The 72,089-nt window shown below is 35.0% G+C and overlaps 4 long non-coding RNA genes across 5 annotated transcripts; 1 reads left to right on the forward strand and 3 right to left on the reverse strand.

Annotated features, from left to right (window-relative positions):
• Window positions 1–14,776: 14,776 nt before the first annotated feature.
• Window positions 14,777–16,544, reverse strand: LOC116094301. The gene is made up of 2 exons (XR_004120034.1): window positions 16,457–16,544; window positions 14,777–14,865 (listed from the first exon to the last, which is right to left on the reverse strand). It is a non-coding gene; the product is annotated as an uncharacterized LOC116094301 (long non-coding RNA).
• A 5,636-nt stretch (window positions 16,545–22,180) lies between these two features.
• Window positions 22,181–33,167, reverse strand: LOC116094302. The gene is made up of 3 exons (XR_004120035.1): window positions 31,482–33,167; window positions 30,707–30,812; window positions 22,181–22,396 (listed from the first exon to the last, which is right to left on the reverse strand). It is a non-coding gene; the product is annotated as an uncharacterized LOC116094302 (long non-coding RNA).
• A 1,883-nt stretch (window positions 33,168–35,050) lies between these two features.
• LOC116094303 lies at window positions 35,051–36,894 on the reverse strand. 2 transcript variants are annotated; one of them, XR_004120037.1, is made up of 3 exons: window positions 36,614–36,894; window positions 36,203–36,308; window positions 35,051–35,436 (listed from the first exon to the last, which is right to left on the reverse strand). It is a non-coding gene; the product is annotated as an uncharacterized LOC116094303 (long non-coding RNA). The 2 variants fall into 2 exon arrangements; XR_004120036.1 differs by having other exon boundaries at window positions 36,083–36,308.
• Window positions 36,895–37,235: 341 nt separating this feature from the next.
• Window positions 37,236–58,388, forward strand: LOC116094304. Its single transcript, XR_004120038.1, has 3 exons — window positions 37,236–37,366; window positions 48,931–48,971; window positions 58,140–58,388. It is a non-coding gene; the product is annotated as an uncharacterized LOC116094304 (long non-coding RNA).
• Window positions 58,389–72,089: the final 13,701 nt, after the last annotated feature.

The following is a 72,089-nucleotide window of genomic DNA, read 5'->3' on the forward strand; positions in this document are numbered from 1 at the left end:
TTATTTGTTGTTAGCTGTCATGCTCCCTTTTATACTTTTTTACGAATTAAATTGTAATCTTCTATCACTATTAATTCAAAATATTTTATCATTTCATTTTTATTTCCAAAGTCTTCTCTCAAGGGCAGGTTTCTTTTTTATTCCTATTTTATATTTCCTAAAGGATCTTTTTTTAAAAATGTTAGTCAATGTTTAAAAGTCTTTTCTATGAACTAGTATTGCAATATTCTATTTCTTCCACATTTTTAATTACTTTGCTCTCAGTAATTTGTTATATTTTCATATATCTGTTGATTTTACATCATATAATGCATATTCTTTGTATTTTCTAAAATATCTCTTATGTATACATGTAATTTTTTACATGCATATTTGTGTCAGAATCTGTCTATGGAGAAGTCAGAGATAACTTGTAGAAGTTGGTACTCACCATCCTCCACACAGGTCTGTGTATGGAACTTAATTCATCAGGTTTGGCAGTGGGTACCTAAAACCACATTTTATGTGGGTGTGTGTATATACACCCACATAAAATTAAACATTCCTTCTCTACATATTTTCTTCAACCTGTATGATTTTATATGAATGGTCTGCCATTCATGTATTTCTGTTGAGATTGTTTTTTCTACTTCACCACTTCTTAATTGACGAGAGAACTCATCAGTTTCACTTTTTATTTTTAAATTTACCTACAGAAATGCTTTTCTTTAAATTCTGCTTTTTAATTATTCTTCCTCTTGTAAGCTTTATTTCTTTTACTAAATTATTCTTCCGTTTCATGTATGAAGCTCTTCATATAATATATAACCTATATAACCAATTTCATAAATATTGTATCAAGATCTAACAATGCAAACATCTGAACATTTTTAGCATATATATTTTTCTTTCATTCTCTTTCTTTCTTTCTTTCTTTCTTTCTTTCTTTCTCTCTCTCTTTCTCTTTCTTTCTTTCTTTCTTTCTCTCTTTCTCTCTCTCTCTTTCTTTCTTTCTCTCTTTCTCTCTTTCTTTCTTTCTTTCTTTCTTTCTTTCTTTCTTTCTTTCTTTCTTTCTCTCTTTCTTTCTTTTCTAAGACAATTTATAGCCCTGGCTGTCCTAGAACTCATTCTGTACACCAGGCTGGCCTCAAACTCAGAAATCCACTGTCTCTGCTTCCCAAGTGCTGGGATTAAAGGCATGCACCACTACCACCCGGCTTCCTTCTCTTTTTCTTTCTTTCTTTCTTTCTTTCTTTCTTTCTTTCTTTCTTTCTTTCTTTCTTTCTTTCTTTCTTTGTCTCTTCCTTTGTTCCTTCCTTCTTTCCTTCCTTCCTTTTTTCCTTCCTTTCTTTCTTTCTCTCCCTTCCTGCTTTCCTTCTTCCCTCTTTTTCTTCCCTTTTTTTTGCACTAAGAACATGAACACTAAGGCATCCTAATTTTTTGCATCAGCAATAACCATAAAACATAAAGAGTTATATTTTGGCAAAAGCAGAATGTTCCAACAGATATTACAACAACAACTGATACTATAAAGGCAAGAGAAACTGTGAAGAAACAAAGTAAACCGAAGATGATTCTTTGAAACATACACATAATTTATGGGCAAGCAGGAGAAGAAATTCAAATCATACCTGGTAGAATGTGAATATTGTCTTCACAGGATGTCCAGATGCTCAAACATTAAATGAGAATGCTTATGAACAATGTTATGGCGATACACACGACAAGGATTACTGAAGTGGGAAAACCCTTAACAGCAGGTGGTTTAACCAAAGAATGAAACACAGAATGAAAATAATTCATTTGGATTAAAGTATACTTTGGATGTCCATCATTTTGCTGGTCTATATTATAGAAATCAAAAGAGATGATAACATTTCATGTAAAAGCAAATATAAAATAGAATTATAAATGTAAGTAAATGTTACCTACTTTTTGTCAATTTTTTTATTTTTGAATATGTTAAATACTGAGAAAGTTGAATTATGCACACATGTATCTATACAGATTTGCAACATAGATAAAGGAGATTTCATGTACTAGGTGTGTGAACATAGAGATAATCAGAGAGAAGTTTACTCCAAGACATGCCTAAAGAAGAAAATAATAATGAAGGAGAGTTTTAGAGATTAAAGATTAAAGAAACATTTAAAAATTAAAGATAAGTAAAAAGAGCTATTTAAATAAAAAGTGTTAGGCAATTATAATAGTATACTAAAACTATAGGTATTTATAAAATCAATTATTTACTTCAAAATACAAATTTAAAAATCAAAGTTCAAAATCTTATTCTTTTGTACTTTCAGGAAACTACCTAATAATTTGGTTGTTTCTAGAATTTATAATTCTTTCCAAAGTACATTATGTTTCCTTTCTCCATTTTAGAAAATATTTTGTTGGTTAGCTTTTGTTAATGTTTTTCATTTGTTTGTTATGGTTTTGTTTGTTTGGTTTTGTTTGTTTTTTCTTTTATACTTCATTTCATTGGTTCTTTTGAGACAAGGTCTCATCATGTAGACTATTCTAGACTCACCCACTTGTGTTGGGCAAGCAGGTCTCTGTCTATCAAGTAATGGGTTTAAAAGCATGTGTTACTGTGCCTGTGGCACAGACAGTATTCTGTATTATATATCCCCTGAATTATATTTTGTTTGCTTATTTTTTTGTGAACATTCAAAAATGGCAAAATATTTAAGTATAAGTAAATTCAGTGTTTAATTTTTTACATTATTATATAAATAATCAAATTTAGATGAAGCAAAACATTGTGTCCCTAGGTTTCAAAAGTTTTATAGCGGGATACTTATCCACACAATGTCTGTGGCTAAGATACTTTTCTTTGTTCTAAATAATTCTTTTTTTCAATGAAAGAAAGGCATTACTTTGTAGCAATTCCAGTTAGTAACAGGACTCCAAATTTATACTTATTTTTGAGCTTATAAAACATGGTTTTATGCGATTTTAACTAAGACTTCTTTATTTTACAATAGCATAATATGTGTTACATAAAATAATTACATATATAACCATATGAAGAGTATACATTGAACATCATGATGTATTGCTGGAACATGGTCAAAGAATGGAGTTGGGTGAGATTTCTGAGTAGTTGTGAGAAAACTCAAAGGAGACAAGAGACTTGTTACTTCAGTTTCTTCAGGACATAGAGTTGTTCTTGGAATGGGTTTTTGTACTGCTCCCAGGTGTTGTGGATAGGTGTGAGTTTATTTCAGCTGTTGTTACTCATATAAAAACATGGTTTTGTTACATACATGTGGCTTATCCTTGTGATAGAACATCTTATTTATGTGAATCCTGTCAACCCTCTGAGTATAATTGTCTGATGCTCTGAATAAAGTTGGCTATTGCATTAGAATTTAGTCCAACTCATACTTAGGCACAGCTCTCTCAGGTTCATACTGCCTACTAGAGCAGAAAGCAATGTATGTTCACCTTAGCACAGTGAACTTTACTATTTCAACTTGTCTCATGTAAATGTCAAATGTTAAATTTCTCTGATTCATGTTTAACTTGATAATAAATTTTAAACAAGCCATACATATTCTCTCTCTCTCCTTCTCTCCCTCTCTCTCTCCCTCTCTCTCTCTCTCTCTCTCTCTCTCTCTCTCTGTGTGTGTGTGATGTATTATTGCTGGTACCACTGAGCTGTGGGAAGATCAGGGGACAAGTCCTGTGGCTAGTTCTCTCTTGTACCTTTATGTAGGTTATTAATACTGAACTCAGTTGATAGGCTTGAACAGAAAAAGCTCTACCTGCTGAGCCATCTTGCTGACCATGTCCATAATGATTACTATTCAATCAGAGTAGAAAACATATGGAGTAAGGGAATCATCTGGAAAGCACAGTTTGTAAAAATAATATGCACCGAGCAGCCTCGATTAGCCACATAACAAGGATCTCTAAAATTAAATAAGAGGCTGGAGAAATAGTTCAGGAATTAAGAGCTCTTGCTGTTCCTCTTCCAGAGGACCAAAATATGGTTCCCATGAACCCAGGTCAGGTTGTTCACAATCCCTGATATTCAGCACCAGTGGGGCTAAAGCTCTCTCAACTTCTCTAGGCACTTCTACATATATGACACATGTACACATAAAAATAAATCATAAACAAATAATAACAAAAGTATTAGCATAAATATCAGACATGTGAGCTTAATAGGATGTAAAAAAAATTCTAAATATCTGAATTGCTGAAGTTGGCCAATTGATCTTTTGCTTTGTTTTTTGTCATTTAGTAACTGAGAGCATATTTTAATGCCTTCAATATAGACCAAAACCTTAGTGTCAAGATGTGCACAGGTGGGGATGATCTGACTATGCCCGAATGACTTTCCTAAGTGACTGAGCAAGGAGAGCATATTGGTATTAGTGAAGCAGCACTTTGCAAGAACAAGCAATTAAATAAGCCTAGACTCTTTGCACCTGTGGCAGTACCAGTTCCAAATTCATTAAGCAGGCATCTGTATCCAGAAGGAAGTCTGTTAATTTTTGTGTATGCTATCAACACCAAAACTCATTTATGTTTTGCTACAGTAAATAGCAGAAGAAAGATTTTAATGCCAAGGAGCTTTAGCTACTGGATTTTCTTGTTCTTTTGGTTTTTAATTTCCCCTACTACATCCAGAACTCTGTTAGGTTAAGTGAAGCATTTTCCACATCATAAGCAGTTTTTTTTTTTTTTTACAGACTATCTACCAGCATTTATTTTTCTGGTTGATGTATTTGATTCTGATTACAAATTAGAAAATTTTGTCTGAAAAAAGTGAATGAGACAGAAGCCTCCTAGTCAAGGACTGTGTAGCCTTCTCAACTGGCAGAGACACAGGGAGCCTATCTGCCATCCCTGCCACAGCCACTCTTCCAAACCCTGCTCACTCTGTGGCATCTTGCTATGATCTTGACGTTGCCACAATTCCTCTCCCTTCCAAAGGAAAGTGCCAGCTCATGGACTCTAGGAGTAACTATCTAGCCTGCACACCTGACTCAGAGACATGGGTAAACTACCTGTTCTGTTTTTCATATACACAATGCCTGTCTCATACATACTCTAGTGTCTCCAGACCTACTTGAAACCAGATCAATCCTCCAGATTCACCCAGCCTTTAAGTTGACCTGATTCTATGCTACATTCTTCAATCCACAGTCCTATTCTGGTCTCCACTAGGGTCCCATATGGCTCTTTCCCAACTTCTAAGTTCCAGCTTGGTGGTACAGCCTGTGTACCAACCCAACTCTCTGTGCTTATATCAGATACAAAATCAACAAAAGATATCCACATGCTCACATATCATCCACAAAACAATACTAGCAAGACAGTGTGTCCCCACTTTACAAATCCCTTAATTTTATAGAAATTTTCTCTAACAAGAATTATCTAGATTAACCACAGGACACATAATGTAAAAGATGATAATAAAATTCATCACACAATTAAAAGAGTTTAAAGATGGCTCAAGCAAACAGATCAATTAAATCACAAAAAAAGAATGAACTTAGAGACCATATCCCTGAAGGATGTCAAAGTAAACATAACCCTAGGGCTGAGTGGAATGATGAGTACAAACCAATCCAGTATTTGACAAGCAAATTCAATAAAGAGAAATCTCAAAGAGAATTCAAGGTGAAATAAGATGGAATTGAATATCTAATTAACAAAATTAGAAGAGACAGGAATAGTTTTACAAGTAGAATTAATCAAGTAGAAGATACAAAAACAGAACTTTAATATAAAGTAGAGGAACGAGGCGACATAAGAATGTGGAAAACAGCCAGACAGTGGTGGCGCACGCCCTTAATCCCAGCACTTGGGAGGCAGAGCCAGGAGAATTTCTGAGTTCGAGGCCAGTCTGGTCTACAGAGTGAGTTCCAGGACAGCCAGGGCTACACAGAGAGACCCTGTCTCAAAAAACCACAAAAAAAAAATGTGGAAAACAAATAAACAACCAAAACTCCTAAAAACAAACAAGAAAGGAAAATACAGGGTTGATAGCATACCAGGAAAAGTAAATGAATTATAGTTACAGATGAAGGAGAACAATCTCATGTCAATAGTATAGTCCACTCATTAAAGATCATAGAATAAAATGTTTCTAAGCATAGTAAAGACATACCCGTGTTGGTATAAGAAGCATAAAAACACCAAATCAATATAATCAGAAAATAAACTCAGCTGTGGTAAATATAACATGAAATATACAGAGCAAAGAAAGTGTATTAAAAGTGTCAGGATAAAAAAGCCACATATGAAAAAAATCCATGAGAATAATTAATAATTTCTTATTGGAACCTTTGAATGTCAGAAAAGCCTGGGACAATATACTTCAAATCCAAAACAAATAAACAAACAAAAGACCAATCTTCACAAGATGTCAATCTAGAGTAATCTATGTAACAAAGCTATATATGTATTTCCCGTGTGTTTGTGTGTGTGTGTGTGTGTGTGTGTGTGTGTGTGTGTGTGTGTGTGTAAGACCCACCACCACCATGCTAATGAATAGGCAGAATTACTACTGTGCTAAGAGTGATCCTGCCAATAGTAGTCTACTATTTTATAGATTCAACACAATAGCAAACAAAATTTCTACAACATTTTCCCCAAAAATAAAAACTATTCTAAAATTAATATAAAGTAAAACAGATACCAAACAGACAAAAAATCCCTAAGAAAAACAGATCAAATATAGTATGGTACTGGCACAAAATAGACACCTGGATCAACGAAATATAATAACATATCCAAACAAAAGTACCTGTAGCTACAAATGTCTGATGTTTGACAGTCTCCAAAATCACACACTGAAGAAAATATTGCATCTTCAACATACAGAGCTAGAAAACCTGAATGATCACATGTAGAAGAATAAATGCCAACATATACCTCTCACCCTGTGTCAACATCTAGTGTATGAGGTCTCTGGATAGGGTCGCAGTAATCAGGACACAGGGGATGCAGTGTAACCATGAACCACTGCATACTTTATTGAATTCTCCAGCATCTTTCATAGGCAAGCAGAATAGCGATTAACAAAACATCTAAAACAGATCCTGGTGAGCATGTGGAAGAGTGGAACAGAAATTCACTTTTGGTAGGATTGGAAATTGGTGCACCCACTCTGAAAAAAATCAGTATGATGAATTCTCAAAAGGCTTAAATTTAATCCTCCATATTATCTAACTATACTGCATCTTAGCATATGTACAAAGGACTCAAAATCCTACTCTGGTGCTCCTTACTCCACCATGCCCAATGCTATTCAACTTCCAATAGATAGAAAATGGAAACAAATGTCCTTAGGAATGACTAATGGAAATGTGTCACATGTACACAACAAATTACTATTCAGTTATAAAGAAAACTAAAATCATTAAAACTTTAAGTAAGTGGATGGAACTAGAAAATGCTATATCTAGTGAGGTGATGTGGGATGGGGGATATGGGGGAGGAGGAATGGAATGAGGAACTGTTGGAGGGTGGGCTGGGATGGGGATAATGACTGGACTATAAAAATGATTTAAAATAAATATTTTAAAAAGAGAAAATAAAAAACGGAGAGATAGAGGCTTTCAATAATGTACTAGCAAGCTAACTCTAGTCACACATTACATAGTTAAATATTTATGTTCATATGAGATTTATTACAGGAATACAAGGATTGTTCAATATACAGAAAACATTAAACACAACATTGCATTAACAAAATAAAATGAAAGGCTAGTGGTCATCATAGTATATAAGGAAAATTCTCTATTACTTTCTTATTAAAAAAAAGTAGCACAATATTGAAAACTGTACACAATAAAGGCTACATAACAAAAGCAAAGAGTTAGCATTGTAAAGAATGTTTTAAATATGAAATCACTTCCTCTAGAACCTGAGACAAGAGAGGGATGTCAGTCTTTACCATTCTTCTTCAAACAGTAATAAAACTCCTACTCAGTGAAGAGGGAGAGGAAACCTTTTTAAAATCCCATCAAATGGGTTCTTGGATGAATAGTTTACAGTCAATGGCACTCTCCATAGAGGACTTTCCCAAACAATGAGTGAAGCCACAGGAAACTATGAGAGAACATTCAATTTCAGGAAATAGAAAAGCATGTGTTGCAAAAGTATGTACACTTGAGAAGAACAGGAAACCTAGTAACAGTTGGTGTTCTCCTTGAAGTAGGCAAGAATGTGACCTTCAGGAAGAAGAAGAACTTTAGTGCTAAGACAGAAGCTCACTATCCTGGGCCAAATGAGGAAGGAATAACTACTTTTTCTACTGTTATCCTTAATTTTATGACAAGTTAAAGGTTCTCCTAAGTAGCCCAAAACCCACCAAGTGTACTGATACAATTTATCCCTACTCATTTAACGTTTAGCTTAAATTCATCTATGACATGTCCTGGTGGTTCCATGCACCAAACTCTTGATTCATTTTTAGCAACAAATATCAGATTAGAGTTGTGATGAAACTTTCTTTTTTTAAGCTGGCTCCTGTCCCAATCAACTAACTCTCACTTTACCCAATAGCTTTGAGTGGTTTGATGATGGAAGCAATTATCCATACTTAACACTGTGTTGCATTCTATTGCTTAGATTATTAATCATCATTTTTGCATCGATTCTCCTTTTATAGGATTTCTTAGTAACAGCTAGAGTTTGGTAACTATAACTGAAGCTGCTATAAACCTGTATGCAAAAGGGTCTGTTTGGATATAAATTTTCAAAGACTTTTGTAAATATCAAAGGCTATGATTACTCAAACATGTGATGATACAATGCTTAGTTTTAAGAAAACTGCCAATTTGTTTTACAAAATAATTTAAATATGTTTCAGTTCCATTGACAGTAATATGAATCACGATTGGGTCACATACCTTACAGTCATTCAGAAACACTATAATAATTGTTAAATGTCATATTATTTTTGGTAAGATATCAATTTTTACTTGTCAATCTAACTAATTCATGAAAACGAGAGATCTTTTCAACTTCTTCAATTTCTTTCTTTAGTGACTTGTACCATACAAGTCTTTCACTTGAATGGTTAAAGGTACCCCAAATATTTTATATTGCTTGAGTTTATTGTTAAAGGTATAGATTCCCTTATTTCTTTCTTAGAACTCTTGTCATTTGTATTTAGAAGGCTACTGATTGATTTTTAGCTACTTCGCAGAACATATTTATTAACTGTAAGAGTTTCCTGGTAGAGTTTTTAGGGTAACTTTTGTGTATTGTCATATCAACTATAAGTAAAGATAATTTGACCTCTTTTTTCTATTTTTGTATACCTTTGATATCCTTCAGCTGTCTTACTGTTCTAGCTAAGATTTTATTTTATTTTTAATTTATTTTTTACACTCCATGTTCCATTCCCCGCACCCCATCCATTCCCTGCCCCCCATCCATACTCTGACTGCTCCACACCCCACACCTCCTCTCCATCCCATCCCATCTCCACATGGATGCCCCAACCTTCTACCCCACCTGACCTCTAAAGTCCATGAGGGGCCTCCAGTCTCTTGAGGGTTAGGTGCATCATCTCTGAATGAACACAGAACAAGAACTCCTCTACTGTATATGTGTTGGGAGCTTCAAATCAGCTGGTGAATGCTGTCTGTTTGGTGGTGCAGTGTTTGAGAGATCTCTGGGGTCCAGATTAATTGAGACTGCTGGTCCTCCTACAGGATTGCCCTTCTCCTCAGCTTCTTCCAGCTTTTCCCTAATTCAACAACAGGGGTCAGCTGCTTCTGTCCATTGACTCAGCTGCTTTTTGGTTCTTTTGGAGGGCAGTCATGATAGGTCCATTTTTGTGAGTGCTCCATAGCCTCAGTAATATTGTCAGGTCTTGGGACCTCCCCTTGAGCTGGATCCCACTTTGGGCCTGTCACTGGACCTTCTTTTCCTCAGGTTCCTCTCCATTTCTATCCCTGCAATTCTTTCAGACAGGAACAATTATGGGTCAGAGATGAGATTGTGGCATGACAACTGCATCCCTCACTTGATGTCCTGTCTTCTTGCTGGAAGTTCTGTAAGTTCCCTCTCCCTACTGTCTGGCTTTCCATCTAAGGTTGAAGGACTCTGAGTCCTGAGTCTCTCATCCCTCAGGTCTCTGGTGCATTCTAGGAAGTGCAACTGGTCTGGTTCCCCCAATCTCTTATTTCCTGTGGTTGCCTGGTTCCATTCTTTCTGCTGGCCCTCAGGACTTCAGTTCTTTTCCCTTACCCAACACCAGACCAGGTTCCCCTCTTTTCCCCACTCTCCCCGACCTAGTCCACTTTCCCTCCTAGGTTCTATCTGAGATTTTTAAAAAACTACATTGAATATATATGGAGTGAACATGCTTGTCTAATTCCTGATTTTAGAGAAATTGCTTTGCGTTTCTCTTCATTTAAATTGATAATCGCTAAGCTTGCTGTAAAGAGCCTTTATTATGTTGAGATATGACCCTTTATCCCTAATCTATCAAGGACTTTTATCATGACAGGGTGTTGGATTTTTTTCATAGGTCTTTTCTCCATCTAGAGCTAAATCATGTGATTTCAGACTTTTAGTTTTGTTTTTTTTATGGTGAATTATATTTTTTGATTTATATATGTTCAACTAACCATGCATCTCTGAGACGAAGCCTACTTGGTTGTGATGGATAATCTTTTTGGAGTGTCCTTGGATTCAGTTTGAAAATTTTCCATTGAGTAATTTTGTATCTTTGATCAAGAGATGTTCTAAGAGATGTTGATCTGTAATTCTATTTCTTAGTTGTATCTTTATGTGTTCTGGGTCTCTGAGTTACTATGGCTGTGTAAAATGAATTGTAAGATGCTCCTTCTGTTTTTGTCTGGTGAAATAATTTGAGAAGTATTGACATTAACTCTTCTTTAGAAATCTGATAGAATTCTGTGCTAGAACCATGTGGACCTGGGATTTTGTTTTTTTTTTCTGGGGTGGGTAGTTAGGAAACTTAATTTCTACTGCTATTTTACTAGGGCTTATAGATCTCTTTGAGTTGTTTATCTTGTATTTATTTAACTTTGGTAAGTGTTATGTATCAAGAAAATTATCCAATTCTTTATATTTTTCAATGGGTGGAGTATAAGTTTTGAAGTATGTCCTCATGATTGTATTTTCTTGATATCTGTTGTTATGTTCCTCTATTTTTATTTTGTTAATTTTAATATATTCTCTATTTCTTTTAGTTAACTTAAATAGGGTTTGTAGATCTTATTGATTTTCTCAAAGAATCAATTATGTTTTATTGATTCCTGATATATTTTGTTTTGTTTTATTGTTGTCCACTACCCTTTTGTAAATGTGACTTCTTTTTTTACAGTTGTTCTAGAGCTTTGTAGTGTGCCATTAAGTTGATATTATGAGATTTCTAATTTCTTTTCATTTTTCTTAAAAAAATATAATCACTTTGTACTATGAACTTGCCTCTTAGAACAACATCCACTGTGTTCCATAAATTCATTTGTTATGTATTCATTTTCATTCAATTCTAAAATATCTTTGAATTCTTCCTTAAATTGTCTTGATTCATTTTTGATTCAGAAGACAGTTGTTCAGTTTCCATGATACCGTAAGCTTTCTCCTGGTTTTGTTGTTTATACCCAGCTTTAGACTGCAGTGTTAAGATAGCTTAAAGGATATTTTGATTTCCTTGTATATGTCTGGACTTACTTTGTGTCCAACTATGTCATCAATTTTGAAGAAAATTCCATGAGGTACTGAGCAAAGTATACTTTTGTGTTTTTGTGAAATATATATATATAAATTTATTTGGTTTATAACCAGTTAACTCTAGCATTTCTCTATTGTCTTTTTCTAGATTACCTGACTAGTGGCAAGAATTAGCTATTAAAGTCTTCTACTACCAGTGTGTGTTGGGAGCATAAAAAGTAATGCAAACATGAAAAGAGGCAGATAACATAGAATGAAGCAAAATATAGCAGGATATAACAATGTCTTATGTAGGATTTAGTATAAATCTAAGTAATGGATCTAATTTTCACCAAATTTTAATGCAGTGATGACAATGTAATCTACTGTGTATGTTGATTGTTTCAAAGGAAGAGAACAATATAAATCATATAAAATAGAGTGTGAAAAAGTATTTCAAGGTAAAGAGTGAAGGCTGGCTTAAACTCATATAGGAAAAGCTGTAGAAGGATTTTAGATCCTGGGTGGTCAATTCAAGTTGTCATGATACAAGTTCAGTTTAAAAAGCTTCAATAATTGAATCTTTTAGCTTCTACAAGAACAAATACCTCCTGAGATAAAAATGTCTATAAAATATATAGTGATGGAAAGCTTTTGTGTATTCTGTTGTGACAGATCTGTAAATCCTACAAAACAGAAGCACAAAAACATTATTTTTACTTGATATATAAAGCACATTTGGCGTATATTATTGTCTATGATATATGTAAAAGTGTTACAAATCTTTCTTTTTTTCTGGGCTCTTTCTGTTGCTTAGTAACAGAGGAATGAGAGAAATGATAAAAATAGGTCACTGCTTAGTGAGGGATTTTCTTGCTTTTTTATATCAGGAAATATCATTTGAGGATAATAATAGACATAAATCATGGGTATTCTGTGCACTGCTTTGAAACAACACAAGATCTGTGAGTCTGAGTATTTTTTTCTATCATCTTGAAACATTTTTTCCTTTGCCTGAAATGTTAAAAATAAAGTAATTTATGTCTTACGTTTCCATAAATGTTAACAGTTTTCTTAATAGCTATGGAACACTTCATATTATATATGAAATGGAACAAAGTCATTATGCAGTCAGTGGAACTGCCCATGTTTATGACAGCAATAACTACTAAGGGACATAAGCTGTCAAAGGATTAATTGTTTGTATGCAAACAAATCAGGAAATGTATTATTTTGCTAAATATTTGATTTTATGCTAATTGTGAATGTAAATATCCTGGGCATTTCCTTCAGACTTATTTTTGTAACCACTTTGCAGGTGTGCTATATTAATTATAATCATATTTATTTAGAAATATTCTAATCGCTTGCTTGTTTAGTTAACAGTCAAATCTAAAACAATTAGAATTTCTTTCTTTAATCCTTAGATAAAACTAGCACTCTGACTTACTTTACTTAACAAACGGGAGTGTTTGGCTTCATATTCTTTCTTATTTGGAGAGACTAGCTCTGAATATTTAGTTTTTGAGTATATTACCAGAGTTACAAAATGTGGATGACAATGTTTCCCCTAAGAGTCATAGCCTATCAAACAAAAACTCTGGTGGCCAAAATGAAAACATCTATATTTTTCTGTTGTTGACTTCAAGAGTCTCTTGATTCCATGAGACTCCAAAAATAATATGGGCTTCTGAAATTGTACTTGATTTTCCCCTAAATTGGAACTAGGGCCCTATTACTGGAGACGGCAGGCACATTAGACACAGAACATTGAAGACCTGTTGGGAAGCCCATTCCCTAAGGATTAACTCACACAGTATTTGAAGGTGCTATGGAAGTTGCCAAAGGATAAAATCAATTGATAGTCCTATCTAGATGTAAGGCCTACAAAGTACAGCATGCTCAACTCGACCACAGACATCTAATGGTGCAGTAGTAGAATTTTTAGCTTGTGTTAACCAGAAGCTATTTAATTGGACTTAAGTCCTATTCAATAGAAGAAAATTCATGTCTGTTAACATAAATCTAGCTAACCATCTGTTGCTGAATTGGGCATAGATCCTAGACGAAAACTTACTAATACCATTTTCCTAAACCAACATAATTTCTGAAAGTTTTCTAATACTTATCTTTATACCCACAGATAAGTTTAACTCTCAATCCCTTTTCAAAAAAGTTTTATTTTGAGGCTAGACAAAACAGCCTAGTTACATAACAGGAATCTAAAAGCACTCAATGCAGTCAGATAACCACTGATCCCACTTTAGGATCCACATTAAGACTCAGCTGCACAACTGTTCCATATATATGTAAAGGGCCTATGTTTATCCCATGAATGCTCTCTGGTTGGCAGTTCAGTATCTCTGAGCCACTATGGAACCAGATTACTTAATTCTGGAAGTTTCATTGCTGTGTCTTTTAATCCTCTAGCTCCTTCAATCCTTCTGCCCCATTTTCCACAGGATTCCTCAAGCTCCATTTAATGTTGGGCGGTGTGTCTCTGCATCAGTTTCCATCAGTTGCTTGGTGAAACCTCTCTTGTGACAGTTTTCCTAGGCTTCTGTTTGAATGTGTAGCAGAGTATCATTAATAGTGGCAGAGGCTGGCTTCCTCCATTGCATTGGTCTCAAGATGGACCAGTCATTGGTTTGCTCATCCCTAATGTCTGCTCCATCTACTACACCTGCACATCTTATGGGCATGACAAAATGTGATTGATGTAGCAATCCCTTCAGTTTTACCTGGTTATAGGAGATGGCTGGTACAGGCTTGATATTACCCATTGCTTCCCCATTGGAATCTTAGTGAGGATCACCCTCACAGATTTCTGGGAGTTTCCATTGTCCTGGGATTGAAACTCCTCCAGAGATGCCCCCTCCAATTCGTGTCTCTCCCAGTGCTCTATCCCTCCATCCTCTCCCACATCATCCTTCCTGTTCTTATCCACACCTACTTCCTCAACACAGTCTACTCCCTACCTCCATCTCTGATGTCTAATCTATTTCCCGTTTACTCTGGAATGTGTACACTTACTTGACTTCCTCAAATCTCATTGTCAGTTGTCATGCAGTTAAATACAGTATAATAACATCTGATGTAGTGAACCATGCCCACAGATGTAATCATGACACAAATGTTATGAGAATAACCAACCACTATGTAACTGGGTTTAATTCAATTCCACAAGTTTAAATTCCTTCATATCACCATTTTAAGGCCAAGAACCTATAAAAAACAAAACAAAACTGTTCATAGACCTTAGAAGAGAAACCATAGTTATGCTGTTAAATTGACGTAATAGTAAATTCACTCCTATATGTATATTAATATATAAATCAATTACTCTGTCTACCAACCTCACAGAGGCTTGTATTTTCAGTAGAGGGTGATTAACACTGTGACCAAGACATAAAAGACATGAGTCCACAGAATATTGAACTATAAATTGAACATATATAAGATGATGCTGAAAGTGTAGGTGGAGCCTAGATTTTATGTCTAGATAGGGGGAACAAGGATGCTCATTGAGAGTAGATGAGGCTATCTTTGAATTTTTGGCCTCCCTACCTGTAAAAGGGCTAATGGAAAGGTTATATGAATTAAGTATTAAGAAATGTGTTTCTCAAGCATTATGAGAGTAAATGGAGTGGCTAGTCTAGGGTATAGACACTGGAGAAAGGCAGTTCTGGTCCTAGGTATATATGGGTTTTTCAGTGCAAATTTAGTATTTTCCTAGGAAAGAGAATAAGTATACATGCTACAGATGATAAATAGACTTCCCTGGAGTGGATACTCATATATCATACATATCTCATTCATATATAAAGCTAATTTCTCTTCTACTATTCTTTAAGAAATAAAATTTTCTTCACTACATTTTTAATCTAGCAATTATCTGATATGTTTATCTTTGAAACAAATATCTTTATACACATATAGTTATTTAAAATAATTGTATTTATATTTATTTAATTAAATACAAATTCATTTAATATATTAATACCTTTATTTACAAAAATACAAATATATTTATTTGAAATAACTGTATACTTTTCCATAAAATCTAAGTCCTTTATGTATATTATCTCTAATTTCTATGGACTGGAAAGGAAGAAGAAGGTACATTTCTAAAGTCTTCCTTTTTCATTACATGTGTAAATGTATGTCTGTGTGGAGGAGGCATGTGTGCATATGTGCAGTGCTCATGGATACCAAAAGAGGGTGTAAGCTATAGTTACAAAGTTGTGAGAAGCCTTTGGGAGCTTGGAACTGAACTCAGGTAATGTCCAAGAGCAGTGGCTTGCCATCTGTCCAGCTACATTTAAGAGTTTTACGCTTAATGTACACAACAGTATGGCAAGTCATCTTTCATGGGGAACTCTGCAGCCATATGTATATGGCTGTGTGAGCAAGCCTGGAAAAGGCAAAAAGATTAATGGATTTTGATTATGCTCACAGCATTTCTATTTCCTGATAAGATGTGCCACTCTTCTATTATCACACTGAATATTTACTTACATTGCTTTTGTTTCTTTGTTTTAGCACTGCTCTGAGTGAACCTAGGACTCCATACACACTGGGCACTTACTATGCCTCTGAACAATATTCCCAGCACTGCCTTGGCATTTTATTTTGATAATAGCTTCTTGCTAATTTGTCCAGGCTTCACAAAACATAAACCTACAATTTCTAGCTCAAAAAAAAAACCCTCCAATATTGAAACTTTTTAGAGTAATGTTATTGGATCCACTGGTTATATAGAAAGAATCCTGTCATAAGTGAAATAATGGATAATATTCATAATAACTTCACTCACTCTGTAGCCCAGGAAAGTTGTGAACTTTTGGATCATCTTACTCGATCTCCTGAGTAAGTAGGACTCTAATCTCATACAACCAGGCTCTGCTAATGATGCTTCTTTATACATGAACTCTTCGAGGTATCATGTTGGTATAAATCCTGCAAATAAGCTATAAGCCCACATAGTACAGTTAAAAAGTCTTTAATAACTAAAAATTAATTATGAAATACAAATATGTCACAAAATTTAAAGTATATGCATGTTATAAAAATATTGACATATTTATTTTTAATATTTTATTAATTCTTTGAGAATTTTGACAATGTGTTTTATCACATTTACTCCCCATTCTCCAAATCCTCTCAGATTTGCATTCTCTTCTGGAACTACCCAACATTTTAAAAATTGCATTTTTAAAAAGCTTATTAAGGTGTTAATTTGTGCTGCTCAAATCTCCCCAGTGTGTTACCCCTCCAGTGTAACATGGTTAATTACCAGGGGTAAACAAGGAGAGAAAACTGTCTCTCTCCCAGTAGCTAACAATTGCCAATGCTCTACAGCTAAGGGGCAGATTTCATGCCCAACTCCCCTCTCCATGTTACAATGTGTCCTGGATTGGGCTTGCACATGTCTGTGCATGCTGTCACCACTGCTATGAGGTCATATGTGCTGTGCCCTGCTGTTTCCTGATGTCAGTCGTTCCAGTCACCCACTGCCCCTTGCTCTCACAGTCCTTCTGACTCTTCCTCCACAATAAGCCCTGAGCCCTGGGAAAAGAGGATGAGGTACATTAGCTTCCTTTAGGGCTGGGATTTCCCACAATTTTTATTTTCTGCTCTTTGTCCAGTTGTGGATTTCTGTGTTAATTGCTATCTACCGTATGAAATGTTTTTACACTAATGACTCATGGGCAATGGATGTAGGTTATACAATAGGATTAGAAATTAAATTTTCTAATATAGCTATCTCCTGAGAGGCTCTAACAGTACCTGACTAATACAGATGTAGAGGCTCACAGCCATCCATTGAACTGAGTACAGGGTCCCCAATAAAGGAGTTAGAGAAAGGACCAAAGGAGCTGAAGGGTTTGCAACCCCTTAGGATGAACAACAATATGAACTAACTAGTACCCTCAGAGCTCCAGGGGACTCAACCACCAACCAAAGACTATACATGGTGGGATTGATTGTTCTGGCAGCATGTGTATAGTAGAGGATTGCAAAGTCGATCATCAATGGGAGGAGAGGCCCTTGGCCCTGTGAAGGTTCGGTGTCCCAGTGTAGGGGAACGCCAGGGCCAATAAGTGGGAGAGAGTGGGGTGGCAAGCATGGGGAGGGGGGAAGCAACAGGGGTTTGTTCTTGTTGTTTTCTTTGTTTGTTTGTTTGTTTGTTTGGAGGGGATACTGGGAAAGGAGAAATCATATGACATGTAAATAAAGAAAATATCTAATAAAAAAGAAAAAATAGAAATATATATAAAAGAAAGAAATTCAATTTTATCTTATTTCACATTGAAAAGACATCATTTGGTGCTGTTTAAACCACTAGTTATTTTCCTACATTTGATGCAAGACATAACAAAATATAATAACATACTTACAAAAAGATCTTAATAAAACTCTTTTCTTGTTTATTAATACAATAGCACAAAGAAACCAAGAACTTAAAGCTAGTACCACAGGTCTGGTATTTCTGCCATGTAGAAAAAAAAATCACACATATATGCCAGATTCTTGTATGTTCAGCTGATTTATCACCTGATGCGATATTATATGACAGATGAGCTCTAAGTGTGTGTAATGGAATATGTATTATATTACAACAAAGCCCAATGACCTGTAATTTTTTGGCCTATAATTCTGCTTCACTAAATAAAAATCCAGATTTTCTAGCTCCTGAAAACAATAATGAAAAATTTCGTAGTACTATTATTGGACTCACTGCTAATTTAGAAATAACTCAAACATCTCTGATATAGGGCACTATTCATAATAATTTTGTAAACATGTATTATGACATTAACATAAAGAAACATAAGTTAGTACAGATTGTAGCTCAAGGTAACATAAAAACTCTTTTTATTTTTTCCTTTTGATCATAAAACATTACTAATTATCTTTATAACTTTACAGAACCCTGTGTGCATTTTATTCATTTCTTTAGCCCTTATTTCTTTGTCCCCTGAACAGGAAATCCTTCATGGCAGAGCTTTGTCTCACTCGTAGCACAAAGTCTCTGAGAACTTTTGGCTACATTATAGAAAGAGTGAATGAAACCTTCAGTACATCAGTGTACAGCAGGGAACTTTGCTCACCAAGGCCATTTCAATTCTGTCAAACTTATTCAGCTGATTTAAGATATTTTAAAGGAAGATGATGTTGCAGGGGGCACAGTAATGACATTTGAGGAAGTGAAAAGGTATGAACAGAGACATCTTTAGGTATTAGGCAGTTGGTATGGGGAGATATGAATCTTTAGTCGACACCATATCTTGAACTTGTGACCTAATTCCCTCTCTTGTCCAAGCAAGGCTACATGTAGTGGGAGGCAAGCTTACTTCTACAAAGACAGCATCTGAGACTGTGACCATGAGTACAGATTGGAAGGCAGAACAGAATCATGTCCATTGTGAGTAAACTTATCATTCCTGTTGTCCTTATAGGAGTTTACAGCTGGAGTATGATGTTGGGCAAGTAATGCAGTTGATTTCACAGAAAAGGTGAAAACCTTATTTCCATTTAATTCTAAATGTTCCTGTAATTTCAAACATACCTGTCAATTATGTGTTCAAATATTGTATTTGTAAATAATAATTCTTTTATTTATTTCTTCCAAATAGTTGACATTTTTTCTTTGTTTCATTGGAATGAATAGGCTCACGTCATGTTAGATATACATGGTTATCTATTTTTAAATGAGTGAGTTTTAAAATGACATCTGAGCATTGTCTCTTTTAGGATCAAACTGTTTTTAGATATATTGACATATTAACATGAAAAATTACATTTTAAAAAATGTTAATTCTATTCTACCCTTGTAGGTGGGAATAAATAGAGCTTGTGTGACTGTATGATTACATATGATTTTTCAAATCACAAGAGGTTTAATTTGATCATTTTAAGTTTACAAATAGTTCAACTCAATACTTATCCAAATGTGCCTTCAATTCTTTGGTTTTGTTATTATGTGTGGCTAATTCTATTGATGTAAGAAGCAATTCTAAACAAACAAGCATATAAATAAAAAAGTAAAATTTGAAGGGGGGTTTTTGAAGCTAGATAGGTTTGTAATATACAGTATTCCTCTGTTCACATATACAGTCATTTAACTCCTGTTTAAGCTATTAAACATTTATAAATGGTTCTCCTTGGTTTTGACACACATTTCTTAAGTATTTTTGCTTTAAAATGGGCTTAGAGTTCTTGACATGTTGTCAAGGGTGAGATGCTCATGGGAATGCCTCTTCAGTGCACTGTGCTGCGCCTACCTCCATCTCCTCTTGTAAACCATATGCTCCTTCTTTCTTCTGTCACCATAGGAAAATAAGGTGCATTTTTTCCTCAGTAGAGATTTATGCACATTTTAATGCTAAAACCTCCGCAAGAATGTGAGAGCAGAAATGTGGCATGAATTTTTATTTTCCTCTTCTCTCAAATCATACTTTCCAGTTCTTTATGAAGTGTATGAAAATCAAGTTTGGCATTTAATTTTTTTAGGAAACATATATAAGGTTTAAAATATGTAAAGGATATTTGAAAGCACTTGCAAAGAATAAGGAAAGACTACTTGATCCCTCTTTAAGTTAATTGTTGGCACAAATAGAAAGAGAATTAATATGAGTTAAATTACGATTAAAGATACAGTTCACTGGCTTCTTGTTCCCCTTACGTTCCTTATGAAAAGATAAATGGTCTGAAATACAACGACATGAGCTCAATTATATTTTTATACATTATTTAATTTTGTGATATACTCATCCAATCAGACATATAATACAGTTATTATAATTAAATCTGATCAGATAATTTTAAAATATTTTATTAAAAATTATTTTAATGAGTGATATAATGATATCAGTTTTCTTCCTTAGTTGCACTACCCTGTCCAAGTGGCAAGACAAATTTAAACAGCTTCTTGAGGAAAATATCATACTGAGGAAAATTCAACATATTATCACCATGCATTTCAGGCTTCCAAATAATTAACAAATGAAAGTTGAGGGACAGCAACGTGGATTTTCATTTTTGCTGCACAGTCATTTATAGTATAAAATAATGTTGAAAAGAACATTGATAGCTTAGAAACCAAATTCTTTAAACAGATTACCCTCCACACTCTGCCCTCCAGTTCATGTAACTGTATTCTTCATATGCTTATTAAAAGATTTAGTGTATGTAAGTGTGATAAACGCCTTATGTTTAAATGTAGTTAAACTCTGTGCTATCTTATGTTCTTATTTACAGGAAAACTGATTATAAGCTCCAAAGTCCCTTATTATACACATAAAAAGAGGAAGGAAAAGTACCTCTCTTTGACTGAACTTAGTTTCAGGTGGATGACAGTAGCACCTCCCTATCCACTGGTAAAATGCAAGGCCTTGAGAAATTTCTACTTTAGCTTTAAAGGTTAAAGTTTTCTGATAAAAATTTAAATAAAAGAAAATTTGAATGAATGGTTAGGTTCAAGATTGTTATTTAAAACATTAACAGCAATGCTTAAGAGAAACGCATCAGATAACACTTTCCTTTTTTTGTTTTGAACTGTTTTAAAGATAGAAAATACTTGAAAAGAATATCTGAAAATGTACTGTGGTGTGTTAAATAGGAATGGCCCCGACAGACTCAGGTATTTAAATGCCTGGGCCATGGGGAGAGGCATGGTTAGGAGCTGCGGCCTTGTTGGAGTAGCTGTGGCCTTGTCTGAGGAAGTGTGTCCCCATGGGCTGAGCTTTTCGATATCTTATGCTAAATTCAGGCCTCTGGTTCAGTCTTCCTTCTGCGGCCTGTGGATCCAGATGTAGAACTCGTGTGTCCTTCTCCAGCACCATGCCTGCCTGCATGCTGATGTGCTTCCCTCCATAGCAATGATGAACTAGCTCTGAAACTGTAAGCCAACCCCGGTGAATGTTTTCCTTTATGAGAGTTTCTGTGGTCGTGGTGTCACTTTCACAGCCATAGAACCCTATCTAAGTCATGGACCAAATTAGGTTGTTTTATCTGCACTGTTAATTTAATCTAAATTTTTTACTAGTTTTAATATCATGAATCAATAAATACAAGTTGAAAGGCATAAGATAAATTAATACTACCAAATAAACTGTATTATAATATGATTTGCTAAAAAATAAAATCAAAATTAATACATAGCTATGGGATAATATTTTTTAATTTAGTTTAATTTTTTTTATTTATTCACTTTACATTCCACTCACTGGCCTCCCTCCCAGTCATCCCATTGGACAATCCTCCCCCTAGCCCCCTTCGCCTTCCTCTCTGAGTGAGTGGGGCCCCTTGGAGCATCCCCACACTCTTGTTTCTTCAAGTCTCGGTAAGATTAGGTTCCTACTCTCTCACTGAGGCTAGACAAGGCAGCCCAGCTAGAAAAACATATCCGAGGTATAGGCAACAGCTTTTGGGATAGCCCCTGCTTCAGTTGTTCGGTACCCACATGAAGACCAGGCTGCATGCCTGCTACTTATGAGTGGGGGAGGCCTAGGTTCAGCCTGTGTATGCTCTTTGGTTGGTGGTTCAGACTCTGAAAGTCCCAAGGTCCAGATTAGTTTACTCTGTTGGTCTTCCTGTGGAGTTTCAATCCACTTTCAGGGATGGAATCCTTCCTCCTCTTCTCCCTTAAGAGTCCCCAAGCTTCACCTACTATTTAGCTGTGGGTATCTGACTCTGTCTGAGTCAGATGCTGGGTGAAGCCTCTCAGAAGACAGCCATCATAGGCTCCTGTCTGAAAACATGACAGAGTATCATTAATAGTGTCAAGGATAGGTGCTTGTCCATGCGATAGATCTCAAGTTGGGCTAGTTATTGTTTGGTCATTCCCTCAGACTCTGTTTCCTCCCCTGTGCCTATTTGTAGACAGGATAATAAATTTTAGGTTGAAAATTTTGTGGGTGGATTGGTGTCGCTAGCGCTCCACTGGAGTTCTGCCTGGCTACAGGAGGTAGCTTCTCCAGCTTCTCTATCTGCAATGTTGTGAGTCTCAACTAAGGTCACCCCCATCGATTCTTGAGCTGTTCCCATATCCCAGGTCTCTGTCTAGTCCTGGAGGCGCGCCGGCCATTCTCGCCCCCCCCCAGTATGAAAATTTTTAAACTTTAACATACAGGAAGTTTAACTTGCATTTTCTGATAAAAGTGTCTCCTGGACCATTTCTATTAATGTGACAAGATTGTTGATAACTTCAAAAATTATTCTAGCTTGCTCATCTAATGTATCAATTCAGTTCACATTTATAATAACATCAGTGTATCATATCAAATCACATTTCATATAACAATGAGATCATATAATCCAGCATCAGAAACTAGGAAGGGAAGTTACCTTGAGAAAAGCTTCAATTTCTGCTAACCAGTGTCAACTACACTTTAACTTACAGAAGTGATGTCAATATAACTAAATATGAAATTTGGTTTATTACTATCATTTCTAGTTTATTATTGAAGAAGATATAGTAACTAAATCTAAAGAATTTTTATATATAATCTATTAGATATTATGTATTATGTATATGTTTATATATATGTATATACACACACATATATATGTACATATATATGAAATAGTTGCCAAACAGTGAAAGAGAGATATATAAATTTCAAATTCATGGGTTCAACTCTACATCATCCAAGATAGTTCATTTGAATTAGGACAGATGTATGTAGAGGCAATTCTGTGTACAATAAAGCATGAAAGGAAAAGAACACACAACCCGACCTTTTTGGAAACTTGAATAAAATACATGCATATGAAGAGTGAAATACTGGACTAGCAATGCTTGCCATAAAGCCTAAGGAAATTCTTGGAGACTGCATAGTAAACAGAAAGCAATAATACCCACATATGTACAGAGGTCTATGCGCGTGCATGCGTGCACACAGACACACACACACACACACACACACACACACATCATTTATACACACACAGTAAATAAACAAATGTAAAATTAAAAGAAAGACAAGAAAACAAATAAGGTTTTTATTTAGTACTGTAGCAAGAGAAAGTTCTTTGAACCTGTGTATATGCTCTACTCTTATCACAGAACCAAATATAGAGTCTGTCCAATAGAATACAAGTCTGTAGTTACATATTAGAAATGGCAAAATAATGTGGTTTGAATTATTATTGAAATTTCAGTGTTCCCCCAAATATAGTTAAAGTGAAGTGAACAATGGATATCTTTTGGATACTGCATGTTACCAATTATCAGGCTATCAAATAAGGATCCATGTCCTAAGGTGTAACAGACAGACCATTATCAGGCTATCAATACATATCCATGTCCTAAGGTGTGACAGACAGACTCCATATCCTAAGGTGTGACAGACAGACTCCATGTCCTAAGGTGTGACAGACAGACCCCATGTCCTAAGGTGTGACAGACAGACTCCATGTCCTAAGGTGTGACAGACAGACCATAATGTTTCCTTGTGCACTATTCATGTCCTAAGGTGTGACAGACAGACTCCATGTCCTAAGGTGTGACAGAACGACAGACCATAATGTGCCTTGTGCGCTCACCCTAGAAATTGTCCTTGTTCCTGAGTATGGGGGTTCTTATGATTGCGATATGGATGTAGCATGACTTAAATTTATGTTGTATGTGTGTGTTCCAATCTGTTGCTATGGTATAAATTCAGTGACTCATTTCTGTTTCTTAGCTTCCATTTTTTTGAATGAGATAATATTGAAGGTCTTAGTTTAGGAAGCATGGAAATATAGTAGCATTTATAGTAGCTCTTTTTCTATTATCCAAAAATAAAATGAGAATTTATTTTTTATAGTTGAAATAAAACCATTTTACCAATGGCCTTAGTAATCTTGGAAGGAGATTTTTTCTTTTTATTAAAAATAGATTTTTTCTCACATAATACATCTTAATTATGGTTCCTCTTTCTCTACTCCTCCCACTTCCTCTCCACCTCTCCTCCCAATCAGATCCATCCCTTTACTGTCACACATTAGAAAATAAAAAAGGGTTTAGTAATAAAATAAAATAAGGTAAAATATAATGAAAAAAAAAACAAAACAAAAACTAACACATTGGAATAGGACAAAACAAACCAAAGAAGAGCCCAAGAAAAGGATATAAAACACAGAGAAAATAATTCCCATCTGTTTTCATACTCAGGAATCCCATAAAAACACTAAAATATATACACAGTAGACCTGTAGGATTAAAAGTATGAAAGAAAATACATATGATTAAAAAATAAAAATTAAAAGCAAGACTAAAAAAAAAAAAAACAAGAAAATCCATGTGAGAACAAGAAACTATTGTGGTCTATTTGAAGGAGTAATTTGATTTCCCAGTGAGATTACCTTGATTAAACTGAACTTTCATTTGTCAGTGTCTGTCAAATAGAGGTTACTCTTGGATTAGGGATTTGATAGATAGCCCATTTATGTAGGGTTAAATATTCCAAGCCTGTTACTCTTTGCACATTATGTGGCTGTGGTTCTCCATATCTGTTTCCATCTGATGCAGGAGATGGTTTCACAGGGTTTTCTCTAAAATCTTAAGGGAAGCCCCCATGGTTCCTTAATATCATTGTATGCCTGCGAATTTAGTAGCATATGGATAATGACACATTCAACTGGGGCTGCTGAACCTTCAAAAACATTTTCTAAGGCACAATTATATGAATAGCATACCCCAGAGGCATTTACTTCTTTAAATGAAAATCTGTTAAATGATTTCAGTTATACAATCTACATTAGTTCATTGATGGGGTGTGCATAAAGCATACTTCCTATGTCCCAAAGAAGGTATTTAGATTCTCTTTAATGAAACTAACATCTTTAAATATATACAATCTCTTTTGCCACCATTTTTCATATAGTCACATTATGTAGTTAAATTTTCTTTATTTTCTTTACTGAAATATTTTTGCATACAATAGAATTTGAGCATATTCTCTCATCTCCCCAAATCCTTCCCGATCTTCCCTACCTTCTTGGTCCACCCAAGTACATGTTCACTATATTCTCTCTCCTAAAAAATAAGCACAAAACAAAAGACACACAGGTGTCAAAACAAACAAAAAGCAAGACAAAAATACTAAAATAAAGCAACCCAAAAAGCACACACATTCACATATACAGGTACATACACACATACACACAGCACCACCACCACCACCAACAACAACAACAACAACTTAAAAACATAGATTGCTTTCTTCAGGCTAACTCCTCCTGACCATGGGACAAACCCCAGAGTGTGACTGATATACGCAATGCTATTACATTGAAGAAACCTGATTTTTCTGTCCCCAGATAGTATCACAAATGGCTTCACGGTTTGGTGTGCCTCTTCGAGCACATTTCCCCTTTTCTAACCTATAACTATCTAGTGTGAACCTATGCAGGCTTTATGCATGATGTCACTGTGTCTATATAGATGTCAGCCATGTAGTGTCTGTATGGTAGTGTTTTCTTGAAGTTTACTACCTCCATGTCTTCACAATCATTCTGCTTCCCCTTCTACATAGATTCCTGAACCTTGAAGATTCGGGTTAAATAAAGACATCTCATTTAGGGCTGAATGATCTGAAGTCTTTCATTCTGCACATTGTTTGGTTGTGAAGCTCTGTGTTAATTACCATCTACTTTGTGTAAAAGCATCTCTGATGGGGGTTGAATGACGTACTGATCTATGGGTATAGCAATACACCATTAGAAGGAATTTTATTTCTATATTCCTTTAGTAGAATAAACAGTAGTAGGTTTTCTCTTAGGCTGGCGGTTATTTAGCTTCAGGTTGCTGGTCACTTAGCAGTGTCAGGCATGGGCTCTATCTCATGGAGTAGGCCTTAAATCTAACCAAACCTGTTAGTTATACTAAGACCATTTGTGCCCCTATTGCAGCAATATATCTTGCAGGCACGTTGCAGGGTTTGTAGCTGGGTAATATGATGACTTTCCCCTTGTGGTGTGCAAACTACCGTCAAGCACCGTAAATGAAAATGAGTATGGATGAATCTTCTATTTGCTCACCAGATCAACTTCTTCATGCTTGATCGCATAAATATTTGGTTTCCTCAGCAATAGGTTCTTACAGTTCAGTTGTGGAGGGTATTACAAAGCCATGGCAATAGCCGATGCGGTTTCAGGGCTCATGGAGCATCTTTCCCCAATGAATCTACATGGCGTTCCATTCCTGGAACTGTAGGTTTACTGGGTAACACAAGAACTAATTGGAATATTTTCTCCCCTGTTCTATGGTGACTCTATTTAACTTCTTTTATATCTGTATATAATTTTGGAAAACTTTTATGGTAGTAGGTTTCCTTTGGCTTTTTGAAAGGCCTCACTCTATTCTCTCCTTTGTCCTCCCATTTCCCACCCCATCTAGTCCTCCCGTTTTTCTTTCCCTTTATTTCTTTATATCACTATGCTCTATTATCTTACCTTTTTTATGCATTTTTAATCCCGAGTCTCATATCAACACTAAAATCAGCATACAAAAACTATTCTATAATTTAAATGCTATTATTAAGTTTTGCTTGATATTTTTGTTTATTGATTAATTTAGTTCACTATGTTTAAATTTATAAAGTCAAATTATCACAATAGGTAAAATGTAGAGAAAATATTTGGTAGACTATAATATGAATGATACCCATATTATATGTCCAATTCTTGAGACAACCTGAATTCCTATCCAAAACCTCATGAGTAGTCTTTGCTGTCTTCAATCTTATTTGCATCCTAATTAAATTTCCACAAAAACCACCCTTTATACTCTGTTTATAGCATTTCAGCGCTGTGTAATGTGCATTACAAGGTTCCAAGACTTAAGACCTACATGAAAAGGTTTACATACAAGGATAATCTTGTTCTTGGTACCAGTTTTCTGAATTAGCTATCTGAGTGCCTTACAGAAAGAAATTTACAGGTGGAAGATTCATTTTGGCTCAGAACTTCAGAAAAATTTTATATATTATGGTAGAGAACTCCATAGAAGCATCTTCGCTAAAGAGAGAGAGCATGTGTAGGCTGATCAAGGTGGATCAGGAAAATGTGAGGTAAGAATCAGAAACAGGTGTAACCTTTAAAATCTTATCCCCAGTTATTCAATTCTCTCAATTAGCTAGCCTCCAAATCCTAAATGTCTGTGATCCAAAATAGTCCACTCTCTACAGACCAAATCTGTGGAGCCTAAACCTTCCATGAACAGTTCAGACTCGAACAAAAATATTCACCACAACATCGATGTTATGAGAATGCTTCTCTATTAATGTATATATTATTGAGCTTGTTTTATTTAATACATAAGAAATTAAGTGTTCTTTGTGTTAGTTTTATTCCTGTTGTTATAATAAAACACCCTGACAGGGGCAATTCAGAGGAGAAAGGATTTGGTAGACCAACCTATTCTAGACATTTATTTCTTCACTGACAGACTACTTTGCCAGATGGCTCTACACTGAGTTAAAAGGACAATTCAATCTACTTTATATTTCACTTTTGTACTAAATAATTTGCACTAATCAAATTGGATAATTTTAGTATTTATTTGATAATTTTGGAAATTTTTTCTCAGAGTTCAGTCTCTCTTTGCAGTATTTCAGCACATTTCATTGCAACTCTGGCCACTAGAGACACACAGCTCAACAGCTGTGCCACATTTTGCTTAATGTTTTGTTTCATTGCTTGTGTTCCACAACTTGGTGATTTTTAAATCATTTTCCCCTTCCTTGGGAACATCTGGTATTCTTTCTTTTCATGTTCTAAAATGTATTAATTTGTCTGAGCAAGAGTTTTTCCTGCTCTGGAATACAGCCAAGTCTGAAGTTTATTTTAATTTGAAAAAACAGTGACTTGGAAACTATAGTTATTTATGATTAAATGTGCTTTTGCAAGTTACTTCACATTCTGGGACAGATAAAACAAGATTGCAAAAAAAGCATGATTATATTGGAGAATAAAATCTCTTAAAGTCACAGAGCAATTGCATGCTAGTTATGTAGTTTTCCTCATGTATTGCAAAGTCTATGGGTAATATATTTAAACCTATTAACAAAGTGATTTTATTGCTTGATTTTTCATACATATATGTAGTATATTTTGATCAAATCCACTTGCTGTTTTCTCTACTCTAGTCCCTTACTCTCTATCACTTTTTCTCTTCTAAGATTTTGTGTTCCTTATTAAAACTGACAAGAGTCTATTTACTATTGTCTACATGTGCCTGGGTATAGAACCATCTACTGGATCAAGAATACCATCACATTTCTGATGAAAACTGACTCCCCTCTCCCAGAAGCAGTAGTTAACAGCTCTTAAACTGGGGGCAAAATTTCATGGCTCCCTCCTTGATGCATGCTGAGAGTTTGGCTGGGTTCAGATCTTGTGCATGATATCAGAGCCCCTAGACTTGCATTTCAAATTTCATAATATTGGCTATATATACAATTAAAGCTCTCTTTTGAAAATTCTCAAAATGCAATTTTGGTAAAATTACAATATTTACAACAGTCTTACCAAGACAAATGTTTGAATGGTGTTGAATCCCAATGTGCTTTCATGGTTCTTTAGAAGCTTGATAAATATATTTATCATTTGCATATTCATAGGGTCATTTGAAATGACAAATATAGATAAAGTAAAGTTTATAATTTTGAGACCATATAAAAATAGCTTGGATCTGCATGAAAACCAGTAACGAATATGCACAAGTAGAAGCTTTCCCTGGAGATACATACATGCACATAAATAAAAATAAATAATAGACTATGTCTATGAAAATTAAAACACTGCATTTATTGAACTCTTTAATCAATTTGTTAGAAGGTACAATTGGAATTTTCCTGGTACTTCTAAACATAAATTTATAAACTGTTTCAACATAATGAAATAGAAATAATGATAACATTGCATTTTATTAAGTGAAAATAAGAAATTTTGATGCTTATTAAGAACTGTGCAATAAGACTGGTATATAGTTATACAAATTTAAACAATTGCATCATGTGATAGATAAATCAAATTGTAGATTATCTCAAAAAGTAGTGTTTTACCTTTATTACATTTTTATGTTTTGTATCTTTGTTCATTCATAATGAATATATGATTTACATATTAAAATGGTGAATAAGATCACAATGATCTTAATTTTTACTTTTCAATTTTATGTGTTCCTTTATTTTGAGTTTTTAATATATCCTCTCCCATGCACACGCACACTGGAAACACTCCTATATACCCCTTCTTGCTCACTTTCACACTCATGGTCTCTCAGTTTTGGGCCTGTAACATCTGCCATACCACTGACTGATCCTTAGAACTGATGGACAGATCTGGTTGCCGGGTGGATGTCTCTTCCTACCTCGGTTGTCCCTTTCCTCCCTCAGAGCTCCATATGCATCATTCCCGAAGCAGCATATTTGGTTGGTCAAAGAGGCCAAACCTTCATAAATAGTATAGGACTGTCATCAATGAAGGAGAAGGGTCTATGAGTAGCTGTGCTTCCTTGCTAGACTCTCTACGCAAGGCCAGGTTGTGTCTTATAATACTATTATATCAAGAATTAAGGGTAAATAAAATGCAAATCACTCAATGTTTCAGAGGGTTTTGTCAGTAGTGTAAAATATTGCATATGGGAAAGTATAGAATACATAATTTACTTAGCCTTAATTTAACTAATTATGAAAAGAATTAAATGTTAAAAATAAAATAATATCAAATAAAAATAAATAAGTATATTGAATTATAATAAATTAAATAATTCAAAGAATGGCTAAAATAGATGATATTGGTAAAATTTAGTCATCACTCAATTTTCTGTATACATATTAACTCACAAGCTTTCAGAGTAAAACAAATTACTAAAGTGTATGTAACACAAAGAGACAGCTAAAAGGGAACAGGATAAAAACATGAAATAAACAATTAAATGTTAAATGATTAAAATTAAAGAGCAGAGGTGAAAAACCATATGTCTTGGAAACTAAAGCACATTTGGAGGCCAACAAAGAAGTAGGAAAATTAAAGTCCATAATATATAAGACACAAGACTTGTTTAACTTACCATTAATAGTACAGGAAATGTGTGTGGCAGGAGAATTCTTTACATTTAGTTTTAATGGAACTGGACTTTCAGTGTTGAGATGCAAACACGAGTGAGTGATGAATGTCTGTAACAGTTTATGGTTGAGGCTGTTAGAACATTTATTCTTTAGACTCCAAGGAATAATTCCTCAAATATATACCCAAGAACAGCTCAGAAGTGTCTGAAGTGATACAGTTATAATCTTCTTATATTTACTGACAGGTTTTTGTTTTGTTATGTTATGTTTTATAAAGCAAAAGTACCTGAGAGGTTTTACCAGCACCTGACCAATATAAATGCAGATACTCACAGCCAACCACTGAACTGAGCCTGAACTACATGTTCTTATACCCTTGGTTCTTTTTGCTTTCTAAGCATTTTTACCTCTAGTTACATACACACTCTACAAGCAGAGCCAACTCTGTAATCCTTTCTAGCAGAAGAGAATCGAATGGACCTTCTGAGTTCTCATCTTTCCTCCCCAATCTTTTTTAAAATGGTATATGTGAAGTCTATAAAGCAAAACCAGAAAACCCCCTCTGGGAACAATAGGAGACCACCCAGCAGCTTTAGCTGGCATGTTGCCAATCTCCTTAAGCAATGTTGCTAACCCCTTATAATCTGCCATTTCCTTTAACACCTTAGAAGCAGAGTTACCCATTATGTCTAAGCCACATTGGCACCCCTGCAGTCATTACTTCTTTGCAACCTACTTTTAATCAATGTTCAACCTCTCCTTTTGCCCACCACCCACCATTGGCAGTGGAAGTGCAGTTATGAGGATATGAGGGACATTGACCCGGTTAGCAATAATTCTTTGAGGGTGAACTCCATCTTCATTGACAGCAATTCAGTCCTCCTGCAGCAAACACCAAATATGACTCAACAGCGACAATCGAGTCCTTTCAGCTGGCAGACATCAGGCATGAACCAGTAGTTCAATCCTGAAGAAACTCCGAGGTCCAATCACTAGCCTGAGGCATGGCTGCTTAAGCAGCAAGCTGCTGCAGGAACCCTGCGAGAAGTTCTTGAGTGAGTTTCTCTCAATGGTGGCATTATCACAAGTTGAGCTCAACAGCGCCATGTGAGGTAAACAAATACATGCATGTTGTTAGTGAGAAATAGCAAGGCAGAGCAAATCAGACCCATTCTCTGTGCTCTCTCCCACTGTCTGTGGGGTCATATTTATGTTCATTCATCACGTATCCTTTCACATGTCTGCTTTATCAAAACATCCTTCCACCTGTGCCTGTTTCAGGAATACCTTCTTCCCCCTGTCTGCTTTATCAAGACATCCTTTCACCTGTGTGCCCCAGCAGAATATTGTTTGACAGAACTGACTTTACAAAGAAACTAGAAGTTTCCATTTAAGTCTTCCTTTGAGAGGTCCATTACCAGTACGACTCCGAGGGTAAACAAAAGCAGTGCCCATATAACATAAAACAGCAAACTCATGAATAGAAACCAATACAGGTTTATAGTGCAGCCTGTGATGATAGAAAAGAATAGCACTGATCATGGATTGTAAGATAGGATAAATTGAAAAGTCAACAGTTACTACAAATAGACTACTTGTAAAGTGATGAAGGGAGAGAGAAAGAAGCAACATGAAAAAGTAAAGGACATGAGGTCTGACTAGTGACAGAAAACACAGTTACCCAATGTAAAACTAAAATGATCAAAGAAAGAAAAATGATCAAAAAAAAAAAAAAAAAAACTTCCATCATGATGAAGAGATAGATACACTTGTCTTCGCCAGGACTGGGGTTCTAAAGTTCATTTGGTGAACATGAGAAGAGGGCACTGAGACTTGTCCTTTGTCAGACCCAGACAGTGTTGTCCTGAGACTGAATCCTACCTACCATTTATATAGATTGCAACCAACAAAGTGACTGCTTCAGGTCCTGCATATGCCAATAATCTGTATAAGGAACTGAGATGTGGAACTGCTCCCAGAGTCCATCTAGCCTCAGTACCCTCGGGGACCTACATACTTTATCCAGCCCATGGACTTTAAATATGTCCACATCTTCCAAAAGTCTCTGACCTTTGCAAGATGGCGACATGGAGCAGGCTGGAGCAGTGGTGGAAAAGTAGGATGCAAGAAGTTTAGATTTCTCCTCGTTCCCATTTGCCTTTCCCTTTTTTACAATGACAACATAGCTTGTGTGAATATCACATTTCATACTTCATTGCTGCGTTTTAAGGAGCGTCCCTAATTAACTGTGTTGATCACCCCCTTTCCCCAACTACTTGAATCAAGAAAGAAAAGAGGATAGCAGGACCTGGAGATGTATAAATGAAGGGATTTCTGGCCTTCTGTTCCAGCTTCTTTTTCTCTTTCTGATGCCCAACTCTCAGAGGTACTCTGGAGCCTGTAGAAGCACTGACACACATTCGTACCTTCTTTTCAGGGGGTCACCATCTCTGAACCTCTCCAAGTCGCTGTGTAGAAAGAGTGAACATGGATGCATTATTTTTGTAACCCATCTCAAGGAGCAGCTGTTTTCTACCTCCATTTCGTGCTGTGGAAAAGCAAGAAAATGTTGCATGCTTCTAATACATAGTATTGGCTCCTTTTACTTCTGCAATATAAGGTCTTCAACTCAGATTCTGTTGCCACAAATTCAGTGCTTTCCTATCTGAGAAACACTCTCCTCACAGATCTAATATATCAACCTAGAAAACCACTTTTCAAGAAGGCTATTAGAGTTTTGCACAGATTAAATATATTTAATATGTGTCATCTATGATATCTTGCATTTTTTTAGTCAATCTTAATCTGCAATTATTTTCAACTCTCTGTTTTCCCCAGAAGCCTTCTTAGAAGCTAATATCATTCATGCTACATTCATGATTATATGTATTGTTCCTGATATAGTAATTCGATATAATAGCATCAAAACAATTTTAACTAATGAAAAGGTCATCATGGCAATATTATGTACATATTAATTATTTTTAATGTAAATGTTGTTCATGTCTATAAGGCTTTTTTGCAAACATATTATTAAATGATAGCCATTCTATTCTTTGAATGTAAAGTATTTAGCTAATTCTAATATTGTTAAAATTTTATTTAAATTCAGAAAAAGCCTTATTCCTCAATGCAAATAGCATTCCTTCCTTCAATCTCTACTTTACTGCCAGACTTTATATTAAAATAATCAACAGTACCTATTTTGTGTACTGCTATTTTCATATCCATCATAATTTCCATTATGAGATATCTATAGTAGGGTAATAAAGTGAGCACCACTGTGTAAGTCAAAGAAAATGATCATTCATTATTGGGAGAGTGATTATTGAACAACATATGTATCATTTTCTAAATCGTATATGGACATTCCAAGTGGTCAATGTGGCATTTAGTGAATACTATAACTACTATAAGAGAATTAATTAAATAAGATAACAATATGATTAAATAAGATAACAATATGATTATTTAGGTATTTTCAGATAGCTTGATCAGTCTTTTATCTCTGCAAGTAAAGATATGGCTCTTGGATCCTCCCTGTCTGCCAACTCATACCCTGTTGTACTCAGTATATTTAACATACTCAAGTCAGCCTGGTCAGCATGCTGGCCATTGCTGTTTCCTCTTTATCAATATGAAATTATTAGCTGTAAATCAAAGAGGAAGCTTACATTTTCATAACACCCTGTCTTTATATGGCAAAGAAGAGTTATCACAGTAGTTAATAGGCCTTTTTTTATTAGATATTTACTTTATTTACATTTCAAATGTTCTCCCCTTTCTTGGTTTCCCCACTGAAAAACACCCAATTCCCTCTTCCCTCCAACTACTTACCCTCTCCTGGTTCCTGGCCCTGGCATTCCCCTACACTGGGGCATAGAGCCTTCACAGGACTAAGTGTCTCTCCTGACATTGATGACCGACAAGGCCATCCTCTGCTACAAATGCAGCTGGACCCATGAGTTCCACCATGTGTACTCTTTGGTTGGTGATTTAGTCCATAGGAGCTCTGGGGGGGTGGGCACTGGTTATTTCATGTTGTTGTTCTTCCTATGAGGCTGTAAACCCCTTCAGTTCCTTGGGTCCTTTCTCTAGCCTTCATTGGGGTCCCTTTGCTTATAGTCGAATGGATGGCGGTGAGTCTCTACTTCTGTATTATTCTGGCACTAGCAGAGCTTCTTAGGAGACAGCTATATCAGGCTCCTGTCAGCCAGCACTTTCTGGCATCCACAATAGTGTCCAGGTTTGGTGATTGAATATGGGAAGGATCTCTAGGTGGGACAGTCTCTGGATTGTACTTCTTTCAGTCTCTGTTCCACACTTTGTCACTGCAACTCCTTCCATGGGTATTTTGTTCTCTTTTCTGAGAAAGATCAAAGTATCCACACTTTGGTCTTCCTTCTTGAGTTTCTTGTGGTTTGTGGATTATTAATAGGTCTTTTGATAGATTGTCAGAAGGGAACAAACCCCTAATGGTCTTTAATACCAATAAAATGGTGTCAAAGAATTGAAGACACAGAAATACAGAAGACACAAACTCTCTCTGCTCTTGGAAAACCAGAATCTTCAGTAGGTAAAGAAATTATTGCTGGTGTCCATTTATATAGTGCTCCTTAATCTGCAGCTGTGTGTGTGTTTCCTGCTTATTGTTTGAGTCTAGTCTAAGACAATGCTTCATATTTTCCTGTAAATACTTTTCAAGTATGCCAAATCAATACATCTTCAGAAGCTGTATGTGAACAACATAAACAAATGAAGACAGCTATGACTGAATGAATAAGCAAAAATTCAAATGAAATAGAAAGGAATTAAGAACCCTGACATAAACCCCGTCTCAGAACCTGACTCAGCAGCCCTTATGACTCTAGAAGTAATTTATTTTTGCCCAGAGACATTTTGACTTATAATTACTTATTTTAGCATAAACCTTTCCCATGAGAAATCATTATGTCCTTTATTAGAGTTGCTATGTTAACAAGTAACGAGGAATTACTATGTGAGGTGAGGTATATGCTAAGTAAAACACTGTTAAAACCAGCTACAGTGATGATTCTACTGAACATGCTGCACCTTGCTTAACTTGGTTATACTGATGTTCCCTTCTGTTTGGTCATGACAATAAAACTGCATTCTGTTTTGTAGACTCTATAATAAACTGATCCTTCAAAGCTACTATATCTTTCAGGGAACTGGAAGATATACAAAATGGTTATTCCAAGCAAAATAGCTATGCAACTTTCCTCTAAATGTGGATTGACTGCAAATTCAAATAGGTTACTGGCTATTTAATTATTTATTTCATATATGAATAATTAAAACCCTTTCTGCCATTGTTTGATGGCTATCAACTAAATTACCTCTTGTTACATACTTACCTCAGAATGACTGATTTTAAAGGTCTCTTCTACGTAAAATGGAAACTTTCATGCTTACTTCTGTCACAACTTTTGGAAGTTTCATTTTAGAATGTGAGAAAAATGAAGTTGTGTACTTACTTTTGTTTCCTGCCATCATTTCACTAGAACTGTGAATTTCTCTCCTGTGTTCAGTGTTTTGTTTCCTATTTTCAGTCTGTTCCATAAGTTAGTAACCAGAGTCTCTCTTAGAAGAAATATTATTAATTAATGTGTAAATACTCTACATTTTTATAAATCTACTTTGTTTATGATGTATGAGCATATAATATTAAAGTCAGAATCAGCATGTTTAAACAAAGTTCACAATAATATTTTAAAAAACATGAAGTTAACATTACTGTAACTGGTCAAGGTAACTATAGATGACTGAGGACCTGTTAGACAAAATAAGTGAATGACTAGAACTATTATTTTCTGGGACCTAAAATTATGAGATCATTTGGAATATAAGTGGTTCTTAGAGAAAAACTGTAAAAACTATTTCTGTACCTGTTAAAAGAGACAATATATTCACTTGTCTGTACTACTGCCTGGTTAAAGAATGGTGTCCAGTCTCTGAAAGTTCTTTGGATTTTTAAAGAAAATATTCCTTTTTTTGAAAACAGTTTGCTCCAGAGGCATAGCAATAGGTGTGTACCTCATATTCACATTGGTTCATTCAGTTCTCTCGTGTATATCATGGATATATGGTGTACTGTATTCTGTTTCCATATTAGGAGCCAGAAGTATAAGAGAGGGTTCTATTTCTGCCTTTCCCTCCATCTGCCCAACCAGGCACACATACTTCTAAAACATATCTACTCTGTTTGATCAAAGCTGATGTCATAAGCCCACATGACCAATAGAAAGAGAACTCCTTTTATGATCATATTTGTTCTCAGAACACAGAATCTTCTGCATAACACACCTTATCTAGTGAAGGAACTATAAGGAAACCACATATTTGGAATGAAGGATATCATGAAAATCTTGCATTTATTATGCAACCCAGCTATGCTAATATTAGAAAATATTTTGAAATGAATAAAATGTGGATAGGCAATGGCAGGGTTTTATTTTGTTTGTTTGGGTTTTTTTTTTGTTGTTGTTGTTCTTCTTTTTTTTCTTTCTAAGTTCAGGAGTCAGGAAGATATGGAAGAAGGGGGTAATTTAGTGCAGAATGACAGCATTTGATTCCTTAAGGTGAAAAGATAGCTGCCCCCAGATGGTTTTCAAAATCTCATTAGAAGGAAAAGGTGACAGGTGAGTCCTACCTATTTTTAGGTGAAGCAGTTAGATAAGTTCACCTGCAGGAAAAATAACACCATGAAAGTCTGTGGATCTGGCATTTGGATAAGGCAAAATCACAGTGCCACCGATGCATGATTATATATTTTACAATACTACCATATGAGGCATTAATTTTTTTCCTTTATTATGGTATCTTGGATTTAGAGCACTTACAGGAGAATAGCAGCACGTGTTTACAATTTATGAAATTATAACATTATATATAAGTTTCTATTTAGCCTCATCTAATACCATCTGATGCTTTTTGATAAAATGTTTAAAATGTGAAAAAATTAAACACTGTCATTAAATGTCTCAAAATCAACTCTGGGTTTTAGAATCATGAATTAACCTTAAGGTATATTTTCTCTATTACTTAGAAGAATAAAAATATAAGTAAGCATGAAAAGAAGATATACCAATGTTTTTAATTGGAAAGCACACATGGAGACTAAAATTAGCTAATTCTGGAGAGCATGACATGCATAGGGTGTCAATGTTTCTAGGGACATTATTAAAATGTAAACCACATTTTGTGAAACAGTATGGCTCTTGATGAAAACTATGCACGTAGGCAAGCAGAGGTAATAAATGGGTGAATAGATTCTAGGTGAGCAGAGAAAATGAGGTTTATACAAGTACACTAGATATGTATTTAAACCTTCATGTTTTTGTTGTTGTTTGTTTGTTTGGTTGGTTGGTTGGTTTCCTGCCTTCAATGTAGACACTCAGATTACACTACATAGCTATCTTGGCTATGTCCATCCCATACTCATCATGTTAGGTTCCAGCCTAATCTTCTCTTTCATTTTCTTAATTCTCTTGTAACTTAACCAATCATATGATTGAGAAGTCTTTGATTTTGTCATTTAATTTTTAAAATTGTATTTCCTAATAAGTTCTTATAAATTCCAAGCTCTCTGTGAGATAACTATTTATGCTAGTGTCCTAAAATACTTTCCTGATCTCTGTACATCTACCTGAGTGGTTAACTAATATTTTAAACAGAGGTTTTCATTAATTTAGCATATTTCCCAATTAAACTAGCTTTTTTCCAAAACCAATGCTTGTGTCTTTTCATCCTTCCAGTCAAACATAATACATAATATAATTTCCTTCATTAATTTTCTATAGGTACCCAGTATACTTTATAAGATAAGATTTTTTTTAGGTAATTTTAAAGTAAGTAATACAATGCTTTTGTGGGGGTTTGAATAGGAATGGGCCTCATAGATTCATGCATTTGAATATTTGGCCCATAGGGAATGGCACTATTAGGATGTGTGGCCTTGTTGGATTAGATGTGGCCCTGTTGGAGTAAGTTTATAACTTTGGCGTGGGCTTTGTTGTCATGCTCAAGGTATGCCTGGTGTGGCACACAGTTTCCTTCTGCTGCCTGTAAATTAAGAAGCAGAACACATAGGCACTGTGTCTTCTTCAAGCCACCATGCTTTCCACCATAACAATAATGGACTAAACCTCTGAAACTGTAAGTCAGCCCCAATTAAATGCTTTACTTTTTAAGAGTTGTTGATTGTCCTTCCTTCAGTCTCTGCTCCACACTTTGTCTCTGCAACTCCTTCTATGGGTATTTTGTTCTCTTTTCTGAGAAGGGTCAAAGTATCCTCACTTTGGTCTTCCTTTTTCTTGAGCTTCTTTTGGTTTGCGGATTGGATTGTACTTTGCATATTCCAATCTTCTAGGCTAATATCCACTTACCAGAGAATGTGTACCATGTGTGTTCTTTTGTGATTGGGTTACTTCACTCAGGATGATATTCTCTAGGTCCATCCATTTCCCCAAGAATTTCATAAATTCATTTTTTTAAAAGCTGAGTAGTACTCCATTGTGTAGATGTACCACATTTTCTGTATCTATTCCTCTGTTGAGGGACATATGGGCTCTTTCCAGCTTTTGACTATTATAAATAAGGCTGCTATGAACATATTGGAGCATATGTCCTTGTTAAATGTTGGAGCATCTTCTGGGTATATGTCCAGGAGTGGTATAGCTGGGTCCTGAGGTAGTACTATGTCCAATTTCGATCCTTCTTAGAACGGGAAACAAAATACCCATGGAAGCAGTTGCAAAGACAAAGTATGGAGTAGAGACTGAAGGAAGGACAATCCAGAGACTGCCCCACCAGGGAATCCTTCCCATATTCAATCACGAAACCAGACACTATTGTAGATGCCAGCAAGGGCTGGCTGACAGGAGCCTGATATAGCTGATTAGTTCTGCCAGTGCCCAACTAATACAGAAGTAGAGCCTCACAGCTATCCATTGGACTGAGCACAGGGTCCCCAATGAAGGCTAGAGAAAGGACCCAAGGGACTGAAGGGGTTTACAGCCTCATAGGAAGAACAACAATATGAATAATTCCATGAAAGTCATTAATAAAAAAGGGTTTCCACAATACCCATTCATTTTCAATCTTATTCTATAGAAACTATACAGATCAATAGAGAAGAAGAAGAAAATTAAATGAATCCAATCAGTAAAAGAAGTAAAAATATCCTTATTTTTGGGTGATATGGTATTATGCATTAAATATCCCAAAAGTTCTAATAGAAAACTTCTAGAAACATTCAACAGTTTCATTAAACTGACAGAACCAAATTAACATACAAAATCAACAGATTTACCAAAATCATTAAAATGAACAAACACACAGAAAGAATTTATGGACAGCACTCTTATTTACAATAACAGAAAAAAATGGGATGGGGCTCTAACTGGAGAGAAGGAAGGATGACAATGAGTGAGAGAAGAAAGCAAAATAATATCCAGGCTGTAGGATAAAACACCAGGGATTCACATTAATTCATATTTACTGAAAACATTATATAATGCATCAATGTTTAAAGGTAGTTATGGTACTTAAGTGTATAATGGTCCTCATAATAAAACATACTAACAAATACACAGTGACAGCTTGAGGAACCTTCTTTCATCAAATGCATGATTAGAGGGGTCAAAATGACTCCCCGAAAATTGATATAGCCCTTGCTTGCCTCTCAAAAGTTGAAGTTAAGCCTCATTTCTGAAGAAATCACATATACAGGATCCAGGAATTAGCTGGTTTGAGCTGGATCTGACAAGAAGGCCTCTTTATGTCTAACATACATGGTACCAAAAAATACTATGCAATCTGGCAAAAGAGGGCCGTGTATATTAACTGGCAAGATTCTATAAAGGTACACAAAATGGCACTCACAGGTTGGTGATAACAGATAGCTGTCTAATTGGACTTAAGGTCAACTCAACAGAAAGAGAAATCCTGCCAAGACTGAAAACTTAGCCAGCCTCACAATGCAGGGCTAATGAGGTCATGTACATTTTGGTCATTTTGCCAATATTAATAGTTCATGTTCATGTGGTTCTTTTCCTGGGAACCCTGGCCTAATCCATTGAACTGTTTGTTTTGTTTCATAGCACACAGTCTTATTCAGTGTGACATGGTATGTGTTTTAAATTTATTTGTGCATGCCATACATGAATGTTTTTCATAGAAACATTCATATTCCCAGACACACATCAGATTCACTGTCTAGGTGATCACAAAGGAACTAGCTACAAATTTAACAGTGGTTGCATTCAGTATGTAGATCAAGCTGGAAAGAATAGATTTGTCATAAGTAGTGAATTTTCCTAAGTTGACAGAAGTTTTTCACTAATTGAGGCTTGCATTTTTTATTGGGTTTTTCTTTTTGCTTAACATATGTAAATATTACATTCTTCCTTATATATTCAGTATTCATGTTCAGGGAAATGATGGATCCTGTATGTTAACAGTACACCATTCATACTTAGTAGTTTACTTTTTTTGTTTCCTTTTCTCCTATTATAACTTTACTTGGGTCCCTGGGAAAGGGAGTATTGAAAGAATATGTTATCTGTTTATGATCTTAAAGGGAACATTTTAATCTTCCTGCAAAAATACATGATTAACTCTAAATTTTGGATGCTTTTTTTATATAAATCTTCATCAAGATGTTTTTTCATTATTCATCTATTCTTAGTTTTCTGACTAGTTTTGTGTTTGATGTTCATTGGATTTTGTCAAATGATACTTTTTTTAACTATCAAAATAATCACATTTTCCCTTTATCGTGCTGATTGCATCAATTGATATTCAAATGTCAAGCAGTCTGGAGTTTCTCATACTTTGTTGTAATACATATTTTTTCTACAATATATTTTAAATGATTTTAAAGTTTTTTCAATCTTTATGAGCACATGTATATGTAATTTTAATCTACATTTTCCTTTCTCATGATACCTTTGTCTTCTTGTTGTCATTAACATGGTATTTTTTAAGATATGGCCAGTCTTATAGAACACAACATTAACTCTTCTTCTAAAATATATTTTCTCGAAAAGATTATAGAAGGGTAATGTTACTCCACCCTGTTTCAGAGAATCCAATATTTCAATTTAGAAAAATTATTAATTGTTGGTTTCTTTCTTTCTTTCTTTCTCTCTCTCTGTCTCTCTCTGTCTCTCTCTCTCTCCTCATATGTATGTATGTATATATATATATATGTATATATATATATAATTTGATAGATAGAGAGACAGACAGACAGACAGATAGATAGATTGATAGAGATACAGATATGATTTGCCTATTTCTTCCAGTTTGGTTTCAGAAATCCATTTCTGGTAAATAATTCTACCATTTCATTTCCATTTCATGGCACTTTTAAATTCATGGGCATGAAGTGGAGCATAATGGTACTTTGTTATTTGAACGACAATCATAGGCTTAGTGGGGAGGAGCTTTTCTTCTTTATTGATATCATCTCCTTTTCTCTCCTTATTAGATTGACTATAGAAATATCAAATTGTTTGGCATTCACCTTTTAAGAAAACTGCTCTTTTACTGATTTTTCACTATCAAGTCCCCATTTTCAACTCAAAGCAGTTATATATTTTCTTTCATTAGTATCTAATTTGCACTTCTTTCTTTCTGGCTTCCTAAGGTGGAAGTTTAGATTACACACATTGATTCTTCTTTACGATTACAGACATTGTTAGTCTCTCTCTAAGCTGTGATTTCACTGTATCTTACAGAGTGGATGTGTTGAATCTGCATTTTTATTTGATTCCAATTAATTTTTAATTCCTCTTGAGATTTTTACTTTAGGAGTCTATAACATAATATTCATGTAGTTGAGAATTTTTTGCTAGCTCGCTACTACTGATCTAATTTAATTTAACAGTGGTCCAAAACAACATTTTTGATGATTTCTATTTCTTCAGTCTGCTGGGGTGTGTTTTATGACACACATGGGGCCTATATTAGTGAGTGTTCCATTTCAAGTTAAGCATAATGTACATTCAGCTGTTGCTGGGTGAAGTAATCTATGATATCAATTGGGCATGTTGATTGATTATGCTGCTCAATCTCACTTTATCCTATTCTCTTCCTGTTCAGCCTGCCAATTACTGAGAGTTATTGAAGTCCACAAATGTCAGTGTATTTTTTGTCTCTTTTCTCTTGAAGTGCTATTAATATAGCTCATTCATTTTCAAAATGTTGTTAGGCAAAAGCACATCAAGGGCGTTGTCTATTGATGGAGAACTGTGGGCTTTGTAGACTGTCCTTCTTATCACCCATATATTTTGTTTCTACAAAGATCATTGTTTTTCTAAAATCAGTACATCATTGTATCTTTGTGCTCCAATATAACATTACTTAAGAAAGAGAACTCGTCTCCAGAACTGAATAGACATGACACAGACTGACTGTTTTCTGTTCCACTTTTTATAGACACAGCTTGCTAATTTACCAGAAGGCGTGGTAAATTTTACATTCATCTCCAATTTAGCTTCCAACTAATGCTGAAAGGAAGATGCCAAAATACCCACAAATTTCTCCTCTGCATATGTACAAAGCCATTATCCTTATGACCATTGCACAACAGAGCAGTGCTTTGGTTACTGATGTAGAAAGTGCATTGAGTAATTGAAATCAACCCCAGACCATAGTTCACAAGGGTTCACCCCTAGGTTTACGTAGGGTAAGGAATATATACATATATATATATATGTATATATTATATGTGTATATATATGTATACATACATATATATACACATATAATATATACACATATATATATATATTCTTTACTATTACAGACATTGTTAGTCTCTCTCTAAGCTGTGATTTCACTGTATCTTACAGAGTGGATGTGTTGAATCTGCATTTTTATTTGATTCCAATTAATTTTTAATTCCTCTTGAGATTTTTACTTTAGGAGTCTATAACATAATATCCACGTAGTTGAGAATTTTTTGCTAGCTCGCCACTACTGATCTAATTTAATTTAGTAAATATTAATTATATATATAATTAATGTATATATATGTATATATATAATGTATATATATGTATATTATATATAATATACATATATACATCTGTATATGTATATATATATAGGTAGTAGATAGATACATAGAAAGATAGAATATATCTATCTATCTACTATCTCTATATAGATATAGTTCTATATATCTCTATCTATATCTATATATATTTAATCTATCTGTCTGTCTATCTATCTATCTATCTATAATCTATCTATCTGTCTATGTCTATATTTATGTATAACCTCACTGATAATCTTAAATGTATGAAACTTCTGTTTTGCTTCATTGTCATGTGTCTTTCCACCCATTTCTGGCAAGCACTTTTTAATATTGCTTCTGTCTATTCAAATATTTACCCCAGATCATCATTTATGGAACAATATGTTGTGTAGCTTTTGCAGATTCTCTTCTTTTCCTCAGTAATGTACATCCAGGCTTTCTTGTGTCTTTCCATCACTTGATCATTTCTTTTTCATGTTCCATAATAATGCTTTTGCATGGATCGTACTGTTTCTTTATTCACTTCCTGAAGCGCATCCCCACTGTGAATTCTGTCCATTATCAGTTATTTCACTTTACTCATCTAACTACAGACTTTTTGTGTTTTAAAATTTTTTGAAAACTACTAAAAAGAAGTATTGATGATTATCTGGTAAATGACAATCATTTTTGCAAAAACAAACAAATAAAATATCCCAATAAGCATTTTTTAATGCTTCTGGTTCATTTTGTCTCCCCTTTTCAGAAAGTGGGTTTTAGTCACTTCCTAGCCTTGCCAGGGTTTGTTGTTTTCTCTTGTGCCTTCTGTATTTTAAACAGTGTAATAGGTTTAGCATGATAGTAATGCTTTTCTACTTGCATTTATCTGATTCTACAGGATATATACCATTGCATGGTCTCTTTACTGTGGTTTCTTGACTTTAAATTAATTACTAACGTTTAGTTTGCCTGTACATTAGTGAGCTTGTGTCTTAGAGCTGTGATCTTTACAGAAAAGATTCATGTGCTGAGTAGGTAGAAGGGGAGCCTACCAGACTGTAAAATGGTGTATTTTATTTCCCTGATGCTCCTTAGTTCCTGGGAAAGTGTGAGTTGCCGAGCCTCTGCTGAAGGAGCTTCCCATGAGGCAAGACTATTCTTAACAAGAACATTTCACTCCGGGCAGGATTTCTGTGACCTTGAGTTTCTGAAGGAGCCTAGAGAAGATATTGATTTTCAGTTTGTTTAGCTGAAGATACAGTTGGAACTCGCAAGCTCTTGGTGGTCATTTTGCTTTCATATATTCCAATATTTACACAGATGTAGACAGAATTGGAAAAGGCCAATTCATTCTAAAAGTTAACTGTCCACTGAGGCCTTTAGTTTTCCTGGAGAATGGGGGCTACTTTCCACGTTTTATTAATTTGATTTTCTATGTTTGTCTCCATACTATGTTTACCTGGTTTCTGCAAAAGTGTCCTTTTACAAAATGTGACATAAAATTTCCTATTATCCTTATATAAATCTATACTCACTATTTTTTTCATTCTCATGTTCTGTTACATTCTTTAATTGTTATGATGCATGTTAGTAACAGCATCATACCAATACATACATGTCTTAGCCACATACAACATGTTAACTTTGGCCCTTTATGCTTCTACTCTGACTTTATTGCTCCTACCTCCTGTTTATATTTAACATCATTAGAAGTTTAAACATTTTTCATTAATTTGTGTTTTATATATCATTGCAGATTACTAGTTTTATGGGCAAAATCTATTTTATTCTAGTATATTATGATATCAATTAAACTTTTTGAATAGGTACCTGTAGTTTTAATTACACATTTACTTGATATTTGCTCCTTATTTTTCATTCTATGATAGTGCCTTTAGTTATAGTTTCAGATATCTTGAAAATTCTTATACAGTTTCATCTTTCTAGGATTGCAAAGCCTGACATCAACTTTTATGTCTTTATATTCCATATTATTATATTGGTATATCCAGGGAGACTTGAAGTTACTTACATTTTAGTCACTGGTAGTTGACTTTTCAGATAGTTCACTATTACTGATTAGGATTTGAACCAGAGTCAAAGTCTTGATATCCTCTGAAAGAAAATGGATGTTGTGATTACGGACATTTAGACCTCTGGCTTCTGGTTCCCACGGAAAGAGTGAGAAAGTTGATGTCCTACTTGTAAAACAAAGAAAAAGCTGGGCAAACTGAATTATTAACACTTAATTTTAGATCAGGATTCAAGGCAAAAATCACTGTTCTTAAGATTACAAAGAGAGAAAATATTGGAATTCATATCTCTTAAGAGTATTCACTATGGAGCAGAAACTTCATGGAGAACATTTTCAGGGTATGGTGTCTAGAGCTATGGTCAATAATAGTGTGATCTCCATCAAAAAACCTTCCATGGGTTGGGCTGCTGCAGGGGAACCACTTATCCCTGTAAGTGTATTATCAAACTTAACAGAGCTTGATAACTAATGTACGTAACTCTAGGCAGTACAACTTTCCACAGAAAGAAAGGTAAAATTCTAACATGATCAAATGTTTTTCCCCATTCTGTCCCAACTTAGGGGAGAGAAAAACCTGAGAAACATTTACAAAGAGTATAGGCCAGTGTCATACATTCCTGACATGCTTGAAATCTATAAAAGCAGTATCAAACACGTGTCTTTCACCCAATCTTTTACCAGCATATTATTTAAGGTTTGATATTTAAGGTCCTTTCATTAATTACGTTATATTTGCATGAATGAAAATTATTAAGAAAAGTGAAAAATGGAGTTGTATTAAGAGAAGTGCTCAAAAGTTATGAAGATTCAGAAAAATAATAGAATATAAAAACATTCTATGACACTGGGAGACTGTCTGCTTGTCATACATAAATCTTGAGTTCATCCTCTCAGCTCTGCAAATGAAAAAAAGAGAGGAAAATAATCACAAGAGAATACTTGATTAACATAAAATATTTAAACATTCCAATAGTGTCAATTTGCTTATTGAATAATTAACGATATTACTAAGTTATTAAATACATTCATTGAGTTATTTAGTATTTATTAAAAATTTGTAAACATAGTCACAAGTCAATTGTATTTGCTATGAATTTTACCATCTCAATGGCCAGAACGATTATTTTTTCATTTTACTATTTTATAAGTATAAATTAATATTGGGCTCTCCAATGCACTTACTAAGTAGCTTCACATTTTTCAGACCCACATTCCTCACAAGCATCCCATTGTCTGTGTCTGAATTATTTGTGGCCCACATCGCTCAGCCTTGTTTATGAGCATCTCTCTGGATAAATCTGTCTTACCTTTGTCCACATTGTTGTTTGTTCATTGCTCATAGATCTGACACACAAGTTTAATCCTTTTCTTTCTCTAAGTGGGTGGTGTGTGTGTGTGTGGGCATGAGTATTCAGGTGCACATATGTGTGTATAAATGGGACAGGTAGCAGTTGTCATAGGATATCTTTCTCAATCACTTCTCTACCTTAATTTTTGAAACAGGGTCTCTTCCTGAATCTGAAAAATTACCTACCTAACTAAATGACCAGCAAGCTGTAGAAAAACTCCTGATCTCCCTTATTCTAGAATTATAGGCACATGTGACTATGCCCCACTTTTTACATGAATGTTAGAAAATCATCTGTGATCCTCCAGCTTATGTGCAAGTATTATTTGAAACATGCTATATCTCTCCACCTCATTAAAAGTTTAATTTTTATGTTCTTTCTAATATTTTACATATATCAAAAGTGTTTGCAGAGAATACACATTTTATGAACTGTATTTAAGGAGAAAATAAGCAAGCACCCACAAAAACAGATAATTTAATGCTGAAAAAAATCAGCATCCCTTGATATCTTTGACAATACTATTAAGTATGAGACATGCATTCTAACTTAACCACCTATGAGTACAATCATATATGTCATGTGATTAATTTGGGGAAGTGTACTTCTTAGTTTTATGAAAGGCTGACAAAAGCTAGAGACAAGGGAGAGGAGGGAGCCTCAGTTGAAGAAATGTCTCTCTAAGATCAGACTGTAGGCAAGCCTGTAGGGCATTTATTAGGGATTGCTGGAGCAAGGCCCAGATCATTGTTAGTGGTATTATTTATGGGCTGGTGTGGTCCTGTGTTCTCTTAAGAAAGCAGGCTGAGCAAGCCATGAGATGAAAGCCAGTAAGCAATACTTCTCCATGGCCTCTGCATCAGTTTATGATTTCATGTTTCTGTCCTGAGTTCCTACACTGACTTCCTTCTCTGATGAACTTTGATGCGGAAGCATAAGCCAAATAAAATCCTTTCACACCAGTTTGCTTGTGATCATGGTGTTTATCACAGCAGTAGAAACCCTAATCAAAACAGTAACATTATCAGATTTTAATATGCAAGTTAAGTTGATATCTTCCATACAAGAAATGAACAAGTGGAATGTGAAATTAATAATGTAATGTTTATGATAACACGCTAAAATATTATAGGTGCAATTACAATAACACATATACTAGATTATATTGAATAAAATAGCCAATTGGACAATTTTGTTCTTTTGTAAATGTAACTTTTTTCATACAATAGATCTTGATCATATTATTTTTCCTTCCCCACCTCCTCCTAGCTCCCAACCCCACTTTCTTACCCTCCCAATGTCATGTTCTTCCAGTTGTGTTCCCATCTTGTCCTCCTTCCAAGAACAGTGTGGGCAAAGAAAAGAGCACAAAGAAATATGGGTGAACTTTTATTTTCCAGGAAGGATTAATAATTAGAATGTGAGAGCAGAAAACACTTTGAGACCCTCATTAGTTTCAGAATGCTAACAACAGAGTTCGCATTGAAGTCCTGTGCAGTAGTAGCCTTTCAAGTGTGGATAAAGAGACTGAAGTCTAGTGTCAGAGCTCTAAACTCTGAGGTCTGCTGACACCACCCAAAAGAAGGTCCTTGCAGAGCAAATGTGAATTGAACAAGTGAGTCATACAAGTGATGGAGGCAGCATGTCCCACATCTTCCAGACCATAATAGGCAGAAAGAACAGTAGATCTCAAAGGAGAAGCGGGAGCCCTAAGGCAGGATCAGGTTCCCCGTAGGGGAAGCAGGGGGAGTATCTCTTGCAGCAGGAGAGGAGGTGACTCTGGTTCCCTTTCAGGTGACAGGCTGCACCACAACTCTGTCTCTGGTGAGTCACAGGTATGATCTTCATTTTCTTTCTTCTTCAAAGAGCAATGGCGGCTAGTTCCCCAACCCTACCTTGTCAGAGCTGGACTCTGGCCTGTGCCAAATTGGCAAAAAAAAAAAAAAAAAAAAAAAAAAAGATGCCTTGTTCCCTGGTAATGTGAACCTAGGCTCCCTGGCTAGCTGGAAGTAAGTATACGCAAATCAGATGATAAATCTTACTAATCAGAAAAGATCTGTCCAATGGGAAGTTGGGTGTGAAGAAAATTTGAGCTGGTCAAAAGCATTCCAATTCGATATGGCAGCTGGTGAAACATTCATGTTTGTTCCAGCTGCCTTTACTGACTGCCAGGGCCTTCCAATCAGCCCTGATGCATCATGATTTAGAACACTTCCAGCTTCTTGTCCATGCTTAAGCTCTGACTGCCACAAGTCTCTGAATTAGATACTCTCAGCACCACCTCCCCCATTCCCTCCTCAAGAGCAAAACTGTAGAACTATTACAAAATAAGTAAAGGCCTCATTAGTGATGTTTCGTATTCATGAATAAAAAAAAAAATTCAACATTGTGAGACGTTGGTACATATCTTGACCTGTACATTTAACATTATCTCATTAATACATTAGCCAAGTTACTTTTGAATATCAGTAAATTAACTCTAAAATAGATATAGAAATTAAAAGACCCAGAAAAGCAAATATAGTACAGAAGACTAAGCAGGAGGATTTACACCAGACTTTAGAATACACTGTAATGTCCCTATAAGTAACGGGTTCCTGTGCTGCTAGGGAACCAGGCAAACCAGGCAGTGAAACAGAAGCCCACAGGAAAGAGACAGCTAATATTTGACAAACGACTAAAGGCTGTAAAATTGAGGCAAAACAAATTTTCAATAATGGAACTGGAACATCAGGATTATTATAAGTACAAACTGAACCTAGGCACAAACCTAACACCTTTTAAAACAAAGTAATAAAATTCAACATTACATTGCCTCACGGAAGAATGCAGATTTGAAACATGCTAAATGCTAGATGATGGCATCTGAGGAGGTGAAGAGGCCTCTGGTTCGGGCTTGACCTTTCCAAAGTGACGCCAAGCACATCCCTGCTCTAGGAAGTAATTGATAAGCTGCAATTCCTTAAAACTTTAGTTTTCTCTCTCCTAAAAAGGAATTATTAAAAGACACCTCCAGGTGATATCGAAAACTCTTGCAAAACACATAGCTAATAACATACTTTTGTCCCCGTGTATACAAAAACACTTAAAATGCAAGAAGGGAGAAAATAACATCCTCAGTATGGAAGATGAAGAGGTGAGGGATGGTCAAGTGGGGATATGGCAATGAAAATAACTCTGATGGCTAGATGTGGTTGAATAGTAGAAGACTGCCTCGCGTGTACCTGTTTCTAAGGTTCCTTGTTGCCTAGTACCAAAAATAAGCAAAAAATGATAACAGTACATTACAACTACTACTAAATTAGAAATGCTATAGAATAGGGTTAGAAACACACTGGAAACAATGGAAGCCTATGGAAACTGCCTATCTATGCTTCGTGAAGATGGGTCCGTAAATACTCCAAATACTTTGCAGAGTATGACATTTCAGATTAGTACATCTTTTTAAGTTATTTTATCTTTTTACATTTCACTTGTTGTATGCCCTCAGTATCCCCTCCCTCAGTTCTTTATCGCATTCCTCCCCTTCCTTGCCTCAAAGAGGGTGCTCTACCCTCCAGGCCTCACCCTTCTCTGGTCACTTTAGGATTAAGCACACCTACTCCCTCTGCAGCCAAACCAGGCAGACTTCTATATATGTGCCAGGGACCTCGGGCTGGCTCCTGTATGCTCCTAGATGGTGGCTCAGTCTCTGGGAAATTCCTGAGGTCTGGGTTAGTTGAGACTGCTGGTCTTCCTTTGGGGTCACTCTGCCCTTCAGCTTCTTCAATCTTTCCCCTAATTCAACCTTAAGGGTCCCCAGATTTTAATCTAATGGTTGGGTGTAAGTATCTGTCTCTGTCTCAATCAGCTGCTGGTAGGGTCTCTCAGGGACTCAGCCAAGGCTGGCTCATGTCTGTAAGAAAACCTTAGCTTCAGTAATAAATAGTGTCAGGCCTTGGTACCCCCTCCCCAGCCATGAGTTGGATCCCAAGTCATTGGAGCATCTTTCCTTCAGTCTCTTCAGCTTTTTGGTCCTTGCAGTTCTTTTAGACAGAAACAATTCTGGGTCAAAGATTTTGAGGGTGGGTTGGTGTCTCCTTCTCTACACTGGTGGCTTTGTTTGTCTATTGGAGGTGGTCTCATCAGGTTCCAGTTTTCCACTGTTTGGCATTTTGGCAAAGGTCTTGAGTCTTGGATGACTTTCACAACCCAGGTCTCTGAGACTTTCTAGAGGGTCACCCCACCCTGCCTACGGTAGCTGCATATTTCCATTCATTCTGTTGTTCCTCTGTTCTTCTGTGTCCTCCATACATACCTGATCCTGCTCACCTTTTCCCCTTCTCTTCCCTTTTCCTACCCTCTTCCCTCCCTTCCTCTGCCTCCTGTGATTTTTTTTTCCATTCTAAGAGGGATTAAAGCATCCACACTTAAGCCTTTCTTCTTGTTAAACTTTTTGAGTCTGTGTTGTGTCATGCGTATTCTGTACTTTTTTGGCTAGTATCTACTTATCAGTGAGTACATAGCACTAATGTTCTCTTTGGTCTGGGTTACCTTATTCTGGATGATATTTTCTAGTTCCATCAATTTGCCTGCAAAATTCATGATGTCCTCCTTTTTAATAGATGAATAGTATTCAATTGTGTAAATGAACCACATTTTCTGATCAGTTCTTCAAATGAGGGACATCTGGGTTGTTTTCAGCTTCTGGATGTTACAAACAAGGTTGCTGTGGACATGGTGGAGGACGTGTCCTTGTGGGTATGGTGCTTCATCTTTTGAATATATGCCCAAGAATGGTACAGCTGGGTCTTCAGGTAGAACTATTTTCAATTTTCTGAGGATCCTCCAGGTTGATTTCCAAAGTGGTTGTACCAGCTTGCAACCCCACCAGCAGTGGAGAAGTGTTCCTCCTTCTCCACATCTTCACCAACATGTGTTGTCACCTGAGTTTTTGATCTTAGCCATTCTGATTGGTGTGAAGTGGAATCTCAGAGATATTTTGACTTTCATTTCTTTGATGACTAAAGACTTTGAGCATTTCTTTAAGTGCTTCTCTACCATTCAAGATTCTTCTGTTGTGAAGTCTCTGTTTAGCTCTGTATCCCACTTTTAATTGGGTTATTTGTTTTTTTTTTGGAGGTTAACTCTTTGAGTTCTTTATATATTTTGGATATTAGCCTTCTGTCCAATGTATGGTTAGTGAAGAATCTTTCCCAATCTGTAGGTTGTCAATTTGTCTTATTGATGATGTCTTTTACTTTACAGAAGCTTTTCACTTTCATGAGGTCTCATTTATCAATTTTTGATCTTAGAGCCAGAGCCATTGCTCTTCTCTTCAGGAAATTTCCCTCTATGCCAATGAGTTTGAGGCTTTCAAGTTTCAAGATCTCACTTTCTCTTCTATTAGATCCAGTATATCTGGTTTTATGTTTATATCCTTGATCCACTTGGACTTGAGCTTTGTACAAATTGATAAATATGGATCTATTTTCATTCTCCTACATACAGACCACCAGTTACACCAGAACCATTTATTGAAGATGCTTTCTTTTTTTCCCCAATGTATATTTTTTTACTTCTTTGTCAAAGATGAAGTGTCCATAAGTATATGGGTTTACTTCTGGGTCTTTGATTTTATTCCATTGATCAACTTGTCTTTCTCTGTACCATTAGCATGAGTTTTAGCAATCCTGCCTCTACTCCTCTCTATAGGAGTCAAAATTTCCATCAACATAAAACTTGTCCTTAGATACTATGACTTGAAATCTCTGATTTAGCTGCCTGTGTTTAGAATCCAGTCTATTGCCTAAGTCTGGCTGCAGCATAAATATGCCTTCTGTATTCATCAACACTCCTTGAAGAAAATATTACAGATAAATGGGCTTTTATGAATAGCACTGATTCTCATCTGCAAGTCAACTGCATATATTATCAATCATAACAAGTACTGTTATTCTTTCAGTAGTATTAATATTAAAAGACCTCCAATTTGAGGACTGGGTAGGTGGCTCAGCCATGGAAAGTACTTGCAGCTCTGACACAGGACCCACATTCTTTTTTAATCACCCAAGTGTCACAGCTCAGAACTGCCAGGAACTCCAGTTCCAGGGGATCCAAACCCCTGAAGTGGCCTCCATATGAGACCTCCCCATGTATACATGTGGTCCATATACAGACAACATTTTCTTTAAGTAAATGAGATTATTATATGAGATAAATTTTCATTGATACGTTAATAAATACTGAAGTTGTTTCAGATGATTATGGAAGAAAGAGTAAGACTTACAGGTTTTACTTAGTCCAGGGACTTAATTTTATATATCTTATTATCTTACCCTAGCAAGAATGTGCAGTATAAATAATGTGTGACTGCTGTTGTGTGGTGGACTAGAATCTACTAGCACTGCATAGTCAATGAACTATACCCTAGGTGTTTAGCTTACTCCCTAAGGGATTTAGTATTTTATTTAACTTTTCTTTTTGCTGTTGTTATTTGTTTTCATTTGCTTTATATTGTCCCATTAAGTGAGGAAAAGTATTTATAGTACCAAAAGTAAGTAAATCAAATCAACAAGGTCAGAAGAAAATGAAGCTAAAACATGCTATAAAACAAGCCCAGGGCAAGTTAAGCTCCAACCAAATTCACTCACTCTGCTGAGCCAGGTCTACAGTATCTGCCATCAGCATCCTTCCCTTTCCTCAACTATTTTGTTTCTTTTCATCTTTCTTCCTTCTATTCATATCCTCCCTTTTCCACTTCCTCTCCCTTCCTTTCTCCTATTGCCTTTCCTCTCATCTTTTGTTATTTCCTTTATTTTATTTTCTTCTTCCATGGTAGAAAGAAGTGATAATCAATACAACATCCCTGTCAAAGAACATCTCTTCACATTAAGTAAAAAGTATTTCAAACAATCAATATGCATATATATGCATTTTATTTGGATAGTAATTAAAGCAATGGACTTGAGTTACATTAAAATACTTTCCAATTAGCAATAGAGAATACAAGTGCACTGGCAGTTTAATGACAGCATCAATATTTAACAATGCCAGGTTCACCTTGTTAAACAAGACAAAAATGCTGTAACAATGTAAGCAACCTGCCACTCTAACGCTTTTATAATACATTTTTCTGTTAATAGTCTTGTACTAAAATTTGAATTATTATCCAAAATGCTATACTTTTGACCACAAGTCAATAGAGTCTTTAAAAATTTACACACGCATAATTTTACAGTGTTGTTTTGAAACAACATTTACAAATGAAAATATCAAGTTGAATATGTTAGCTGCATCTTGATTTAGCCTAAGATGCTGTGCATACCATACAGTTTATCCTCAGATTGTTTCCCATCTGGTTCATATGCACGCCTCCATTTGTGAACACCTTGCAGTTTTCAGTGCTGAGTTAGCTCCTATCCAACATGACATTTTAGCAAATGGAAAAACATTAACGTTAATTTAAACTTATGAAACTATCAGGGCTCCAGAAGAGAAAAACATAAATAACTTCAGGTGAATGCAGTAAAAATATAAGTTCAGAGTAAAAACAATTAACTCCAAAAAGAGCAGGAGTTTAACCTACCCATCAGGTCCCAACTTTCAGGATTCACATAAGTTCATGGCTACTGGTCATTTCCTGTGTCTAAACCAAAGATAAGACAATATTAGAGGATAAAAGTCAAAAGAGTGAAAATATTTTAGGTGAAGAAACAAAAGGAAGTTGGGGAGTAAGAAAAGATCAATAAAGATATGTTCTTTATTGTCCTTACAAATATTCAAGAGAGCAGATATGTTCCATTGTGGAGTTCATTCAAACCTACTGATGTAAAACAATAGGGAAATTCCTCATATAATTTTATTTTTTTTTTACCAAATTTGAATCGTGATAACAAACAGAAGAAAATATATTTATGTTTCACTATAAAAGTTTTATTAATAAAGTTCAGAGACTTGAGAAAAAAATCAAGAAAGTTTACCTGCTAAATTGTAAACAAAGAGGCTATCTTTAAGGATACTCTGGCCAAAGGTTACATCTAAGAAAATATAATACCAAAATAAGTTGAGTATTTTTTACTCACTAGAATTCAAATATTATAATTGAGCCTGCTTAAATGTAAATATTCCTTGAAGATATTATCGAAATATAAAGCAGAACTTAGGTTTTTTTGCTTTAATAAACTAGTCTGTTGCATTGTTAATAATATAGAAGAGGCAATGAGATTAATGTGGAGGATTAATTTGGAAAGGGGGAAAAGATATAATATGTAATACAATCCTAGATGATTGACTTCACAGAGTAGAGAAATTTTTATTTTGTTAAATGCTTGAAAATAAGCAGCTTTATGAAACTGAAATCACTAAAGAACTTTGAAAAAATGAAGGTAACATTTAATATTTCCACATACCCTAGAAATGTATGATAACATTAATTATGACTATCTATGTTTAAGAAGTTATTCATGGTTGTAATAGAATCTAAAACAGAGAGGTATTCCATTTAAGCACAGAATAAAAAGGTGCATGATATGTCTACCAAACCGGTGCCTAAAGCAGGGCAAGCATACTTAATTCAAAGTCATTTGCCATAACGGAGTTCAAGTCTAGAAGGGAAAGGAGGTCAGCGTTGCTGTCTGTGGTTAATTGGGCAATTATGGATTCAACAACTATATTATACTCTGGTGTGCTTTATATTTTAATCATGAAAATGAATTACATTATATTTTATCCAAGATGTGTAGTGACCAGCTTTGGAAATATATGTGCACATTAAATATAAATATTATGTACCAATAGTCAATTTTACCTATAGCAAAATACCACATTACTTTAGAAGTTACAAAGTCTCTAAATGGACAAAGATAAATTGTTTTAATAAGTTTTAGCTGGGGAGGAAAGCATGGATAGTTGCTTTGAGGTTCATGATCTCAATAAATGAATATAATTATTTTAAATCCAAAACTCATTTTAAGTGATAATGGGTTACCCCTGCCAACTTCTATCTAGCATAGGTTTTATAAAGGCCAACTACGTCAGAGCATGGTTGACTACTGAAATGCAATGTCATAAAATACAAGAAACTGTCAAGATTTCAAGGATTCGTTTATTATGGACCGTTCTAATTTTTCTGTCATTCATTCCAGAATACTGTTTATTAGACAAGTTCTATCTGACTGAGCTGAATCTGCAGCCTCTACTCCAGCAGGCTCTTAATGATAAATATATACATTGTAGTAGATTTACTGGTCACAAAATATCCCAAGACTTGTAGGCAAAGAATATAACTGCAATATAACTGCAAGTGAACATAAATATTCAAAATTAGATTAGTAAACTATCAAAACACCCTGCCTACTGTAGACACTGGTGAGAGCTGTAACAGTGGTCATAAGAAAAGGGAACTTACTGGACAGGTTTTGTTCACAAGATCCTTGATGTCCTGGAAGTTGGGATGAAAGAAAAAGAGAAGCATCCAGCCTTATAGAAAGAGCGTTTTTTTGTTTTTGTTTTTTTTTTTTTATAACCAAGATAAGTACTTATTTTTTTTACCCTGAAATGGCTTTAAATATTAATATATCAAAGTGAACTGTTAATAATCAAATAGTATCAACCTGCATTTTCAAATTAGAATAGGCTATGGGGGATTTTCTTGTATAATAAAATCAACACTTGGGACTTACTGCAAAAATTAAAACGTCCCAGATTTGAAGGTGAAGAATACTTTTTTTTATACTCCTGTTTGTTTATTTGTTTATTTGTTTATTTTTTATTAGATATTTTATTTATTTACATGTCATATGATTTCTCCTTTCCCAGTTTCCCCTCAAAAAAAAAAAAAGAACCAAAAAAACCCCAAAACAACAAGAACAAACCCCTGCTGCCTCCCAGATCCCCCTGCTTGCCACCCCACCCTCTCCCACTTATTGGCCCTGGCATTCCCCTACACTGGGGCACAGAACAGAAAGAGTGTGTTTAAGCCAAGGTTAAATGAATGATGAACTAGAAATGTGTGCCAGACCAAAGTAAGGACACAGGTTCCAGTAGCTGAGGCTAAACAAGAATTCTACCTGCACATTTCCTTCAGAATGTCAATGATAATGGAAGCATGAATGATGTGCGGTGATTTATGATTCTATTACTTAAGGGTGCGTTGAGAGATTAACTGATACATTTATAAGTTTTTGTTAATTGAATAACCACGAAGTTCAGGATGATATGCAAATGTAGGAATCTAGTATTAAACAAAAGGGAATAACTTTCAAACCTAAATCAAAATAAAAATTAACCAAGACACAAAATAAAATGAGTCATTTGAATGGTATATATTTGTCTAGAAGAAATAATATGCATATATGTTAATATAATCATAAAAATTGATAGTAATTAAAAATTTTTATTTAAAGTCATGCATGAGTGTGTTTTTGTACGTATGTGCATGCACATGTATCTCAAAAAATGTATGGAAGTCAGAGGACAAGTTGTGACAAAGTTGGTTCTCTCTTTACAATATAGGAGTGCTGGAAATCAAAATAAGAGTGTCAGGGTTGGTAGTAAGCAAGTTACCTGCTGAGCCAACTTGAAAGCCCATTAAATATATTTTTCATCATGTTTGCTTTCCATGAAATATATGTCAGACAAAATTTCAGGTAAGTTATAAACTTTAACTTATTTATACCTCATAACACTATTTTTTCAGACATTTAACAATATTGCAAAGGACACATAAGATTAAAGCTTTTGCAATAAATAGTGTTATATAATTTTTTCACAATATGAAAAAAGTATATAGGTTTCAAGGGAAATTAGGGGGAACCATATCTAAAAATGTATATGTATATGTTGTAATGGTTTTCAACTACTTATACACACATAAATATAAAGTTATCAATACAGTGTTCAACCTTGATAATACTTACAAAGCTGGGAAATTAATTCAAGAAACGTAAATTCCTCAATTATCCATTGTATTTAGTATTTCTTATTTTAAAATTCAACCTGGATTAATTAAATCCCTTTCATAGTTTTACAGTTAACACACTACTGATCCGTGGAAGAAATGGAGAGTTACATGAGTCCAGATATTTTGAACTTCATCAATTGTATAGCTGGCTCTAATGATTTGATCTTTAAGGTAAATTTCTTCCTTTCTGGGACATTGCAACATCAGTTCATCTTTCTCATCACTGTGGCAGCAGAACTCAAATAAGGAATAATTGGTTTAGAATAAAAGTTCAGAGGAGGAAGCCACTGTGGACAAAAGAAGACACACAGAAGGGAGCTTGCACAGCTCAGAAGATTGGGCCTGAAGCAAAGGAGATAACACAGCCACCCGTGCTCAGTAGCCTACAGACGTCAGGTAGGGACAAGTCCCAAAGGATTTTGAACCTACAAGAGTAAAACCAGTGGAAGAATCTGTGCCTGTTGACAGCATAACTCTGAGACCTGAAGGATTAAGGTGATGTTTTAAATGAATGAGGAGGAGCATAGTTACCAAAACCATTGTGATCAGATGACTGTAGATACCACATGGTTTACTTATTGCCTATGCTGATCGAGTCAGTCTAAGTATTGCAAATATACCACAGTATTAAAGCTACAAACTCCATAATGAATCTAGAGAGATAACAAGACTGGAAATCTAGCCATTAGCATTCCCCTTAAGCTCATGTGTAGCATTCTGCAATTTCACCTACTCTGGAAATCAAAGACTATGTTATATTTTCATATGTAGGTAAATGTATATTAACGCAAGAATATCCATCTTTTCCATGTGGATTATGGGCATCAAAACTAGAGCCTCATGTTTTAAAGTAGACACATCATGGAAATGCCTCTCTAATCTCCATCCTCAAATTCTAATTGGTAAAATCATCTACATTCTTATAAGTTATATAAAATAAGCTAAATTCTTAGGATTTCTTTAATAGAGTAAAATAACCTTCATGGGAACATAGGAAGGAATTGCTATCTCTCAAAATTAAAGTTTATTTCAGCAAATCATGTCAGGCATTTTTTCTTTTAAATATTCCTATACATATAATGTTGCTTAGTACCACCAAACATTTAACACTTACTCCTGTCTAAACTACCTATTTTACCTTATACAATATGGCATTTGTTCCTACAATGAGCTCAGTATTTTCTGACTCAAAAGATATTAAAGGGGTATTGTGGTTCATCCAATTAAATATAATACATTATATATCCCTAGCAAAAAGACTGAGCCACGACAAGTCTGTACTTAATTAAAGTTTTAGATGAAAGGCAAAGTGAAATTGAAAAGGTGATCCCATTTATACAGTCTTAACAACTAGACATTTATAAATATACTATAGATTTTAAAAATCAAGTCAAAATGTATTCTACAAAACAATATGGAGATACTAGAAAAGTGTAGAGACAGGACAACATTCAAAAGCTCTCAGGAGATAACTCAGAAACTATATAAAATAAATATCAAGGGTATAAAACAGAAACTAGCAACAATGTGAAACAATGTAGCCCGTCTGATACCTAGCAAAGACTGCTCTCAATCACAGGGCCTTTGTATGATCCTGCAGATGTATTTTATATTTCATAATGAAACACTATCAGAATCTTCAGAGTGGGCAAAGCTCTGCTCATAAATTTGTCACAGTGCTATAAATCCAAATGGAGTGAATCAAGATATAAATATAAAACTTTGAAGTTTTCATCTACTTTGGCTCTTTGGGAGACTAGACTGGACTGACAATGTCAATATAATAAACAACAGTGAAGGGCTTAGTGAATTCTTTGTGGGAAAAAAATTATTATAGGAAAAGCAAGGTCATTCTCTTGTCGCATAAGAATTTTAAGTATCAAACCTAGAAATAAAACATTTATATAGCACTAATAAAATGCAGCATTTAAGGTTTTAACTTTTTTCTCACTCTTTAAATTTATCTATTTAAACAACTGTATCTTCAACATATATTCTCCTGTAGAAATTGTTTCTGAAGTGAATTGGGCTCCAATTGATTAGAGATAGTGTTGCAAAATTCTTAGCTTTTTCAGCTTTGTTTCAGTTAATGTTCATAGATACCATCTGGGCCTAGTTTCAATGATTTTCCGTAAATGAGAAAACATATCAAATAATTTCAACAACAGATGTGAAGATGGTATAATTCATCATTATTAAAAGAAGCTTCTAAATATCATTGATAGTTTTAGTAAGTGAATACATATATATAGAGAGAGAATTAAAATCTCAGTAAATATTCATTAAATTAATAAACACACATAAAATAATGCAAGTGGCACTTATTAAGATGTGTCCTTTGATATGCTTGGACTAGCATGTTAAGGATAGTCATAAGAAAGAAGATAATAAGAAAACAAGGAAGGTGCCAGAATGCTGTGTTTATTTTAATGTATTCTTAAGATCAAGCAAAAAGCAATTGCTGGCAAAATGAATAAAGTGTAAGGATAAATTAGAATAATAAGTAGAAATGAAAGTACTTTATTAAGTCGTGGGAAAAGTTGCATAGGCCAGTTCTCTGAGAGTTAAATATTGGCATTCAAACATAAATGAGAACAGGGGTCAGAGAGGATAGTTCAAGATGAGGCTTCAACCTTCACTGCTTCCACTTGCTGACTATGGCTTACTTGGTAGTTGAAGATATGCTGGTTCTTTGAAAAATAGCAATGGCAGCCAATCAACAACAAGCTGTTTTCCTCCCTTCAAGGCTGCTCTGACGACAGTCCCCTCCCCTTTGTAATTAAAGTTAAAACCCAAGAGTAAGAACTTGATAGGGAATACCAGAGCCTCAGGAATGTAAACCCACATTCCTAGAGTAATCTGTTGTTTTTACCCCTGTTGGATTCTTTTTATTTAATTGAAATAATTTCCTCTCCACATCCTTCCTCCTACTTATCTCATTATCATTATTCCCCAACCACAATTCTTACCCGACCCCCCTCAATCCCCCAGACAGGGTTTCTCTGAGTATCCTTGGCTGTCCTGGAACTCACTCTGTAGACCAGGCTGGCCTCAAACTCAGAAATCTGCCTGCCTCTGCCTCAGAAGTGCTGGGAGTAAAAACATGCACCATCACTGCCCAGCCCAACCGCAATTCTTTCCCAAACATAATGCCTCCTTTCTTTAACTTTGGCTGTTAACTATACATTTAAATGGGAAAAAAACCCACAATAAATGAAATCTACTGAGTTCATTCAGTGTTGCGTGCAAGTATATGATCCAAAAACTGACCACATTGAATTATATAGTCAACCAGGCAGCTCATTTCTGGGGAAAATTAATCCTCCCTTTCCAATCAGTTGTTAATTGCTTATGGCTTTCATACAGAGTTGAGTGTCCCATAGACACTGGGATGTCAACTGGTGTTGGAATTGTTCAATTGTCATTTAGGCAGGCATGTTAAGATTTCATGTCAAAGCCAGAAGGGACACTACCACAGCAGACTCCCTAACCAATATGCTCTTAAACATTTTTGGACTCCTGCTCTGTAATGTTTTGAGAGGAGCCTTAGGTTCACACAGTTGTGTGACAGAACATGGAGAAATCAAATTGGTTTACACCCAGAGCTCCATTTCTCCTGGGTATATCTTTCATAGAATTAGACATGCGATGTAAACCACAAGAGGAGATTACTAACTTTCCATCATTCCCAGCTATAAACCATGTAAGTTACAATAATGACAGCCTTGTCAGTTATTTCCATAGTTCCAATACTGGCATGGACATCATGGAAGTAAACAACCACTTTCTGATTATCCTTACAAACTAAAGTGATTTGATTTTATTCACATAATGAAACCCATACCTGGAGCCATAGTAAGAATAAGAACCTGTGGCTAGATAGGTAATACAGCAGATGAGATAAACCTACTGCAACTATACTGCTTATCAGACTTTGCATTAAACCATTTTCTAATGACTTATCACTATCTTCATAGGTGAATATGCATTTCAACCCTCATTTGAGAAGCTTCCACTTACAGTAATGGTGATTCACTCAGAATCCTTCAACTGCTCAAGGAGTTAAAAAATAAAAGACTTCAGAATTTTCAACCCTAAGGCAAACATTTATACCACACTCTATCCCTCCAAGGGCTCGGGGACAATTCCAGAAGAGAGGAAGGAGTATAAGAGCCTGAGGTGGTGCATAACTATAAGGAAATATTCACTTCTGGTCCCAGCAGGGAAGCTTCACAAAGGACCTCACATCAGTTGCAACAGAATGTAAAAAACCTGTGTATGAACAAGGCAGATCAAATCTCAGCATGAGGGATGAATTGGACACTTAGACTCATTCCTAAATGTTGGGATATGTTATTTCCTGGGAGAGAGGGAACTATAAATATACATTTATTTAACGATATAGCCCCTGGCAATTCAACAACACTCCAGTGGAACTACAAATCTCAGAATTGTTGACCAACACAAATATCTGTTGAAGGATTAAGGAAAAAAAACACAAATCTGAATGTATGGAGTATGGAGGGAGGATCTGGGGAAAATTGGGATAGAGAGGATATATATGTTCAAAACATGTTGTATCATAGTCTCAAAAAACTAAAAAATAAATCAATAAATAAATATTCAGAAGAAAGTTGTATTTAAGGTACTTAACAAGAATGGATATAGCATTTTGAGAGCTAATAACACACAGATTCTGTACAATTTGAATCCAACCAAAATGTGCAAACTACAGAAGACAAAATGCAGAAGACAAAGTTCTAATTGAAGTACTCTCATATTAAGACGTCAGTGAAGAGACAAGCTACTGGAACAAACCTGAAATGCCTATTTTTCTGGAGATTTAGGAAGGTGAAGTTCAGGTCAGTGTGTGCTATTGCATGAGTTCAAGGCCAGTATAGGTAAGAGTGAAAGCATATCATAAAAGACAAAATCAAAAAAACCAGATTTTTTATGTATTAATTAATGTATTTACCTTACATACAAATGGCAGTTTTTTCTCCCTCCTTTCCTTCCCTCTCACCTCCCTTCCCTTCATTCCTCACTCCCTTTCTCCTCAGAGAAGAAGCCTCCCATGGCTATCAATCCATCTTGGCATATCAAGTTGCAGTAGGACTAGGTGTATCTTCTCTTGTTGAGACTAGACAAGACAGCCCAATTAGATGAAAAGGATCCAAGGGCAGGCAGCAGAGTCAGGCACAGCCTCTGCTCCTGCTGCTAGGGGACCCACATGAAAGCCAAGCTGCATGTCTGTTACATATATGTAGGAGGCCTAGGCCTGTCCCATACATGCTCTCTGATTGATAGTTCAGTCTCTTTGAGCCCCAGTGTATGTCTTCTTATGTATTCTTGACTTCTCTGACTCCTTCAATCTTTCCTCCCTGTCTTCCACAAGATTAAGAGAGTTGTGCTTAATGTTTGGCTGTGGGTCTCTGCGTCTGTTTCCATCAGTTGCTCAGTGTAGCCTCTCAGATGTCAGTTATGCTAAGCCTCTGTCTGTAAGCATAGCAGAATATGATTAATAGTGTCAACAATGGACTCTCTCTCATAGCATGGGGCCCAAGTTGGGCCAGTCATTGGTTGGACACTCCCACAATTTCTACTCTATCATTATCCCTGTACATCTTGTAGGTAGGATAAATTGTGGATCAAAGGTTTTTGTGGCAAGGTTGTTGTCCCCATCCTTCCATTGGAAGCATTGTCTGGTTACAGGAAGTGGCTTCTTCAGATTCCATATCAACTATAATTAGTGGCCCTAACTAGGGTCACCCTTCTAGAGTCCTGGTAGTCTCCCTTGACCTAGATTTCTAGCTCAACCCAGAGATGGTCCCCACCCCCACACAGAATAACATTTGAGAGAAAGCTCTATCTTCCCCAGACTCAAACTCTCCTTTTCACTCCCCACCTCCTCTCCTCCTTTTCCTTTCTCCATCCACCCACGATGTCCATTTTATTTCCTCTTCTCAGTGAGACACAATCATCTTCCCTTGGATCCTCATTGTTAGTCAGCTATTCAACCAAGAAGTTTTAAAGAGGGCTCCATATAACCAACTAGCAGAGTCCCTAACATACAGGAACTCTAAGAGTCAATACCCAAGAGAGGCAGGATGAGTGAGAATGATTAAGGTCTATCTGGGAAATAGAAATGCTGTTGAAATATGGTGTGAATAGGGCATCAGTAAGGGACATGGAAGCTTTATCAGCTATTGCTAAATGAGTTCAGATTAGGTTCCATACTGGTTTCCTACATTAAGCAACATACACATCAAAAACTGAATGACAAAAATCAAATAAGAAATGATGGTATGCTAGAGGGCAATTCAGTTAACTTTGTGTGGACATTTTATGACAGAGTGTCAAACACAGATTATTGACAAGAGCAGGAACAGGATTAAAGGTTTTGTTTTGTTTTGTTTTTTGAGACAGGGTTTCTCTGGGTAGCTCAGGCTGTCCTGGAACTCACTCTGTAGACCAGGCTGGCCTTCAACTCAGAAATCCACGTGCCTCTTAAAGTTTTATTCTTAATTGGAGGAGAATAGAGATCTTGAAGTTGTGATAGATCTCAGTGGCAGAGTTCTTTTCTACTCACAGGTTCTGGGCTGGTTCTCTCGTTTAGCAATCTTACTGTAAGATAGTGCCTTCTAATATAGACATGGAAACTAGAGTCACGAACTCTCAAAATTTTAGCTGTCTAAACAAGACTTACATAATGAGAACACCAATTAACATGTCAACATGAAGGAGAGTCTCACATGGGGCCTACCTCTAGATAAAGAGCTACAGGAAATTAATGGCCAGCACCTCGATAAGTTATCTAGCTCCAAGGGGTAAACCCTAAGCACATATGTATGTGAAGGAGCAACTCTAAATGAATACAAAAAAGTGTAGTGTGTGTATGTATGTGCTTATGCATGTGTGTTTGTACAAGTAAAACAATAACATATAAATAAAAAGAACACATAAGAGAAGTTTGATGTAGATATAGATATATAGATAGATTTATATAATGTTGGTATCCAGTTGAGTTAACAAACTATATTTAATTTATTTGAACATAAAGACTTGGAACTATTTTAATAGTATAGTTCTAACATTTTATATATCATATGTACTCAATTTGTATTTGAACTTTATTAAGAAAAAAAGATCTCTCCTTGCTGGGGTAGAAAAGGTACTCAATTGGCCATTTGTCATTGTACTCTAAGGGTCTATACTGAAGTTAGAAGATGAAAATATTTAAAAAGAGTTATATATTTGTGTTGGTGTGTGTGTGTGTGTGTGTATGTGTGTACATAGACATGTAACTAGTGGTCATAAACATTAATGAGAAAGTGAAACATAATGTTCCAAATATGAGAAAGGAAGAGTATTCATGACCCTTTTCTGTGTCACAATAAGAACTGTGAGTGAAGTAAAAATGATTTGCAGTATGATCATGACCAGACTCTTTAAACTGTTGTACTTTTCCCATCAATTTCATAGGGACAGTATTTATATCACAGAACTTATGTCACTATTGAATAAAAGGGTACTATTTAATTCTTTTTGGTGAAGCATTCTATATATGGTACCAAATTCAATGAGTGAGTAGTAAATTTTGATTGGTTGAAATCTCTCAGTTGTAATAAAAAAGTTATTTCTAACATTATCGTCTTAAAATAGTTCAAATTATCCAAGAAGCAGTTAAATCACATTTATCTGAAAGCTTTATTAAAGTTTTTAATTTGATCACCAAATACTTTTCCTCATTCTAATAGCCTAAATGTTTGGCTAAAATGAATTTCTAAAGTTATATTCAATTAAAAATGTATAGTTATAAAATACTTCTTGTAGCCTCCATCTTACCTCAATTCTCAAAACTACCTATACTTCATTTTATAAAGAGGTGCAGTAGATTCCTACTAAATTCAGTTCTGCATTTTATTTATAGAGTTTTGTGCTATGGGTTATATAGAAAAAGTGAATGACCAATGGAGACAACACTCAAGTGGATACATCCTAGCTCTCTAACTAAGCCAGTTGTGCTTACACCAGGACATCTACAACTATGCTCCTGTGTTATCTCAAGCAATCATTTACTCTTAAAGTAGATTCTACCTTGATATATTTTTCAACAAGTACTCTCTGTGTCTTCCGTTGTGTTTCTTTATCTCTCTGTATCTCTGTCTCTGTCTCTCTGTCTCTCATATATGTATATATTATTTAGTTAGATTTTCCACATTAATTTTTATAAATGTTATCCTAAAAAGACATCTGAGGAGTTCATTTACGCTCCATCATTTTATAGAATACTGGTTCTTCCTACCCAGCAGTGCAATGCAAGAATGATGGAAGAAAATCCTCTAGGCGCAGCAGGGAAGATCTGTTAGTTCATGGAACAGAAGTGAATGTCTGTTTAAACATGGAAGAATGGTGCATCTCTATGTCCTTTTATTCTCAAAAGGAGGAAAAAAAATATAGAGAGAAACCGCAAAACAAAACAAACAAAGACGAACCATGTTTCCCCTCAGTGAACCATAAAACCGGATACGTTCTACCCCACAAGCTGTAGATACCCTGCATGCAGTAGTAAGGGATGACTTTAAACTTGCCAGCCTTCTTTCCCTTGAAATGCTGTCTTACTTCTGCATAAGTAAACATCCCTAGAGTTCTTGCACTCATTGTGAGGTTATAAATTAACTCCCCAAGGTTGATCTCATTCAGGGATCCCAAGTGTTCACAGAAATATGTACAGAAAGTTCCACCTCTGCAGAAACACAAAAATATATATTTTGGTCCCATGCACTATAAAATAATAGAATCGATTTTTATTCATAGTTCTTTTTATTTTTATGAGAGACTACACCCACAAGTGTGGAACATCCAAGCATATAGAAAACCATATTCTAGAAAAACTCTTTCATCTCTGTCCTGCCCCTCACCTTCTGAAATTTCTTCTTTTATTCTCCAAATCAATATGCATTTAGCTTCTTACATTTGTTAATTTATTAAATAAAATTTCAGTCTTTCAGTGATACAAAGCAAATGATCACACAGTGTTTTGCACATATTATCAGCCCCATGGTAACTGTGGGTCATTTATTATGGTGTGGTATAGGTTTCAGAAATTGTTCTCTTAGGGTTGTATGTCATCTACCCAAGATCTCCTGGCTCTTGGAGTCTCTGTTAAGAAGTCTGGTGTAATTCTGATAGGCCTGCCTTTCTATGTTACTTGACCTTTTTCACTTACTGCTTTTAAGGTATTCTTTCTTTGTTCTGTGCATTTGGTGTTTTCTTCACTTATGGAGTTGCTTTCTCAACTGGAAAGGTACCAATAGTAGTGGACCAGTTAGCTCCCAGGTGTACCACTCAGCTTAAATTCTACAGTGTTGATGTTTGCCTCAAGGAAGCTTAGCCTATAATATTGGTGTTTTGATCTACCAGAGTTTCAGGTTCAAAGTAAAAATAGTATTACTTCTGTGACTCAGCCTCAGAAATGGGCCCCAGTTATACGATCTCAGTTCAAAATAGAAATGGAAAGACACATGGCATAGTGATAATTGATATTTATAGAACTATTATGGAAAACTTATACACCTATCTCGGATGATATAAATAATGCTTAGGATAACCACAGAGGGTGCATACCTATAGAGCTAATCCTTGCTTGCACGTAAAGACGTGTCATGCTTATCACTTAAAAGTGAGTTACAAATCTTCATATATGTATATATTTATATACATATATATGTGTAAATTTGTATATATATGTTTATATGTGTGTGTGTCTGTGTATCTGAGAGTGTGTATATATACACACATATATATGGTATATATAAGAATATATATATGTGTGTGTATATATGAATGATTATAGGATGATTGAAGAATTTGTGCTAATTTTCAAATCTCAATATTCAATTTAATCAAAATAGGACACAAATAAAAGATTATATTATGTATTATATCCTTTTAGTTTAGGTTTATTCATTCTTTTTATAGATTAATGATGCTACATTAAATGAATGCCATGAGAGGTCATTATTCAATGTGCATTCAATTTCTTATTAAATTTTAGTTGAAAAGAAAAATAAGATATGAAATAAGAATAAATTTAGTGCATTCCATACTTCTACTATAGGGGAAGACCACCAAAGTCAGTGATGCTAAACTAAAAGATAAATGCATTTGCTAACTGTGTTCAACTTAAGTGAATGAAATTTATTTTGACTGTGTGTACATGCTAGCTTGGCTCCTCATGTTTGTTCCCTATGAAGTAACTCTGAAACATACTTTGCTTTTGTATTTTTCTATTAATATTTGTTTTAAATATTTCCATTTTTCAATCTAATATGAAAATTTATATTAAATGAAGATGAACATCTTTTTCTACTTTAATTCCACAGCAAAGTTAGTGGATTTTTGCTCTATATTTGTTTTTTAAACTTATATTTATTTTATGTATACATATAAAAATTATATATTAAATGAATAAATGCATATGTGTATATATATATATATATATATAACATATATGATGTATGGTAAAGATTTAATTGTATTTAAAAAATCATCTGGTGTTTCTATAAAAGTAAATGTGGGTGTTAGCAAAGTCCAGTACAGAGTGCCATAGAAAAAACATATATGATATATGGTAAAGATTTACTTGCATTTAAAAAATATCATCTGGCGTTTCTGTAAAGTTAAATGTAGGTATTAGCATAGTCCAGTACAGAGTGCCATATCTCCTGCAACTAGAGTTGGAGACAATTATGAGCCTCCTGAAGTAGTTGCTTGAAACTGAAGTTGGATCTTCTGGAAGAGCAGTGTGATGATTACTCCTAGTTGTCAATTCGACTCCATCTAGAATTAACTAAAAGCCAAGATGCTGGGCATACCTCTGAGGAAGTTTTTGTTAATAAAATAATTTTAAATAGGAAGATTCACTTTTTTTTTAAATACAAATCTTTTGAGGTAGGAAGATACACCATTAATCTGGGCCACATCTTCTGTACAAAGGATATGGAAGATGGAAGGTTTGACCCTTTGGCTGATTCCTCTCCACTTCTTCACTAGCTAGTCTACTTCTGAATTATAACATAAAATGAGGATGAGATGAGACATCAGTGTCAAGGACTCATCCACTGGTTCTTGAACCAACCAACTCTGTTGGTTGACATCTATAGTTGAGTTACCTTGTCCTCAGCATCTGAGCCATTCTAACACTTTATCCATTAAAGTGTGTGTGTGTGTGTGTGTGTGTGTGTGTGTGTGTGTGTGTGTGTGTGTGGATATCCTTTCCATTCTATTCCTATAGAGAACCCTCACTAATTCAAGCAGCACATGTTGTTAATCATGGAGACAGCTCTACAGCCCCATAGCACTATTTGTTTTTAAACCTCTAAGTAATCATTTGTGGAGGACCGATTATATACCTTATTGGAACACATCTCTACAACAAAAGCCATGAAATAGCAGAACATGACACTTTGTATAAAATAATTTCAATGTTTCCTGGACAGTTTTGCTATGTTTACATATGAAAACAAATTTGAGAAGCTATCATGATTTTTCCTACACCACTTACCTCTATAAGAAGACAAGATTAGGCAAGAGAGGGAATAAATGACTACTTAGATGGCAGGTTTTTAATTTTAGAGTATGAGGATTTATATTCTTGAATGTAAATGTGATACATATAAATACAAATTACAAACACCATTCACACTGAATGCAAGAAGGTATTAAGTGATACGAGCAAACTTTGTCAATTCTAATTCTGTATATGTAATTTAATTCATTAATTACATAAAATTTTCATATTACAAACTTTTAATGCTAGAATGCATTTTAAAAATTAGTTTATTTTTGTCATTTATTATTTACATGTACTGGAATTAATGTTGAATGGAACTTATTTTGAATCAGAAAACAAAAGCTTCTGTAAATAATTATTTTTAATTCCATGTTTTCTTACTCAGTGTTTGTAATATCAGTTATGATAAGGTAAAAATCAATGCTCAAACATGCATTTTTATTTAGTTTTACATTCCATCATTTTAATTTTTTAATTATAAATTGGGGACTGAACTACATAAATACTAGGGACAATCTCTTCTCTTTAACCATATTCAATTTCAAGATCCCTATCTATGCTTTACATTTAATCGACAAATAACAATTACACATATCTCTGGGACAGAGAGTTCTATTTCAATGTATACAAAATGTAAATAAGGTATGGAAAGAGTGAATCAGACTCACCATTTTGCATATTATCTCAGCTGCTTATCATTAATATGGTAAGATTTTAGAAAAACACTCTTCAAGCTATTTTGAAACATAGGACTAAAAATATAAGCTATGCAAAACAGAACTGTAACTACCTTCTAAACAAGAGGAAAATCTGTCATTTGTAGCAACAGAGATGGAAAGACATAACATTGGTAAAAATAATCCCAGCACAGAAAGGTTAAAGCATGATTTAACCTTGCTTCTATGTGTAGTTTAAGAAGATATAGGCTTGATGGAGTCATAATGCACTGCTGCAGTTGATGAGTGGGACAGCCTCTGGTCTGTGGCTCATCTTTCTGCCATCAAAGACAGGACACTGTGGAATATAATACGATTATTTGTGGCTTGGTTCATGTGATTTCCCAAAGTGATCTGCAATGCTAAAAATATCAAATGATTCTATAATTCAGAAGTCCATATAGAAAAATCTTCTTTTTCTTATTTATTAATGGCAAATGAGTCATTTTCTTTTATTTCAAATCATTCAAACATTAGCAAATTTAACTTTTCTAATAAGAAAAACCATCATGAGCATGCCATTTTCTCATAAAGTATGAATTCCATTAATCTCGATAATTATTTAAGTGCATGACCTTTAGCATGCAGCACTGACAAAGGGGGGTGATAATATGTGGTACTGAGATACTTGGCATGCAATGGAAATGGTATAATTTAATTAAAATGTAAGTTATTGTTAGGAAGAAAGGTCGTTCTAGGAAAATGTCACTTCAGAAGTATACTAGCAAGCACACTCAGTGTTTGTTGCATTATAATATACAGTTAGTTCTTGACATTTAGAGAGAAAATTGGTGCACTTTATGACATGTACTTGAACATTTTTGTGTTCTTGTGTTGAATTTGCCTACTTCTTTCACATTACATTTTTAAGGAAATAAACACATTTTAAGGAAATAACATAGCATACCTTTTGGTTGTGAGTAGCATTATATAAATTTATGATTTATTAAAATAATTTGCAAGCACAGAACATGTGTTTTATTCATTTAGTTATAAATGTTTGATATAATATTATATTGAAGAAATTGAGAAGTATAAATCATGTTTTAATCTCTTAGTAGTATGTAAAATGATTCTTGTGTCTACCTTGTAGATAAACACTTAGAAAGGTTTAAATGCTTTACCTGGTTAGATGTGACTTTGTACATGTAGACATTTTGCCCTTAGAAAACTAATGGAAGCAGGGAAGTGTATTGATCTACCTCAAGACCTAGCTATCTCATTCGTGGGCACACATCTACCTAAAGAATGTTCCATCATACCACAAACACATTTGCTTAAATATGTTCATTGAGGGCTTATTTATAATAGCCAAGAACTTGAAACAACATACATGTCCCTCAACCTAAGAATGCATAAAGAAAAGGTGGTATATTGACAAATGAAATATTTCTCAGCTGTTAAAAAAATAACATCATGAAAATATGGATGGAATTTATATATATACACATATATAAACACATACCCAGAAAATCAAACATGGTATGTACTCATTTAATAGTGGGTATTAACTGTTAGGCAAAGTACAATCATACTATCATCCACAGACTCAGGAAGGATAAATACCAAGGAAGAGTTTAAAGGGACTTCATGGATCTCCCAGGAAAGGGGAAATAGATTTTTCAGATGAACTGGAGGTGGATTAGAATGGGAACAGGAGAGGTTGGAGCAGGAAGAGAGAGAGAGAGAGAGAGAGAGAGAGAGAGAGAGAGAGAGAGAG

This window comes from Mastomys coucha, unplaced genomic scaffold (assembly GCF_008632895.1).
Source record: "Mastomys coucha isolate ucsf_1 unplaced genomic scaffold, UCSF_Mcou_1 pScaffold16, whole genome shotgun sequence".
NCBI lineage: Eukaryota > Metazoa > Chordata > Mammalia > Rodentia > Muridae > Mastomys > Mastomys coucha.